The following is a 72,089-nucleotide window of genomic DNA, read 5'->3' as shown; positions in this document are numbered from 1 at the left end:
AAGATTCAACAGGTTCTAGAATATGAGGAGAAGAGAATCATGATCTAAAACTATGGATTGAGAGTGAATTGTATCCACTAGGGGGAGGAAGGTTCGGGTTGCACAAGGCAGAGGTGTGAACAGATGGTCAAAAATCTGAATTCGATCCGCATCCGAATCCATTCGAATCCATTTAAAGGTATCCGTATTCGACCAAAAAATATCCAAATCCGAGCCAAATCCGATCCGTTTACAAGCCTAATTTTATATCATTTAACCTGGTTGGCATGGTAAGGGCTAAGAGGGAAGGCAAGATTTTAATACCATTTAGCTAGATGGGTGTGGTAAAGGTCAGGGGTGTTTTGAGTTTTCACCAGGCCTACCTTCTTTTTTAAGGTAAAGACCTGGGCCTCACCCAGTAAGCGACGTTATATATACATGAGAAGAAACCTTATATTACTTAAAACAAAATATGTACCTCACTGGAATTTGGAATAGGACAACTGTTATTGACCCTAGACCCTAGATGTAGCGAGATCCAACACCAATGTATAGAAGTTTTTACTACTACACCATTTAAAACTAACGGTAGAAAAGTTTGCAGTTGTATAAGCTATACTAAAGTCGTGTTTAAGTAAGTTATAGGGTAAACACATTAAGCCGCTTTTGTAACTTCCCTTGCGAACTTGCGAAGGCATCGAAACTTCTCAAATTTCATGGTGTTTGTATGTATGGAGTAATTAGGCTCTGACCTTTGGACTCAAGGATGGAGACGGAGCTAAAAGGTTTTGAATCCAAGAATCAGCTAGTGGTTGAACCAGTTGAAGAGCCTCGCGGCGAGGGCTCCGGCAAGGACGACCGGCCTTTGCTGAAATCTGATTCCAACGTGAGTTACTCCCCTCTCGTTCCTGAGGATTTGCAGAAACTCGAGAAGAAATTTGCTGGCTTTTGTGAGAAGAGATGTTTACAGGACGATGGGAAGAGGGGATCGAATTGCCTCTGTCGGACATATTTCTTCTCGTATTCGTATTTGTCACGTTCGTTCCGATCCGTTTGGTTGTGGGAATGGTGATAGTGATACTCTATTACTTTATATGCCGCTTCTGTATACGCTTTTCAGCAAAAGGATTTGAATTCATAGTCTTACTAGGATTTGATTTCATAGTCATAGTAGGATTAAGTTTTAGCAGTTTGTAGAGCCAAGAGCTCCATCCGATTTGAAGATTAATCAAATGATTTCTCTGCAAGTTTGCTGTGCGATTCAGTCATATTGGGTTGAAGCTTGGACAGTGGGACTCTGATCCATTGGTGGGAAACCATTGTTACCTACCTCTGTTATCTCTCTCTTATACCCTGTTTTCCTGCTAACCAGGTACTTTTTTTATTTCATCCATCGATTGCTTTGCTAGGTTTTTTGATTTTATTCTCTCATTTGAGTTAGAACATCAACCTTTCATTTGGTTTGCCGTTGTACATCATTAAACTTTATCTATACGTCCTGTGACACCCCTGTTTTTGGGTTATTTTCAATCACCATCGGTTGATGGTGAGGTGTGGGGGCCTTCAAGGACCACTAAGGGGAACCTTTGACCAGGCCCCAGGGTATCTCCCCGATCTGAGGTCGAAATGGGCGATTCTTTTTGGATTTGGTCTCTGAGTTTTCAGATTTGAGGGTTGAATCTAGGGTGTTTGGGTCTGATTTGCCAGTTTCATTCCAATCCAATCTAGGTGTCAATTGAATGATTCGGCCTTGTTTTTAGCTTAGACTGGTTTTGGTCTACTATTAAACCAAATCGAAATCAAACCATTAAGATATACTTCGGTTTCAGTTTTTCATATTTATATTTACAAATAATGTAAAACATTTTTTCTTCATAATGGTTTTTCGTTTTTTATTGGGTTTTCCAGTTGAACCAATTTCCAGATTTGGTTGGTTTGGTCTAGTTTGATTGTATACTCGATTTCAAGAAAACCCAAACTGGTTCTGGATTCGAATATTGGGACTGAATCGACAGGTTTCGATTCGGTAAATCCGCTATCCTTCCCCAATTTCACGTGTTGGACGAGGACTTGAGTGATTTGAAACGTTTTGGATGCAGGGTTTAAGTAATCGGTATTGATACCGATCCGATACCAGTCCGTATTGGTCTGGTTACCAATGCTGTTTTCTTAAAAAAATAAAAATAAAAATAAAATTTCTTTTACATTTGTACCCTTGCCCGTACTGATTTCTTTTGAGACCGATCATCATCTATTGATGTTGTGGGTATTTTAGTAACCTAAAAGTAAGTTAAGATAAGGGTTATTGTAATAAGAGAAGGTATCAAACTCCAATTACGAATGGGATTATCTTTGAGTCCCTTAATATAAGACAAGCAAGCGAGGGACAGTATATACTAAAATAGGTTAAATTGTAATTAGATAAGGGTTGTAATCCTTTCTTTATTTGTTTTTTAACTTTGAAGCAGAACAGTGGAAGTATATATAGAGGAATAAGGTACTAAGAACACAACATGGATTTCAAGGGAACAAGCAAATTTCCAACCCAAGAATGGGTATTGCAACTTTTGAAAAACGAGTTCTTCCAACCATGCAATTGTCCTGAAGCAAAAGGGTGTAATTTGTATTGTAATGATTGTATGGGAAATCCCTTTTGTAAGTTTTGCATGCCTTCCCATGAAGGTCATAACATTCTTCAGGTTAGATCTATAATCATCATTAATAATGTTTACGTACTCCATGAATCGCAGTTTCTGAGAGAATTTTATCGATCTTTTCGCAGATTCGAAAGACATCTCGGCGTGATTCGATTAAGGCATTGGAGCTCAAGAACTGGATGGACGTGTCTGGAATCCAACAAGTAATGATCAATGGTGCAGAGGCTGTATATCTGAAGCCTAACAACAACAATAACAACAACAACCCAACACAACGAGAAGGAGAGAGAGGGAATAAGGATTATCAAGGGTAATAATGGAAATAGGTGTGAATGGTGCAACGTGAAACTGCATCAAGGCAACTACAGATTCTGCTCTGTCTACTGCAAGCAGAGCTTTATCCTCATTCCTCATGAAGAGAGACAGACTGGGAATAGTAGTGACAATATTAATATTACAGAGACTGTTGGGAGTTCCAAGAGAAGCAAAGAAAAGTGTCTACCCATCATAACTGTTGATATGAAAAGTAAACGTCAGCCTTGGAGGAAGAGGAAAGGAATTCCTAAACGGTCCCCCTTTTTCTGATCCCATGATTGGTTGAAGAATCAACGTATCGTGCAGTGCTGCAGAGGCCATGTGACACAGTGTGCCCCACATGGTGCACATGGCCTTTGTAGCCGCTGCATGATGCGTTACAGCACTGTACTATAACAAGAGAAGATAAAAATTCCAAGAATCTTTATCTAATTCAAAAAAAGAGAGTGCATCCAATCTGGGTTGAGAAGAGTAAGACCCGTTGAACTGAACCTCGTGGTTAGTCTTTCTGCTTGTTTTGTAGTTAGTTTTGGTTTGTTCTTTTATTGCCTTCCTGGCCTAGTGATTTTTGGAGTCTTCTCAATGTAGGGGATCCTAGCCCTGAGTCTTAGAAACGTTGTCCTTGTGTTGTATTCATTTTCCTTTCTTTTAGTAATAAATTGATTTCTCTATTAAAAAAATATATATATATATATATATATCAAACTCCCCCCCCCCCCCCCCCCAAAAAAAAAAGGAAAAAAAGAATAAGACCATATATATAATGTAAGGGAATATTTGTTCACTCTTATTTGTTAAAAAAAAAGGGTGAAATTGATGGTACAAGAACCAGGTTATTATATACTATAAGATTCAGAAAGATGGAGGGTCGCCGCAAGCATAAGTACATGTGCCTCCCAAACAGCCGAAGACTTTACAATTAGGGCGGGGCGGATGAGTACAATCTTTTGGTGTACGACAACGCGCGTCCTGGATTGAGACATCTGCAGTACTATTAATGGTGTACAAACACTTGTTACCAACACATTGGCTCATCAAGTCAGACGACTGTATGGCAAGACAATGCTCGTTGCTGGTGCACTCTTTCTCTGCTGTTGCTGCAGGAGCTTCTTCTTCATGTATTGATGAGGAAGACTCAACACTTTTATTATTGCACACACACTTATTTTTAATGCAGCGTGCCGGGCATTCATCAGCACGTATCACACAATCGATGTTAGTGGTGCAATTTGTTATCTCTCGCTGTGCTTCATCAGCTCTAACCAGTTTCAAGGATAGCAGACCTACAAAGAGAGAACAACAGAGTTAAGGTTAGAGAGAGTTAAACAAAGAGTTAAGGAGAGAGAGAGAAAGAGAATAATCACATGAAATTGTCAAGAGAACAACGAAGGAGGCCAATGTGAAAGAAACTCTAGCCATGATTCTTGTTGACTGATCAGTAGGAAAGGTGTAATAGTAGGTTTTTTACAATCTCTATGTTGGAGAGGTGTGGGGGAAGTTGGAGCTCTATAAATAACGATAGACTTGAGACACAGAAAAATTTACTGTGGGTCATAACAACATTAATTCTGTGGGTGTACGTTTCCTATATTTTCTCATTTGACATTAAATGACATTAAACCATGCGAATTCGGTTTTTCTGCATGTACTAACAGGTGAATGTACACATGATAGTCAACCACCTGTCCTATTTTTGGCATTTACAAGAGGAGGAGGGGTTTTTATGGGAACAAAATTAAAATATGATTGGCTCTAAGATGTATGTTCACCCATTGGTACAAGCAGATGATCCATTCTCGGGGAAAATCTTGTTCGGATTTTGTACTCAAAAAAATCCATAATTGATCATTGAACGTACGTCTTAGAGCCAATTACATGTTTGTTTTGTTTTCATAAATACTCCTCTTCTCCTTGTAAATGGTAAAAATAGGACAAGTGGTTACCTCTCACATATACGTGCAGAGGAACCGAACTCAAAAAATCATATATGATTTCATATCTGTTAATGAAAGATGATATTAGATCTTCTATGGTAAAAAACGTGCATGTCGATAAGAAAGCCAAGAGAGCATAAGCTTCGAAAGTGTAGATTTTAGAGATCCACAAATATTTTATTTACCCGGCATATTTAGAATCCTCTAGGGATTCTGATCTCATAGAAATGGAAGGGAAGGGATGCATTGTGTTGGTGATGGATCATGCTCTTCTATGGCGCATTGCCTGTAGCGGCCTTTGTGGCCCAGACAGAGCGCCGCATGCAATGTCCACCTTACTCCTGCTTGGGCAAGGTGCTCAGATAGAGATAAGGCGAACATTGCGCACGACACTTTGTCTAGGCCGCACAGGCCGCTACGGGCAGCGCACCGTAAAGGATCTGTATTGGTGATAGGATAGTTGCGTTTTCATTGTTTTTAATTTTCTTATTTTTAAACCTTGTCCACTTGTTCTTTAGCAACCAATGGGAGTCGGTTCCCCAGTGTCCAACTCTTTCCTAAAATCTCTTCATATTTAGGTTAAATTGTAATTAGGTAAGGGTTGTAGTAAGAGAAGTTATTAACTCCAATTTGGAGTGAGGATTAATTTTAGAGTCCCTTATTGATCTAGAGTAAAACATTGAAGTAACCATCAATTTCAAGAAATAAACAACAGTTCTGTAAACTTAATTGTAATAGAAAGAAAATCTAAGTCCGTTCCAAGTTCCTATCAATTAAATCAGTTTCATATACTCAAGGATAGCCTTATCTTTCTACAAACTCGATCACAGATTTGGGAATATAAACTTGGAAGAGAACAAAAGGCGTTTTGTGTTACGATTTCCCACATTTGGCAGTAGAGGAACTTTTGAGTTTTTCGAAACAAGACAAAGACTTTGCCTTGCATCATTAGAAAAATCAAAACGGACATTGAGGATTTTTGTAGAGCTGAGGCCCCGTTGAGCTGATCCTCGTGGTTGGTCTTTCCCTTTGTGTTGTATTTATTTTCCTCTTTTAGCAGTAAATTGATGGATCCAGTACCTATGAAATTAACTCGCCCGGCCAAGAAAAACGAAAGATAAGTTTAAGGCTATTAATTAATTTTGTGTCACTCTTACTTGTAAAAAAAAAGGTGAAATTGATGGTACAACTGTACAAGAACCACCTTATTGTTTACTACTACTAGCAGAGTAGCAGCTAGCTAAGCAAGTGGATAATTAGTTAGATGGAGGAAGGTGGAGGGTTGTTGCAAGCATAAACACATATGCCGCCCATACAGCCGAAGACTTTACAATTAAGGATTTAGGGCAATGCATTTGTTACCCACACATTGGCCCATCAAGTCAGACGACAATGCTCGTTCCTGCTGTACTCTGTCTCTTTCTCTGCTGGTGCTGGTGCTGGTGCTTCTTCTTCTTCGTGGATTGATGAGGAGGAGGACTCATCATTTTTAATATTGCACACACACTTATTTTTAATACACCGTGCCATGCATTCATGAAGAGTTAAGGTTTGAGAGAGAGAGAGAGAGAGAGAGAGAGTAATTAATTACATGAAATGGTCAAGAGAAGAAGGAAGGAGGCCAATGTCAATGAAACTCTAGCCATGATTAATTCTTGTTGAGTATGAGTATGAGAGGTGTGGGGATCGATGTTGGAACTAGCTATAGCTCTATAAATAAGGAGATCGAGACTCTTTATGTTTCCTATATTTTTTTCTCATTTGACATTCAAGCACAGCTCCCTCCTTTTGGATGGTTTTCCTTGTCAGAGAATATTAGAGGATTCTTATCTCATGGAAATGGAAGGGATGTATTAAAAATGGGAGTCTGTTCACCCACCTAAAGTTTCTCTCCTAAAATAAAACCTCTCGTCTCTCCCCCTTCTCTACTTCTCCCCTTGAACTCAGTCTCCCAAAATTAACTCTTTCCATTTCAATCTCAAAATGTGCTATATTACATTACGTGCATGCATATGGGGTGATTTGAATAATATTAAAATATTCATGTGAGTGGGAACAGTTAAGTAGTAGTGGAGATAGTTATGATTGTTTTGTTTGTGTTGAAGTTAATAAGGAGTTACATGGATTTTAATTCTCTCTAGAGCTCGACACCATTGGATGTCCGAGTTACTAGGTGTCGACATCTCCACCCCGAACCGTGGCACTGAACACCTTAGGGAATTAGGAAGAATTATTTTCTTGTCTATTGTATGTAATTTAAATTACAATGAAATTAATCTTTGATCTCCAACTAACTCTTTTAAGAAGAGTAAGTGTATGGTCTCTTCTAGTGTTTTGTGTGCTTTCACGATAGGTAAACTATCACTGGATATCCAGGAGTTTTAATTGGTCGAGGTGGGCCGGCTTCGGCCAGGTCTAATCTGGCTTTCCTACTTTATAGGTCGGTCAGGTATCTGTCTTTAAACAGGTCTTAAATGGGCCTTAAACGGGCTAATGACATATTTATCTCTAAATGAGCCATAAACAGGCTAAGGAATTAATTTGAATATAGCTTTTCACTAGATACCTATTGTGCTGAGGTCTATGCCTATATATGCATTACGTACATTGTCAGGATTTTTTCAATGGACAGTCTGATTACAAGATAAAGCAATTCTTTTAAAGCCCACTCAAATTATTGGGCCGTATACGGGTTTAAACATGTCAGGCTGGGTCGAACTATTATTTGATCGGTTTTGATCGGGCAACCGTTAGGCTGGACCCTTGCACTGAGAACAATCGATTATTAGTCGGCCCATGCTCAAGCCTGGCATGTTGAATTAACGGATTGGGCCGTTCTTGGGTTTTCCCGGTCGGGCCTGCCAGTGCGGCCCTGAAATTGACATCCTTATTAGTATCTATGTCTCTCTTTCTCTTGTTAGAATTTGAATTTCTGTCCATCAAATTTGGATTTAAATATTCTATAAATGACAATTAATTTGCACGATATTTAGGAGGGCAAGGGTTTATTTTAAATGGGGAGAGAGATAGAGATATAACGGGCGTTAGCTTACGGTACATGGGCGGTGTGCCTAGTCTTTTCCCTAATGTTAAATCCCAAGACAAACTAATACCCACAAATGGAATTCACATGCAAATGCTTAGAAATATATAGAAGAAAAGAAAGAATGACTAAAGCATAATATGTAGAAATTATTTCGAATAGTTTCCCAAAAATTGACCGGGTGAATTAACATTAATGACAAAAAATAAGGGATCGAGTTTTTCTTCAGCTATGATGAATGAGAATCCATTCACCGTGGGCTTCTTGATAGGTGTGAGAAAGTATTGGGGTTTGGAAACATAATAAAACCTGTAGGGATTTTATGAACCTTAAGTGATGGCTGACAAAAATAAGTACCTAAATTATCCTAAAGCAGAAGTTTTTATGCATGGTCGTGCACATGCACGGCCTGCATTGCATTTATGCCTATTCAAAATGACCATAAAACCCCCGCATCCCCTGTTGAATGACTGATGCATGGAATCTACCATGCACGAATTCCTTTCCCTAACACATAAAATCATTATATATTGAATGTGTGTGTGTGTGTGTGTGTGTGTGTGAGAGAGAGAGAGAACCTTCTCGTGGAAATGTACACCTCTTAGAGATTTCTGCCATCAGTCTATCTCTAAAGATTTCCGCCTTCAGTCCATCTCCAAGGCATGATTGCAATTCTTAGAGATTTTCACCATCGGTCTGTCTCTAAAGTTTTCCACCGTCAGTCCATCTCCAAGGTAAGATTGCAAAACAAAATGCACCAGATATATATGGGATATTGTTTGAAATATCATACTAGGGTTTCATTTCAGAGAAGTTTAGCAAGAACATCGTGCCGATTTATACTTAATTTCCATCAATTTATAAACAGAAATCAGAGTAGGTATTAAACCTTAATTCCTCTCCAAACATAACAGTTTGATGCAATCAATACCTCATCAATCCAAGCGGAGAAAGAAGTAGCTTATGGACTCAAAGAGCAATGCCATCGAAAGATCTAACAAGCTTGAGGTTTCTCATCCTTTCCTACTCACCCTATTATTCTTTATTTTTCTTTTTAATATATGTATGTTATATTCTTTATATGATAATTTGAGATATTTCACAGTAACCAAGTGAGAGAAAAAAAATTCTTGATAGAATATAAGGTTTCTTTCTCTAATGTTCCATTTATTAACGCGTAAATTCGTTGAAAAGAAATTTTATCGTAAATCAAAATTTTCACTACTTGCTTTTAAATGTGTAAACTTTTCATGGTGAAACGCTTATGGGGGACCATAATGTTCTATATCAGCTTTTATTTCCGACCAACAAAAAAAAAAAAAAAAAAAAAAACCACCGAAAAATGTACTAGTTTTCTTTTCATGTGAAGTTTTCCAGATGAAAGTTCTACACGGAAATAAACGGAGCTAAGAAAAAAGGTTCGAAAAATAAATTTTGAAAGAAAAATAAAAAAAATGTTTTTCCCAATTTATTGTATATTGTAATCCTCAAAAAATTTGAAGTTCTTTTTATAGTGGTAAGGTTTATAGACCTATGAAAGTGCTCACAGAGGCATTGATTTGAATGGGATATTTGATTTCACTGGGGACTGAGTGGTATTTTTGCATGCCCTTGTGTCTGAGCACAGGAACTATGCGACCGATTAGTGTTCTTTATCGCTTAATTTTATAATTAGATAAAATTCAAATAGTACTTGTTTATATAAGGGGAGGGTTTCTTGGGGAGCACATACAAAAGAGGAACCTCTTGAGAGAAATCCTGAATCGTCAAATCTGAATGTTTTATATTTGATATTTCATGGTCATCTTTTTCAACTCTAAACCTCCTCTTATCCTTCGACTGTGTCTCCTTTTTCTTCTTACATCTCATTCTTTTTCTCTCTGTTTCATCTCTGGGATCGGGAATAGAAATCATTGTTGAAATCTCCATAAATCATGAATCCTCCATCTTCTACCCTACAAAAAAAAATTCGCTAAGTAACTCTTTTCTACTGAATTACAATTTATAAAAGAAAATTTTTAAAAAATTGAGGAAGAGAACTCCACATGAACTCTGCCAATTGCTTTTTTGAAATTAAATTTTAGTAAAAAAAGGCTGTTTGGTTGCATGGCTCCTGCACCCAGATATAGAAGCACATGAAATTACCACTCAGACCCTCTTGAAATTAAAAGTTTCGTCTATGTTGATGTCTCTGTGCGCACTCATTGACTCCAATGCTGGTGCAAAGGCTACACAACCAAGCAGCGATCTCTTCCATATTTATTTTATAATGTCACGTCAAGTCATACTATTGAGTTTAGAACAAGGATTAGGTTTATGTGAAGTTTAATTATTTCTTTATCTGTTAGATAGAAATTATTTGTTGTAAAATTGGTTTTATTTTGAACAATTAAGGATTGGTGATCATGCATGCACGTTTATTCATTAATGTTTATTCCATTACAGTTTTTGAGAAATTTTTATCGTTCTTAATATGATGGGAAGTAGTTTTCTGCACGGGAGTGTGGCCTATGCCAGCATTCCCTTGTGTCTATCTCTCTCCTCCTTAAAACAAGGGGGCAAAGGTGTCCTTTCACATGAGGAGGAGAGAGATAGACTCATAGGAGTGCTGGCGCAGGCCACACTCCCGGACAGTGAACTTTTTCCCTAATATGATATAGATTTTGAAGACATCTCATTACACATGGGACCTCAACAACTTGTTGGACGAATCTAACAGTGCAGAGGGTAATAATGGAAATAGATGTGAATGTTGTGACAAGAAATTGGTTGAAGGCAATTACAGGTTCTGTTCTGTTATCTACTTGAAGTTTCACCTCTGTCTATCTAATGAACCAATTCTTTAAGAGAGACAGAATAGAGATGATAAAAGGAATGGCAATAGCAATGACAACATTGGAAGAAGAGGAAAGGAACTCTTATGAATTAGAACCGATCCATCCATTAATTTATTGGTCTGGTTTTGAATTTGAATTTTAGGTTATGATGAGGGACGATATTGTTTTCGTGTTAATGATTTTGATTTTGGATTTATTGGTATGCTTAGTAATGGATATTTACTTTTAAGTATTTTGGTTAATATTTTCATTTTTAATTATTTGTATGATTAGTTGAAAATTGTGGAAATTTGGACAATATAATAGTGTTTAGCACTAATTAGAAAACTGAAGTGACTCACACATTAATAAACGATTCTGTTTTTTGGTAAACATTAATAAACGATTCTTGATCTCAGATTTGGAAGATAAACAGGCCGGTTCTGGTCTTGATCCTTTAAGATCGGAACCGATTAAGAACCGGAGCGATTTATACCTCTATGGTTAATTCTGGAGGCAAACTGTATCTGGTTGACCCGACTAGATAACCGTATCTGGTGGTCACTAAAAAGAGAATTCGATTTGACGAGCTTCAATGAATGAACCACTCTTCTGGTACTAGTGAGAAGTTTTTTTTTCACCGCACGGTGAAGTGGTGAATAGAATCTTCTGGTTATTAGTGATTGGATTGATCGATTCGTCTAGATCGGATCGATAGGCCGATCTCGAATATTGATCAATCCAATAGCAATCCACTGGTACAATCCAAGATTAAAAATGTAAAAGAAAAAAAAACTAATTTTTATTAAACAACCATGGGTAATTCTGTCCGATCAAGACAGATTCAGGGCAATCCGGATCGATATTGAATTGGCATCAGCCAAGATCGACCAAGTTAAATCACGGCACAAAAGACATGTCAGGCTCTTCTATCCCCCGAACGGATCAGGTCTCTCTACTGCACGGGCTGCCCCCCAATTGCCCTGCTGCACAGACACAGGGCCATGCGCAATGACTGCCTTACCCCTGCCTGAATGCCTTGCCTGGGTGAGAGTAAGTCAGCCATTGCACATGACCCTGTGTCTGCTGGATAAAGATCCTCTTCAATTCTTTAATCTGGCAATTCTTGACAATACCACCTTCCTTCCATAACATGTGGATTTTTATAATCCAACGATTGTAAGAGCGTTGCCCAATATTTGAGATGAATATCCATTTTTGGATCAGGTAAGAGAAGAACCCGCCCTAGTCCCTCATTCAAAACCTAAAACGCAAAAAATTGGAATGAAAATAAAACCGCAACTGCAACTCCGATACTCAAAATTAAGTAAGGAATAGAAGCTTTCATTATGGGTGGGTAATGATACCCAATCTTGGTTTTCTACTACTGGCAACAACTCTGAAGAAATACCCAGTAGAGATGATCGTAGCCACCATCAATAGCTTTTTTGAGACCATTCAATGTACAATAGTTGCTTTGATGGGGCCGAGTTTCTAAAAGCCATGCCAAAATTAAGACAAGAGGGGCGCATGATTTTCACAATCAAAACCCAACTCATTTGCCCACTTATCAAATGGGAAATCAATGGGCCAAAAAGAGTACTGATCCATCATCATGGGATTCGGCACATAAGAGAGAGGCAGCTGCTGGTGTAGTAGTAGTACATCATCATCTGGTGGAGATAAGAAGTACTCTATCGCTTTCTCCAATAAATCAAATTCCTCTTCTTCTGTCCTGTTCAGTTTCTGGTTCACAAGCTCAAGCTTCAAACCCAGTTCAGTAGCGAGAGTCTTGAGGGGGGGGGGGGGGGGGGGGGGGGGGGGGGGGGGGGGGGGGGGGGGGGGGGGGGGGGGGGGGGGGGGGGGGGGGGGGGGGGGGGGGGGGGGGGGGGGGGGGGGGGGGGGGGGGGGGGGGGGGGGGGGGGGGGGGGGGGGGGGGGGGGGGGGGGGGGGGGGGGGGGGGGGGGGGGGGGGGGGGGGGGGGGGGGGGGGGGGGGGTTGTGTGTGTGGTTTTTTTTTTTTTTTTGGGGGGGGGTGTTTGTTTTGGTTGTTTTTTTTGCTTTATTTTTTTTTTTTTTTTTTTTTTTTTTTTTTTTTTTTTTTTTTTTTTTTTTTTTTTTTCGGATGGCCAAAATAATTTTACAGGTTGCGCAAGAGAGAGATAACCAAAGCTCTTCTAATGGCGGACAAAAGAAAACCTGTGAAACAGAGAGAGAGAGAAAGAAAAGGAAGGTAGGAATGGCTTACCAATTCATGGGCTGAAGACAGCTAGCGAGCGTAATTGATGGGTCTTCCCAAATTCCAAAGAAGTAAATAAGTAACGAAGGATTAATGAGGCAATAAATAGTGTTTTTCCCACGTTCCAAGAACCGATATATATTTATTTTTTTGGAGATAGGAGGGGTATCCGACTTTTAGGCCGACTAAATCCTCCTGGGCTCGTATATGATCCTGCACCAAGTACAAATTGGGAGATTCTAGGTCCTAGTGAGCCTCAGGCAGGTGGCACCAAGAAATTATGCAACGACAAAGTAATGATCACGAGACCTGGCTTACCACGAACCGATATTACTCTATCCTCAAACACAAAAACTAAAGGGTAAAGTACACGTATCTCCTATAATGCACCCAATATTACTCGTACCCGTAAGGTTATGAAATGTTCACATACTATCCCTACAAATTCCACGTACCACCCCTATTTTTCCCCCAAATTACATATAAGTCCAAACCATTAAATTTAATCGTGAAGTGCTAAGAACTTGACCATTTTATCCTTTTTTCTATGTTTATAAAATTGAAAAGATGTGATTGTCCTGACCTATTTGTTCATAGTATGAAAAGACTTTTTTGCCCTAACTTAATTTGATAAGACCCTTTTATTCCTATTATTTGTTCTTAGGAATCTAACCCAACTTAATTATTAAAATGCCCTTACTAAGGCATAATTACCAAAATACCCTCATCTTCCCCAAAATCCATCTTCCATTTCTGAAACTTCTCTCAAAATCCAGCACAGACTGGTTTTTTTTCTCAAATCCCAAACGGCCAAACCCAAACCAAGGTCTTTCATATTTTTGTAAATTCACACGGAACCCTTCCAACTTCCATAACCCTTTTTACGACAAAATCCACCTAGCTTGGCGAACGATGGCGAAATCTCGTCTCTCGAAGCGTTCGGGCGGTTTCGTTCTTGGGAAGAGAAGAGTAAGCGAGAAAAAGAGAAACTGAGAGAGACATGAACATCTGAAATCATCTTCCAAATCTTTGGTTTTATTATCCAGATTTAGAATTTTGTTCCGACTTCATCTTCACTTCATGTCCTTTACAATTTGAGAATCGTTAATGATAATTTCAGAAACAGCACTAGTTGTCTTGAGGCGGAGGAAAACGGCATCCATCGGGGGAACGAATCCCCCTCTTTCCTGAGCGTTTCTGATTTCTTTCATCATTTCCAGGTACAATAAAATGGTTTCTTCGGATCCATATTCCTTTTATTGTGTTTGGATTATTGGATTTGCTCCTGCGCCCAAATGACGGGATTAATTTGGTATAGAACTCTTTGGTGTTTTAATAATTATATTTTTAAAATTCATCTGTTAGGCTTATGGTATCAATTTGTGATGGGTTTTTAAGTTCTTCTGCTATGTAAAGAGAAAAGTTGCTTTTGTTTTTGATGAATCTGATGCAGCGACAGTGATGAGGACAATGGTGATCGCAGTACTGATCGCTCTATTGACGGTGACAATCGTGGATGCAAGTGATTCAAACATAGTATTGATCCCTGCTCTGATGCAAAGGTTCAGAAATTCGACGGTTTTAGCTTCGGGCTTGCATTTTCCACTGAAGAGTCATTCTTCCAAAACCAGGTATGAGAACAAAAACTTGGTTTGGGTTTGGAGTCATTCTGTGGAGTCAATTGAGTGAAAAACTTGGTTTGGGTTTGGCCGTTTGGGATTTGAGAACAAAAACCAGTCTGTGTCGGATTTTGAGAGAAGTTTCAGAAATGGAAGATGAGGGTATTTTGGTAATTATGCCCTAACAAGGGCATTTTAGTAATTAGATTGGGTTAGGTTCTTAAGAACAAATAGTAAGGGTAAAAGGGTCTTATCAAATTAGGTTAGGGCAAAAAGATTTTTTCATATTATGAACAAATAGGTCAGGGCAATTACGTCTATTCAATTTTATAAACATAGAAAAAAAGGTAAAATTGTCAAGTTTTTAGCACTTAACGGCTAAACTTAACGTTTTCGACTTATCTGAAATTAAGGGGATAAAGTAGGGATGGTACGTGGACTTTTCAAAAGTTTAGGGGATACGAAGAATATTGGGTGCATTATAGGGGGTTCGAGTACTTTACCCAAAACTAAAAGCAAAATAAAATCAAATCTTTTTATATTTTAGAATATTTCGTTCAATGCATAAAAGGAAGGAAATAAAACACATGAGCTTAGTGCTAAATTCCCTTCTAACGGTAAAAAGATTTGGGTTGATTTCATGATTTGGTGCTATTTTTGTTTTTCCTTTTGGTACAAAGGAAATATCTGCTAAGTCACTCATTCAAAGGCGATTTCATAAACTAGAAAGTAATTCAGTCTTTGGGGTGAACTGCAGAGTGGACAGTGGACGGTTATTTCGTGTAGTCGACCCTAGGGGTGTAAATCGGTTGGTCCGGGCGGTTTAGGTTGGGTCTAATCGGTAGGAATGGAAACGGATATTCAAAAATCCAAATTCGATTCACTTTCATATTTGTTTAGGGGTATCCAAATTTTAATTCAAATAATCCAAAAAAAAAATTTATCTGATCCAAATAGATATCCAAATAATAATAAAAAATTAACTAATGTTCTTAATTCAAGATGATCTTTCATACCTAATAAATATGTTCATTGTTTCTTTGATTTTTGGGTGTCCTCTTTCTCCTTGTGTTTTCTTATTTTCAAACTCTCCTAAGTTTTCTTTGTTTCTTAGAAGTTCTTTTGTATTTGCTTATTAATTGTATTTCTCTTATGTATTCTTGTGGTTTGTCATTTATTCATTTACTTGGTGAGATTATATTTAGTAAATGGTTTTGTGAATATTAACTTGTGTTTGTGTGTGAAGAAAAGCTTAATGACTCAAATGATATCCTTTCCATAGCATCAAGGATTTCGAGAAAGTTACCCCAAGCAAATTGATGGAGTCATCGAGCAAACAATTCAATGGAAGATCATAGTCAAATTCGAATGACATGTTTGGGATGACAATTTGGATCCTCTGTTGCCGCTGCCTGTGTGGCGGCGTGCAGCCTCACACAGGTAGGGCGTGGACCACACCGGGCAGGATGCTCCTGCAGTGGATAGGGAGGACATTTCACCCCTGCCTATGTGAGGCTGCACACTAGCCGCACGGGTAGGCGGCAGCGGAGGATCCAAATTTTGTGTATGAAGATTGAGAAGCTGAATTGAAGACCAAGTTTCACTCTAGTAAGACCAAAGTTTTGAAGCGTTGAGCCATTCAATTGAAGACTAAGTTTCAAGGAACTTGCATCAAATAAAAGACTTAAAAATTGTTTTTATCTTGTAAATGTCTTTTATGTTTTCAATTGTTGCAAGATTTTCATAGCTCTTAGACCCTCAAAGATTTGGCCTTAAGTCACCTAACCTTAACTGAAATAAACCCTAGTCACTTAACCCATCAAGGATAGAAGCTCCCGTGAAGCAGGGATGAACGTCTAAGCTAAGAAAAGCGTGTGTATATATAAGTTTGGCCAAATGTTCTCTGTGCCGGGGGCGCAGGCTACGCCCAGACACATGGGGGTGGGCGAAATGGCCCCCCTGCCCCTTGAATGGTAGGCCCATGTGTTTGGGTGCAGGCTGCACTGCAACACAAAGAACATCAGCCCATAAGTCTTATATGCCCAAATTTGTTCATTTCTTTTGGGACTCTTCTTGGCTATAAATATGGGACTTGGGACCTTTCTTATAAAGACCTTAAACCACTCAACCCGTACATCTTTTGGTCATGGGTTCTTGAACTTAAAGAATCATACTAGTGAGTTTTAAACTTGTTTACTCTACCTATAGGGCTCATGTTCTCTGTGCCACTGTGAAGGCTGTGCCCAGACGCATGGGCCTGCCTCTCAGGGGGGTAGGTTGGTCATTGCGCCCACCTCCATTTGTCTTGGCGCAGCCTGCGCCCCGGCATAGAGAACATTCTCCCTAAAGTTTTTGCTTCGTGCTTTCATTTGTATATTTTATCTGTGGGAGGTTTTGTAACTTGAGTAAAAACACACTCTACAGACTCTTTAAAGAGAGTTGTAGTAGGAGATAGCTAGAGTATCTCTGTAGTTGTAAGAACTTAAATGCACTAATCATGCTCTACTTGCTAAAAATGGTTTTGTTTACCAAAAAAACAAAGGAAATCGACAAAAGTTGCTTCGATGAATAATTTGGGTTTTAATGACCTTGGATTGAAAATATGTAGTCAAGAAACATGATTAATATGCAAACTTGTATGTAGGAACTTGCATAGGTATTTAAATACATACATGGCTTTGGAATCAAAAATTTTCAATTTGAATTGTTTTAGTTCTCGTAGTTCCATTTGATTTTCCATGATATAAGTGATCGAGATGAGTTTTAATTTTGAGATAGAAAAGATGATTTTCAAACGAGAACCTGATGTGTAGTGATTGTGGTTTCATGGCCAGTTTTAGTCCTACATCGATTGGATAGTGTGCAACTACTAGGATTATGATCCTAGGAAGGGACTCTCCACTCTAAAGCTCAGGCTTTTCGATTGTATACTATCAGTCCCAATCTTTTATGTATATAGGATCTTTATCCTCTCAATTACATTGCCCGTACTTGACGTCAAGTACATCTAACAGAGGAGGAAGAAATGACTATCCTATCCCCTGCCCGAGGTGGGGTCCACCTCCCTCTATTAGATGTACTTGACATCAAGTATGGGCAGTGTAATTGAGAAGATAAAACTTCGTGTATATATATATGTGTGTGTGTGTGTGTGTTTGAGAGAGAGAGAGATTATACTAAGAACTTAATTAATTCAAGGGAGAGGGTTGCCTACACCGATAGTGTGCAGTTTCATGGTTTGAAAGAGGGGTTTTATGGAAAAAACATTAAAAATAAAAGGGGCATATGAGACATTTTATAGGGGGTGTACTACAATAATTTGAGTTTTATGAGGGGTGTGAGCATGCAATTTTGAAATTAAGTTGGCGTTGTGCAAATCTTTTACCCTTAATTCAATTAAGAACTAGTATTTTTAAATGGAATTTAGCTCATCCCTAGGGAGCCCAGCACACCCAGGGTGCATCCAGCCATTGGGATGTATCGCACACATCCCTAGGCATGCACCGAGATGTTTACGGCACAGCTCAACCGCTGAATGCCCCCTGGACGCGCCCTGGGCGTTGGGCTCCCTGGAGACGATCCTGATCCTTTTAAATGAACCTCTTTAAGTAATTTTTTAATTGTTTCCTTTTCAAACATGTTTTAAATTTTGATGGATAGAAACAAATTTTTTGTCTTCCTTTTTAGATAAAGTTTTAAAACTTTTAGAAATATAACATTTTCTAAATGACTTTCTCACACTGTTTTAGTTGTTGTAATCTATAATGATTCTCAAGTTCTTAAACATTCCCATTGCATTTTTTTTCCTTTCTAAAAAGATAGAAATATCTATATGAACCTTATTTTTAAGGAAGAGGGATAGGCACTAGATCGAATGTGTATGCTAGCAACAACATCAATGGAGGCATGGGATAGGCACACGATCAAATGTGTATGATATCAGCAACACCAATGGAGGTGCAGGATCGAACATCATACAGGAGGGGCAAGGGGTTATTTCAAATGGGGGAGAGAGATAGAGAAACAACGGGTGCTAACTTACAGTATATGGGCGATGTGCCCAGCCCTTTCCCTAATTTTTAATCCAAAGACAGACTATACCCACAAATGGAATTCATATGCAAATGCTTAGAAATCTTTAAAAGAAAAGAAAGAATGACTAAAGCATAAGATTTAGAAATTATTTAGAATTCTTTCACAAATATTGACCTAGGGAATTTACAATAATGATAAAAAAAAAAAAAAAAGAAAGGGACCGAGTTTTCCTTCAGCCATAGTGAATGAGAATCCATTGACCATGGGCTTCTCGATGGGCACAAGAAAGTATCAGGGGTATTTTGGTAAAAAAGGAAAACCCTATAGAGGTTTTATGAACCCTAAAAACAAAAAATCATTATATAATGTGTCACACACACACACACACTCACTCCGAGAGAGAGAGAGAGAGAGAGAGAGAGAGAGAGAGAGAGAACCTTCTTGTGGAAATGTACGCCGCAAATCATAGAGATTTCCGTCATCAGTCTATCTCCATAGATTTCTCCTGCAAATCATAAGGATTTCCACCATCAGCCTGTCTCCAAAGATTTCTCTTGCAAATCATAGAGATTTTCGTCATCAATCTGTCTCCAAACATTTCTCCTACAAATCATAGAGATTTCCGCCATTATTCTATCTCCAAAGATTTTCGCCATCAATCCATCTACAAGGAGAGAGAGAACTTTCTTTTGGAAATAAAACCTGCAAATCATAAATATTTCTGCCATCAGTCCATCTCCAAGGAGAGAGAACTTTCTTGTGGAAATGAACCCCGCAAATCATAAAGACTTCCATCATTGGTCCATCTCCAAGGAGAGAGAACTTTCTTGTGGAAATGAACTCCGCAAATCATAAAGAATTCCGTCATCAGTCCATCTCCAAGGAAAGAGAGAAATTTCTTGTGGAAATGAACTCCACAAATCATAAAGAATTCCGTCATCAGTCCATCTCCAAGGAAAGAGAGAAATTTCTTGTGGAAATGAACTCCACAAATCATAAAGAATTCCGTCATCATTCTATCTCCAAGGATTTCCGCCATCAATCGATCTCCGAGGTACCTTTGCAAAACAAAACACACGAGGTATGGAATATATTTTGATCATGTTAGGGTTTCTTTTTCCATAGAGAAATTTGGCAAGAACATTGTGCCAACTTACACTTTCCATAAATTTATAAGCCAAAAATCTGAGTAGGGATTTAACCTTAAGTCCTCTCCAATCATAACAGTTTGATGCAATCAATACTTCATCAATCCAAGGGAATACTTCATCAATCCAAGGGGAGAAAAAACTAGCTTACGGGTTCCGAGAGCAGTGCCATGGAAAGATCAACAAGCCTGAGGTTTCCCATCCCTTCCTATTCCCGCTATTATTCTTTATTTTTTTTTGGGGAGAAAGAATGCTAACCGGAGCTGTGTTTGGGCGTGTACCTGCACCAGACACAGCCCAACGTGAAAAGACTTGTGCACCCCATCACCTTTCCACCTTTCCAAGGAATGGGTTGGTCCTTTTTCTTTTTTATATATACATGTTGTATTACTTATTGTTGTATTTGCTTTTGAAAGTAGGGGGGAGTTTACAATTAGAAAAGTTGTAACGGGGCATTTGACAAAAACCCTAAAAAAAAATTAAGGGACCGAGTTTTCCTTCAACTGTAGTGAATGAGAATCCATTGACCATGGGCTTCTCGATGGGCACAAGAGAGTATCAGGGGTATTTTGGCAAAAAAGTAAAACCCTATAGGGGTTTTATGAACCTTAAAAATAGAAAATCATTATATAATGTGTCACACACACACACATACTCTTAGAGGGCCTTCTTGTGGAAATGTACGTTGCAATCATAGAGATTTCCATCATTAGTCTGGCTCCATAGATTTCTCCTGCAAATCATAGAGATTTCCGCCATCAGTCTGTCTCCAAAGATTTCTCTTGCAAATCATAGAGATTTTCGCCATCAATCTGTCTCCAAAGATTTCTCCTACAAATCATAAAGATATTTCCGCCATCAATCCATCTCCAAGGAGAGAGAAATTAGGGGTGCAAGTTTGGCCCTATCGGCCCGAACCCGCCCTGAGCCCGAACAGGGCCTGGGCTGAGATATGTGGCCCTGAGGGCGGGTCATGGATGGAAATTTCTGGCCCTGAGTTAGGGTCGGGTCGGGTTAGGGTTGAGGCCGAGAGCTAAGCTTGGCCAGGCCCGGTCCGACCCTGATTTAAGTTATACCATAAAATATATATTGATATAATTATACATTATAAACTTTAAATTTCACCCACATTTTTTTTATATAATATATTATATATGAAGACAATAAGTGTTATAAGATATTTTACTATATTGTTATCTTATGTAAAATTGATAATATTCTTCCCGGCCCATTCCAGCCCATGCATTTCTTTCCCCTTCCCCATGATCAAGGCCAATCAGGGTCGGCCCAGCTCGACCCTGAGGGCGGGTCAAGGTTGGATTTTTTTGGCCTTGAGCCAGGGTCGGTCGGGCTTGGGCCCAACTAAGGGGACTTAGGGTTGGACTAGGGTTCTATAAAGCCCGGCCCAACCCGACCCTGTTGCAGCCCTAAGAGAAATCATAAATATTTCCGCCATCAGTCCATCTCCAGGGAGAGAGAGAACTTTCTTGTGGAAATGAACCCCACAAATCATAAAGATTTCCGTCATCAGTCCATCTCCAAGGAGAGAGAGAACTTTTTTGTGGAAATGAACCCCGCAAATCATAAAGATTTCCGTCATCAGTCTGTCTCCAAGGATTTCCGCCATCAATCGATCTCTGAGGTACCATTGCAAAACAAAACATTCCAGGAATGAAATATATTTTGATCATGTTAGGGTTTCTTTTTCCATAAACATTGTACCGATTTACACTTTCCATAAATTTAAAAGTGGAAAATCTGAGTAGGGATTTAACCTTAAGTCCTCTCCAATCATAACAGTTTGATGCAATGAATACTTCATCAATCCAAGGGGAGAAAGAAGTAGCTTATGGGTTCCGAGAGCAGTGCCATGGAAAGATCAACAAGCCTGAGGTTTCCCATCCTTTCCTATTCACGCTATTATTCTTTATTTTTCTTTTGGGAGAAAGAACGCTAACCGGTGCTGTGTTTGGGCATATACCTATGCCAGACACAGCCCAACATGAAAAGACTTGTGCACCCCTTCACCTTTCTGCCTTTCCAAGGAATGCGTTGGTCCTTTTTCTTTTTTATATATGCATGTTGTATTACTTATTGTTGTATTCGCTTTTGAAAAATCTAAACTTCAAAACAATTTTAACCCTCTCACCTTGGACTTGTCCTTAGTTGCTTTTGTGAGAAAACAAAATTAAATGTAAAGGTTACTTTTAGTCCCAAATTTCTAGAGGGAAGTATCCCTAAACCCATTGTGAGTTTTAAAATTTGAAATTAAAATTTCAACAGAAAATATTTGCTGTGAAATTAGCTTTTATTTTGATCAAGAATTGGTGATGGTGCACATTTTTTTGAGATATTTTTACTGTTATTAATATGATATAGATTCAGAAGACATCTCTTCACACAGTGGACCTCAACAACTTGCCGAACATATCTGGAATCCAACAAGTGATGATTAAGGATGCAGAAGCTGTAAATCTAAAGCCTAACAACAACAACCAACCCAAAGGGAAGGAGAGTTGGGGAAGGATTAATTTTGATAATGGAATTAGATGCAAATGTTGTGACAAGCTAGTTGAAGGCCAATTACAGTTTCTGCTCTGAGACCTGCTTGAAGTTTCACCTCAAACTCTCTAATGTACCTCTTCCTGCAGAGAAACAGAATGGAAATAGTAATGACAATGGGAATAGGTGTGAATGCTGTGATGAGAAATTGCTTCAAGGCAATTACAGGTTCTGTTCTGTCACTTGCTTTAAGTTTTACTTGTGTCTATCTAATGAACCAATTCCTAAAGAGAGACAGAATAGAGATGATAAGAAGAATGGGAATAGCAATGACAACATTACAGAGACTACTGGAGGTTCCAAGAAAGGCAACGAGAAGCATTTGTCCGTCATTACTGTTGATATGAAAAATAAACGTCCGCCTTCGATGAAGGCGAAAGGAATATGTCTTAAGGATTAGAACCAATCTACCCATTAAGTTATTGGTCTGGTTTTGAATTTGAATTTTGGGTTAGGATGAGGGACGATGTTTGGTGTTAATGATTTAGACTTTGGAATTTTGAATTTATTGGTACGCTTAGTAATGGATATTTAATTTTAAGTATTTTGGTTAATATTTTTATTTTTTGTATGTTTAATTAAAACTTAAAAGTTGTGGAAATTTGGACACTATAACAGTGTTTGCCACCAATTAAGAACTTGAACTGACTTATCAATAAATGGTTCTGGATTTTAGATTTGGAACCGCTTAGATAAACAAGCCGGTTATGGTCATGATCCCTTAGGATCGGAATTGATTGATTTACACCCCCTATAGTTAATTTTGGAGGTACGTTTTAAGATCATGCATTAGGATCGACCCTTTCAAGTAATCAGTCCTCATAGGCTAGGCGTGATCCTATTTATAAACGGTTGATTGTGTCTTCAGTTTATTTCTGAATTGAAACAACTTGTTTTACATTGATACTGTGTCTATTTTTTGTCTTTGATAATTTGTGTCTCGTTCCATAGACTTGCATGTATTTGTTATTTGCAAGGATCAAGAATTCGGGTTTCGATTAGGTTTCAACTTGTCTGAAACCGAGATTTGGTCGAAATCTAATACTTTTTCATTCATGAGAAAACCTTGGTTAGAGGGGTTTCTATGGAAACCAAGTCGAGATATGCCTTTCTCGATCGAGATGAGGTATTACATAGGCCTGGTTCAAGGTGGTTCAATCATGTTTGATCGAAACACGATCAAAATATGGTCAAAATTGTTGATATCGAGTCAGAACCATGTAGTTTTTAAAATACTACTTCATCTCGTTTTGAAAATCTACGAAACTAAAATATCTCGATGATTTCGACAGGTTTCGATCGAATTTTCTTCTCATGATGCCAACTACGGATCTAAATCAAAATGATATTTTATGGCTAAAAAAATTGGGAATTAGTAATCTATGCAGAATTGGACTAGTGTTGGTACTGTTTGTTGTGATGATGACCAGTTCACACACGAGGTGAGATAGAGGTAGCTACAAAGGCCTCTATTATAAGAAAATGCAATAATAATGCTTCTTAGGTTAAGAAGATAAGCAGATAAAGTGGGTTCTGCTTTCCTCAATTATTAATGCCTAGAAAGTCACAATCTACCATCTAATCATACAAATCACAACCAAACAGAAAAAAGGAAAGGCCCAAGACACACACACAAATGCATCAATAATTAGCTAAGGTTTAAACCAATAGAAGGGCTTGGTCTATCACAACAACTATACTGTGATAGTTCAAATTGAAAGAATAATGAAATTAGCACCTCGCAATAGAAAGAGTCAATTGTTTGAATGGGCGAGATACAAACCACAAAAAAAGAAAGAGAGCGAGAGAGATGGCAATTAGAGCACCGCCGAACTCCATTTGGGCTTATCATGCTCTGCATAGAGCCACAATCCGCCATTTCTGTCCAACATTCTTGATTGTCTTATCCGGCAATGGCAATTGCTAGAGTGGCTTTTGTGCTTTTGGTTTCTGCTTCTCTCAAGTCACAGGGAGGGAAGAAAACAAGGGATTGGCTTACACTTATTTAAGCATATTGCATTAAAAAACAATGGGGTTTTAGGTGTAAACTTGTGGTGGCCGGGTAGTACCCTTTTTTTTTTTTCCATACCAAAATAAAACTCGTAATTTGATCATCCTTTTTTATGTATTCAGTTCCCCTGTGCCATTCAGGGGGTAGGGTGGTTATTGCACCTACTCCCATGTGTCTGGGTGAAGCCCCCTACGCCTCGGTATAGAGAATATTCTCTTATATTATAATATTAAGAAAAAGTTTTTATACGTGAATAGTTTGCGAAATCATTTTTCACGTGCATGCCTACATTAGGGTTGCAACAGGGTTAGGTTGGGCCGGGCTTTATAAAGCCCTAACCCAACCCTAAGTCCCCTTAGCTAGGCCCAGGCCCGACCAACCTTGACTCAAGGCCAAAAAAATCTAACTCTAATTCGCTCTCAGGGTCGGGCAGGGTTGATCCTGATTGGTCTTGATTACGGGGAAGAGTAAAGAAATACATGAGTTGGAATGAACTAAGGAGAAAATGATCAATTTTATGTAAAATAATATTATAATAAAATGTATTATATCACTTATTATGTTCATATATAATATATTATATAACAAAATGTGAGTGACGATTTAAAGTTTATAATATATATATATATTATATTAAGAAATATTTTATAGTATAATTTAAAATAGGACCGGATCGAACTTAATCGGAGGCCTACACCCTAACTTAGGGCCAGAAATTTCCAACTTTGATCCACCCTTAGAGTCAAATATCTTAATCCAAATCTTGTTCGAGATCAGAACGGGCCAAGACAGATTTGGGTCGATAAGATCAAACTTTCACCCCTAGCCTACACCCATTGCCAGTGTTTTCCCAAGACAGTGAATTGTCTCAAACAACTCCCCATTGTAAGATTTGTTATGGGACTTTAATTGCTATAAAATTAGTGGAACACAATCCCTACAGTAAGTAATCTCATAATCTTCCCAGTAGTTTCCCCCTTCAGTTTGGATTATCAGAAAAAATAAAAAATAAAAAAAATTTGCCCCTTCAGAGTTGTCGGGTGGGTGGGTGGTGGGTACGCGACGTGATCTGCTCTCTGCTCTCTCGATATTCTACAACCTTTTCCCGCCAGAAATGACACGTGTCGCCCAGTTAGATGAACCAGCCCAAAATTATTGCCATTCCACTGGGGGTTTTCTTTTTTATGACGTCTTTGTAACTCTTCTCCGAAATTGCTTCATGCTTACAGACATGGTAAATAGGTCATCCCTCAACATTCCATATAATACTTATTCCAATCTGACGATTATTATCTGTGATATGACCCCCTTTGATTTTCCAGACATTCTCCATGTTCAGCCATGACAGTACACTGAGAAGCATAGGATAAAAATAGATGGATTACATTTTTGGTACCCTCAAGAACGAAACTTCATGGATTTGGGGACTCGGGCGCTTTATGACCTTTTTCAGGCCTTTTACTCTCCAGTGGCCCAGTCCCCCACCCCCACACCACCACGGCACGAAAGGTTGAAGCTTCCTCGTAAGGAAAGGAGAGTGTGGGTGCACGTGAATCCCATAGTACAGACCCTTTGGCCTCTTATGTTACTTCTCACATTAGTTTTAGGATCTCTATCGGCTTTATATTAAACCATGTGTCCTATTTGATTTTTAATTAGTGGGTGCTGGTCCTCCTTAATCACAATGAGGATGTTTCCTTGCACGTCCGTGTGAGAGATAACCATCTATCTCACTTTCCGACCGCAAAAAAAAAAAAAAAAAAAAACCATTTATCTCATTTTTGTCATTTATAAGGGGAGGAGTAGTATTACTTCTCACATGCATAAAATCAAAATTCGATCGAAACCTATCGAAACCGTCAAGATAACTTGATTTCGATAGTTTTTGAGACGAGTTGGGGACATACTTTAAAAAATCCATTAATTCGATCCTGTTTCGACCGTTTCGATCAGGTTTCATCAAAATCTAGTCAAATCGATGGAAACCAAGGCCATAAATTTACCTTTTGAATGTGCATAACCTTATCTAACTTCATTTTACTTCAAAACGCGACAAAGGAGAGGAGGGTTTGTTGGTTTCAACTCAATGGTCTACTCTTGCTGAGGATTTTTTCATTTTGACTGCAATTTCTCCACAATTTTGTTACATTAAGCTTATTTTTACATCTTCTTCTCTAATTTCATCATCTCTTGAAGAAGATAATAGTGTTTTGGTGAAATTGAAACTTGAATTGTGAATCGTGAAGACAAAATGAACAAACCAAAATGCAGTTACAGTATCCAAATCCTCATGCGGATGAGGATGAGAATATGAGACCGAGACGAGATAGAATGATAGATACCATCTTTTTAATTTCCATTGCCCTCCACCATCCATTGCTTCATTAGAGGCAAGAAAACATTTAAATGGCGTGCATTCAGAGTAGAGAAAAACTCATCTACTAAGGTTTTCTCTTTTCAATCCATGCCATTGATTTGATCTGTAATTGTATGTTGTTGAAAAGATTCTTGCTTTAAGAGAGAAGGGGGATTGGAATGAAAGAAGGGCGGATACACTAGTAAACTTGGGTCAATAACCACAAGTACCATTTTGAGTGATGTTTCGGTGAAATTGAAGCTTGGATTGTGTTTAAAATATCAAAATTAAGTTGTTGTCAAAAAATCAGACCTAAAAAAACTGTTTGGGAGGTCAAAATCATGGTTTCCCCATCAATGGGAAAAATCTCTTATTTCGACCAAAACTCGGTTTTTGGCCAGGTCGAAACCCGAGTTTTTTTTCCATGCTTACATGTATGTTCACCGGCACATATGCGTAGATGATCCATTCTCAATCAAAATGACTGTCGCGCTTTTATAAAAAAGCAGAAATTCCTAAGGGTGTGGCAGTCATAATCCGGATAAAAAATCTAATACAGATTCGAACCGAATATAATCTGATAAAGCTCTGCATTTGAAATATGTGTTTATAATTCAGTTTAGTCCAGATCCTAATATAGCCACTAAACCAATGGATCTACTCGAATCTAAGCTGAATTATCCGCCTCATAAAAACCCTAATAGCTTTTATCATTTAGTTTTTTACTGCCTTAAGGCTTAAAACCCAACGAATACGATTCTATGAACTTCTTGTTTGCTACTCTGAAACTACAATTTCAATTTCAATGGAAACCAAGAGCTGCAAATGAGGTAGAAGATGATTTGACAAAACCAGGGTTGTTCGACCAAGATTTTATACTTTGGAGATGATATTTCATATGAATATTCATTTCTCCACATACGTGTTGGGGGACGAAATTTTGCTGCTACACTAGTAGGAGGAATGTTCCTGCTACAAGGCTGGCAGCCAAGGAAGTGGGATCTTCTAGGGTATTTTAGAAAATATTAAAACCTAGGAGGGTATTAATGAACCCAAAGGGGAAGTGAATTATTCCATTTCCTTGGTTGCGAGCCTTGTAGTAGAAACATTCCTCCTATAAGTGTAGCAGTAAAAAAATTTTCCGTGTAGAATGGTCTCTAGTCTATAGGAGCCATAGCAATCATTGTATGATGTACTGTTGTAGTTGTAGTATCATTGTTTTGTAGAAAATAATGATTCTGGAGACACGAATGTACCTAGATAAGAGTCGGATAAAGTAATTAGATAAGATCAAACTTAATACAATAACTAAATTGTAACCAGATCCGAATCGAACTGACTAGGTTTGCTTAGAATATTAAATCCTAAAACTTATTCGGGACCATCTGGATCCAGTTGCCACTTATTAGAATCGAACAGAAACCGAATCAAATACCCGATTCCAAACCAATTTACATCTATAGACACAGGCGCTGCGTACCGCCCGAGACCAGATAGCGTTCCCTTTCTCTAATTAAAGTGAATTTTCTAAGGTATCTGATCTGGTGATGCAAAAGCGCACGTTTTTTGGCTCTGTATATCGTCCGGTCATCTTGAAGATGTTATAGGCTTATAGCGGTGACTGTTGGATCCAAGTGGGTGAGAAAATAGTTCCAATGTCCATAATTTTCTCCTCGAAACCTGAGCTGTTTCCGAGGGAACTATGGTTATAGATAGTGCTCATACAAACTGTCATCAACGAATTACAGGTTGGCAAGCTCCCCTCCTCTATCTATCGCTTTTCCAAAAATTAATTAAAAGATAAAGAAAGAAACCTATAGCCTCTAACAAACGACAAAATCAAATGTAGAAAATAAATAATGTGATTGCAAGATCGTTTCCCCTTAGCCCTCCCTCCCTCCCTGTTGGCTCGCTTTTATATATAAAAGCAGTAGCACCACTACACCCCCACCCGGATCTCATCTCATCTCATCTCATTAGTCGTCTCTTAACCTTTTCTTCTCAATCCGAAAGAAAGAAGAAATGGGAATTTGCAGTTCTTGTGAGGCTACCTCAGTGGCGACTGCCAAATTAATCCTTCAAGATGGACAACTACAGGAGTTCCCTTATCCAGTTAAAGTATCGCAAGTGTTACAGAAGAATCCAACGTGTTTTATCTGTAACTCCGACGACATGGATTTCGATGATTTCGTATCGGCAATCAATGAAGAGGAGTTGCTGCAGCCGGGTCAGCTCTATTTTGCGTTACCACTGAGTAGGTTGAAATATCCTCTTCAGGCTGAGGAGATGGCCGCATTGGCGGTTAAGGCTAGTTTGGCTCTTAGTAGGAGTAGCGGTCAGTCTAGCCGGAACGGGGTGGTTCCGGTAGTGTTTTCAGGGAAGCGAGCGGTGAAGCCGGATCAGTCGAGTTTAGGGGGTGATCAGGAGTTGGTTTTGGGGGTGGAGAGGAGGAGGAGAACGAGGGTTGGTGTCTGTGGTAGTGGCAGAGGACGTAATTTTATGTCCGAGTTGACTGCCGTTAAAGAGTGAGTAGGGCGGGCGACTGTAGTTTGTAGAGGTCAGAATTCAGAAAGAGAAAAACAGCTCAGCTCAGCAGAGCACGGGGAATGGTTGGGTCTTGGATGTTCTTAATTCTGGTGTTAAATGTAAATAATTCAAAAAATAAAAATAAATTGTAAATAGAAGGTTTGTCGTTACCCTTTCAAAGAAAAAAGACGGTCAATCGCAATATATATATATATATATTATTAAATGATGAAATTTGATCAGTGGATTTAGATTCCTTTCCGACGACCTACAGAAACTTGAAGTAAGTCTTTGGTGGAGAGGATGGTTGCGATTGCGTTTGTAAAGTCCGTTTTCTTCTTCCTTGGTAATGTTTTGTTCTCGGGGTCCCTCAACGCAAAGCTTTCTCTTCCCAAAAGGATTTATCGAATTTTTTTTTTTCTCTCTCTTCCCAAAGGGAAACCCCCAAAAAAATAAATATTTGAAGGTTATGTGACAGCGAGAGGAGTACGAAATGGCAATGGCAGCATTACTCCACACGCTGCAAATATTGCATAAGGCAGATGGCATGGCACTGTGGGCTCTGTTATTTGTTGAGTATTGCCGCAGATAATAGTAAAATTACAGCTGTCCTCTTACCATAGCACACCACACCTTCTCTCTCTCTACGCATGGTTTGAGGTATCGGTATTATATGAGGTGATACGTATTGGTTTTGCAAATGATTGATTTCAATATTATGCCATATCGATGAACAATTTTCGATACAGATGATCCATGTTGATACCGATCCCATATTGTATTGGTTTCTTAATTGACCCATACCCATTCCGATACCGTGCATTAAAACCATGACTCAACTTTTTTTGTTGACAAAGACCAATACTGGATTTATTGTCATCTATACACAACAACATCGCACACTCTTCGGGATTTGTGCCAGCCAGTCCAATCGTCATATGCCTCATTGGGCAATCTTTGGGCGGGCTCGTTGGAGAGAAACCAGATCTTATGCACAATGTTTTGATAAGCGTAAAATGATCGTATGAAAGTGATCACACCATCATATCAAACATTCAACGAATGGAAATGAAGTAGTAAAGAATCATCAACGATTGGTATAGGTTCCAAAAAACGTTAAGCATAAGAGATCACTATTTGGTATATGTGAAATTATTTGAATCCTAATTCGATAGGAACATAGGTTTTTTTTTTTTTTTTTTTTTTGGGATTAAGAGCTTGTATAATAAAGGGGGGGGGGGTGGAATTAGGGGATGGGGATAGCCCTAAGGGGGTTTGAACTTATGACCTCTTATTTGAGGAGTTGGTCTTTTACCAACTGAGCTGATCCCTTGGGATGAACATAGATTTTTTTTGTGATAGAACATGCGAACATAGATAATGTTAATGTTTTTTGGAATCCATTCCCATCGTCGATGATTCTTTACTACTTCATCACCAATCGCTGAACGTTTGATATGATGGTGTGATCACGTTCATACGATCATCTGACCTTAAGGTATGAATGATTGTAGAACTGTGTTGTTCCGTTTTTGGCAAAACCATTTTTTTTTTTTTTTGAACTTTTTAGGCCTGTCATAAATAAATACAGAATTGGTGGGCCATTCACCTTCACAGGTCCAATGTCCAAAGGCTACAAAAAGGTTCAAGGTTTGGAGAGAAGATGTGTTTGGACGCTTACAGGTCCCATCAAAAGGTTGGCTTATTTTTAGTGGGCTTGCTTTTGCCGTCTTCTGGCTCTTCTCCAATGACTGAGACAAATTCCATCAACTTATTGAGCGTAAGGGTCTTGTCAATTGATCTAGCCATGTAAACGGATCAGATTTGATTCGGATAAAACTATATCCGCATCTGCACGTGCATCTGATTAGATTTTGGACGGATTCGAATAATGCTAGACGGATATGGACATAGATATGGATCGAATAATTTATCTATTTATATATAAATATAATTTTTTAGATAGCTATGTCTTATTCGTATCAACATTTGATTATTTTTTGGGTGGATTCGGATAATGCTAAACGGATATAGACACAGATACGGAAATAGATTTTGATTATTCATTTACACCCCTAAATTATTTGGAATGGTTTTGGTTAATCTAGACATGTTGTAATTACTTTCATCTTGGAGTAGAAGTGTCCCCTAGCCCAAACCCTAGCCCGACCAGGTTTTTCAATTCGCAGGGTGGGCTTGGTTTATTTTTCTCCTAGTCCTAGTAGGGTCGAGCCGGGCCCGATTTCAGCCCAAGGCTGAGCCTGGCCTGTATTAATTACAATGTATTTAATATAATATAATTACCATTATAATTTATGTATCATTTATCTCTTAACAATTATAATTATAATTTGTATGACATGCAATTTAGAGTCAATCAGGGTCAACTCGGTCCAACCCTGCCCAATCAGGATCAATTAGGGTAGAGTGGGTTGGTCAAAACCCTGGCAAGACTAGGCTAGGCTTGGGCAGACTTTAAGACACCTAGAGTTGGACTAGGGTTTAACATTCTCGATCAAGCTCAGCCTGTTGATACCCCTAGTCAAAACGTTTCCTACAAACATTAAGAGGTGCACTAAATAGCCTGTTGTAACAATCCAAGATCCAATCAAGATTCATCGCACCTACGATAATTTATTAAAAAACTATCCGAAATCTCCCCCAATCCAACCCCCCCCCCCCCCAACACACACACCTTTAAAAGATGGATAAGAGGGGACCATTGCAAAATTAATGTGACACTCATGTTTGTGTGTGACAAGGGCCATACCAAGACCGATTCCTTAAATCATGTTCCGTATCCCAGACTCGCCTTTGGATTTGGAGTCAAGAGGGTGTCCTGCAAGTTGCATGTAATCGAAAGTGATGGTTAAAACAAATTTTAAAATCATTGGATTGAATCGGCTGGAATCGAGATCAGCTGCAGTCAATTACAATCTAAATCAACCAATTTGGATCGGAATCAGCCAATTCAGCCGATCCCTTTCCCAATCCTAAAATCATGTGGCCGGTCCTAAAGACATGTTGGTCTTAATCTTCAAAAAGGCTAATCTTCATTTACCCCCATCTGATCTTTATTGGATTGGTTGTGTATCAGTCAACATTGATACCAATACTTGGTAGATACTAGATCAATGTTATCATGTTTAAGGGTAAAATAGTAACAAAAATAATGGAAAATTGGGTAAAATGTTCGTTGCAGTTGATATGGTCGAACTGTATTGGTATTAGTATCAAAACTGGAATAGAGTGATATCGATCTATTATTGTGCACTAAATCCATGTGCAAGTGTAACAAATGACCTCTAAATTTATGGGAACTAAGTAATTGAAGAGTTAGAGAGGGTTCCCTGCACTGCCCAAGTGCAGTTTCAGGCAAATGAGGAAACCCACTTTCGAATCTAACAAAAGGGGGGAGAAGTATTTATGACATATCACCCCCCTCTCAAAGGGGGCCTAAAATTAAGCCCCTGAGGGGAGAAGAAACCGAAATACAATATCCAACAACTCCTTAGGAAACGAGGAGACCCAAGAACCCTTATAAGGATAACCAACCGCCCATTTAGCAATAGAATGAGCCAATACATTATCCGTCCTATAAACATCACCCCCTCACATGAGCTGTGTTGCGGGTGAAAACCTCCGATGCTCGGTTCGCCCACAGATGAGCCTACAAAAACCAAACGATGAGCACAAGAGAGCCGATGTGGCTCCGGCCAAGGATTCTCCGACGCTCAAGTCAGGTCTCCAATGCAACAGCGTAACTGCGTAATGAAAGCAAGATGAGGAATGGTGCTCCATACCTGGGTATTTACAGAGTGAGGATGAAATGAGGCGGTTGGGAGAGTCCTAGTATGGTAGGAGTCCTTCTTTTGAAAGGCTCTTTCGCGTAGAACGGAGTGGAGAGCTATTTTCGGGGTCGGGCTCTTATTAAGGTAAGAGTCCATGTAGAGTGTGACTTCGTATTGCACTGGGATAGTGACTCGATTCTTATCCCGTGATTCTCGGGATGCGCTGACGTGGCCCTGCGATCCCCGGTGGGGCGCTACGGTAGCTTCCGTGGAGGAGGACTCGGCCTGGGAGGTCGGTTTAGGAGGTCGGCCTGGTCGGTCGGCCTTGGCAGTGACCTCGGCCTGGGAGGTCGGCCCGAGAGGTTGGTCTCGGCAGTCAGCATGGCCAGGAGTTTATGGCTGACCTGTGTGAGCTCGGCTCTGTCAGGTGACTTATCAGAGATAGGGTCGGCCCGGTTTCCTCCTCAACTCAGTTCGGTTCTCAGACCGAGCTCAGGTCGGCCACGTGGTAGTTTCTAATTGGTGAAGTTATTTTATGCCCTATCACGGCTTCAGTGCTCGGCCTCGGCCTCGGCTTCAGTGCTCGGCCTCGGCCTCCGCTTCAGTGCTTGGCCTCGGCCTCGGCTTTACTGTTCGGCCTCAGCCTCGGCCTCGGCTTCAGTGCTCGGCCTCGATCTTAGTTCCAGTACATTTACGTGGTAGTTTTTGGTTGGTTGGGGGATTCTATGACGCATCAAGCTGATATGTGAGGAGGTGTGCAATTTTATTTTTGAGCTGACGTTATGCACAAATTTTTCCCTTGAAGAATAGCACTAAATCCATATATAAGTATAACATTAATGCATATAAATTCCTCCACGTTCACCTGCAAGTATGTGGATTGCATTATTTAATATATTTGTTTGGAAATGTGGCCCATAATTGGGTTTCAACCTGAGAATGCATGGATTATTTATAAAAATGTCATTGATCCTATATTTACAATTTTATGGGTTGGTGAGTCTCAGTTCACACTAGTATGGGATTTTATTTATTTATTTATTTTTTAAATTGATACTTAATGAAAATTATTTGCTACAATGAAGGGAGATTGGAGATTGTTTTATGAGCGTTTACGCAGCTACACTTGGTTATTTTTTGTGATGCTCCTCATCCTTTTGATCATATGTGATGGCAATTCCATTGATCAGATGAGAATCAAAACGTTGTAGAAAACACGCTTTCTTTATGCTTGGCGTTATTAGGAGAAAAGAAACATTTCTTTTTCTTTGTGTTTTGACTTCTGATTTTGTCTCAATCAATCCCATATTCGAATGAGATCACGACTCTCCCCTCTTTTACGGTAGAGAGGAGATTATCGTCTACAAAGACAGAAGATATCAAAACCCATAGGTTTTATAATTAAACCACACAAGAAGCAAATTATAAGCTGCTGACCCAATGCAAAGCATCGCACTGTGCATGGGTTGGGTCAGATGGGACGGAACCGTGTGGAATAATAGAACAACAGCTTGACGACACAGAAAGTAATGCCGGCCGTTCTTCATATTATTATTGTGTACGTTACACATTAGTTTTGATGGATGAACCACGAGTGTGCCTTGCCTTGCCGTGCCTTGCTACTTTGAGAAGAAAAAAAAAATTCTAAATTTTTCTCCTCAAAGTATAGACAATTATACTCTCAGTTGTCTTGTCTGAATGGATCGGGATAGGAAAAGAAAATGCGGCTGCGACTCCCCCCTCCTTTTTGATATTCTACATACTTTTGATATCCGAAATTTCAATGAAACAAATATATATAGGTAATGTACATAAAAATATATAGCACCCCAATGACCACTTGACATGTGGCATAGGGACACCATACAAGTCGATTGACAGCTGGAGATATCGAGAGCCTCGTCAAGGGTGTTACATCATCGAAGGACATTACCACAAGATGGGAATCATATACGTCTGCTTCTCAATCAACGCCATCATCCACCAATGATGACAGGAGCATCGAGATTCATAACTTTCTTACAGATAAAGGAGGACCAATCAACACACAATCAAAGGACAGTTGAGGTAAATTGTTACGTCATGGCTCCAGTACAGTCGAACTCCTACATCAGCCAACTTCTCACTATGGGACATATTCCCCCGAATCAGGGTAAGAATTACCCTTACTCTGTCACGCACACAGGAATATCCGAACACGAAAAGACACCAATTGTCACAAGGAGTCAGCAAACCGCCTTGATAACCGCTTCTGATATAAATAGTAAAAGAGGGACCCAGGTACAAGGATCAGAAATTCTTTTTTTTTATTTTTATTTTATGCCGCTTCTCATATGAATAGTAAACCTGCCTCGATAGTTGCCCTGTAAGCTTGTTTGATTAGAACGAATTACACTCTTGTGACTTGTAAAGATTACAAAGAAACAGGAATCGGTACTAGACCAAACAATCCTACATGTAACGGACTGAGGCCTTATAGAAATAATATATAACATTTTCTTATGTAGAATGGGTTGTATAACTTCAGTTATAAATAATCGCTATCGTATGGAGATATATTGTGGCACTTATTTATAACTGGCGCTAGAAATGTTTATTGGAGTCCCCACTAAACACAAGACACATGTACTGGTAAATAATTTCAAGGTGGTGCTATATTTACCATGTGTACTAGTATTATAATTAGGGCTGCAATAGGGTTGGGTTGGACCAGGCCTTCTAAAACCCCAGCCCCACCCTGAGTTCTCTTAACAAGAACCATGCGGCCCAACCCTAACTCAAGGCCCAAAAAATCCAACCCTGATGACTATGGGATGGAACGGAGATGCATGAGCTGAAGAAAGAAGAAAGAAGAAAGAAGAAGAAGAAGATAGGGTCGGGTTGGGTCGGGCCGGGTTTAGCCCGAGGCCTCAACCCTAATTCAGAGTAAAAAAATTTCAACATTGACCCTCCCTCAAGGCCAAGATATCTCAACCCAGACCCTGTTCGGGCTCAGGCTCGGGCTCGGACTTTTAAGGCCTAATTTACACCCCTAATTATAATACTTTACTACAAATAATGAATGTGTTTGTTTTAATCTTCTCTTTCTCAATCTATCCTGCACCCTCTTCTTCTCCTTTTCCTCTATCTTCCCTATCCCTGCATGACGATGCTGATGAGTGATGATAGAGGTGACAGGGAGGAAAGGGGCAATGTTGCGAATCCTCTCTCTCTCTCTTTATGCACCTTCTTCTTCTCCTTCTCCTTCTCCTACTCTTCCGATTTGTTCTTGTGTTCTCACATAACCAACCAACACAAATATACCAAAAAGAACGGTTTGTAGAACAACAAACATTCTCCTTGTACTCTTCACCCCCAACCTCACCCATTTGATGAACTGTCTCACGTCCCCCAATTGGTGGGTCCTATAGCAGTTGCAGCCCTGACATGGTTTAACAAAACCTAATTAAGCACCGGAGCCTATCAGTTTTGGGTCAACCCGCATTAATTGAGATCCGACCCATGCATGATCGGTGCAGAAGGGTCAGCATGGTCTTCTGTTTCAGTTCTTTCCAAATGCCGAGTGTTGATGTTATCAGCCGAGAGACCCCATCCCTACTCATCCCTACTTTCTTTATCTATAATTCTATATTCAGATGAATAGATAAAGTCTAGACTCGAGACCCATACTTGATTGGCCGTAGTCAGTTAGGGATTAAACATCAACTTCACGGTCCACGGTAGACATATTTGACTGCGTAGTGCGTCTCTCTCTCTCTCTCTCTCTCTCTTGAAACGTGTTTACTAGAGTAAGTAAAGTGGAGAGTGGTGATGTCCATGACCCACGAAAAGCATCTGCCCCGGTGGGGCTAAGAAAGTGAAAACAACAACAAAGCACGACGGACGGAGCTCCCTGTTTTGAAGCAAGACATGCCAAGAAGCTGCCTTCAGAAAACCCAACCCTCAAGACTCTCACTTACTCTCACTTCTTGTTTAAGTCAGGCGGCCACCGGCCAGTAATGGGTTCAATACTTTAACACTTCAAACCAACCCCAAATTTTTTCCAGCTTTAAGAAGGTACGTATCAACTATTATGAATGGGAATGCTCTCTTAAATACAATTCAACATTTTCAAGACACTACTCCAACTCCAACTAAGGGTGTTAAACGTACGGTTCAGATTGGTGTAATTTTTAAAAGTAAAATCAAATCTGAATCATTTAAATAAAAAGTAAATTATACATCACATCCTGATTTTCAAACAAAACTCAGATCATCCCTTGATTTTTGAAAAAACTCAAATCACCCGTTGGTTTAGATCCCAAGATCCCAATATGACAAATTAGTCTCTATCATTAGTTTTATGCTGTTAAGTGATGATGTTAATCAATTAAATAAATTTAAATCTCTAAACTATCCTTGACCAATGTTGAAGATGAAGGAAGGGTAGTATTATAAATTTAATTCTAATGTTTTAGTACAAAGGTAAAATAATCCTTTTACACCAATAACTAACAGCAAATTAACACCGTTACTGTAAAGGAGGTGATTTAAGTTTTTTTTTAAAAATCAGGGGGTGATCTGAGTTTCGTTTGAAAACCAGTGGGTGACTTGTAATATACCCTGTAATGGAAAACAATTTCACATGTTGAATTATTCGAAACCATTTATAAACAATTTTGGTTTAATCGATTTTAACGATTTATCACCTCAAGTTCCCAGTCTGGCCCAGTTCCTCAGTTCTCCTAACGGAGGAGGGAGACTGAAATGACCATCCTACCCTTGCCCAAATAGTCTGCCTGAAAGGAGTCCACCACCCCTTATTAGAGGAACTGGACCAAGGAAAAAACTGGAGGAGATAATTTTTCATATTCATAGTGTCATAGCACCTTGCTGTCACCATATTGCCAATTTTTATCACGTGTTGTTTTCCTAATTATTATGGCACCGATTTGGATGGATATCAGATCTTATTACCACTGTTTGGCTTTAAATTCGCCTCTGACCATCTTTATGCGATTCCCATAACTAAAAAACAAGGAAAGAACAAGAAGCGAAACCAGGAATAGATGATTGAAGTCCTGTGGGCCCTCTTCACAGAGGATATAGAGGAAACACAGTTAGTTAGTTAGACAGAGCTACTGATAGAAAAGATCCAAATTCAATTACCCTACGCTGAAGCTAGGAAAGTTTACGGGACGAATTCCATACGGACGTTCTTCAATGGAAACTTCCCCCTTTTATGTGCTTTTCCCTTTCTTCATAACCAACGTATAAAACCCGGAAAAAGACGACGAAATCGCCGAAAACTTTTAGACCTTGACCACCCAGTTTTCTACCCATGACACAATACAAAAGTGGTTTTCAATTTTCTATCAACTCTTCCCTCTCCTATAAATAAAATTGAGAAACCCCTGTATCATTCCCACCAAAAAAACGCATTCCCTCACTCTGTTTCACTCTCTTGGTGACTGTCTCCCCTGTCTCTCTCTCTCTCTCTCTTTCTCTCTCACTGCCGTAGTAAGTACATGACTTGAGTTTCCATGTTTAGCAAGTGCAAGACAATGGGTATTTGCATTTCCACTCAACCTGGAAAAGGGATAGGAAAACTCATCAAGGAATCGACGGCGGCAATCGTAATCCATGAAGACGGGAAACTACAGGAGTTCAAGGAACGAATGAAAGTAGGGGATGTGATCTCACAGAACCCCAATTACTTCCTCTGCAGCTCCGATTCCATTTATCCCGATTCCTGTGTTCCTCCGTTGCCTGACGAAGAAGAGCTACAATTTGACCAAATTTATTTCCTCTTGCCACTCTCCAAGCAACGCATACCTGTCTTCCTCCCCGACTTGTGCACTCTCGCCGTCAAGGCTAGCAACGCTCTCCGTAAACAAGATTTGCATATCCTGGCTTCTTCATTTGCAGGGAGACGTTTCTTTGGTCTACCGGTTGGGTCTCGAAAAGAGTGTAAGAGCTTGGAAGGTTCTGAGATTCGACATCGCTGGAATGGGATTCAGGTCGAACCTTGTCCTCGTGATCCAGAGAAGTAGTGGGAAATTTCCATCAGATGACTCGATCTGTTCGTTTATTTAGTGTTGGAAGTTCACAATTTTAATGGGTTTTTCCCTGTATGTATGTATGTATGAAAGCCATGGTTCTCCCAAAAAGAAGAAAAAGTATAGCCATGGTGATGGTTATGAATATAGACTCCCTCGTTAACTAATTTTAATTGAGTGTATTTATTTATTGGCCAAATGTTTTCTGTGCCGGGTGTGCAGGTTGTGTCCAGAGTCCAAACACATGGAAGTTTGTGAAATGATCACCCTGTCCTCTAAATGGTAGGTTCATATGTTTGGACGTAGGCTGCACTGCCGCACAGAGAACGTCAGCCCTTATTTATTTATTTCTGTGGTGATAAGAACATGTGGAACTATGCCTAAAAACATGATCAACATAAGATGATTGCCACGCCCTTGGGAAATTTACGCCTTTCCATGGAGGCATGACAATCATTTTTCGCAACCTACGTCTAAGCATAGGAGCATACGCGCCACACGTGACCAGATAGATAGCATTTTCTTTCTGTTTTTTTGATAACTTGTATCTAATGTATTGGAAATGTAACCATATCTTATTTTTTTGGTAAGGAGGAAATGTAACCATATCAATTTTGCTTTAAGGGAGTGGATGATATCAGACACCATATTATACAGGGTAAATTTCATATACACCATTGCATTTAGCCCTAATTACAGAGACACCTCAAATACTTTCAATATATCATGTACCATTCCTTATGATATGACTTTATTACTATTAAGTCCACTCCATTAGGTGTGTACAGTCAGTGATTGTTAAGTATTTCTAAATGATGAAACTACCCTAATCAGAGTGTGGACTTACCATAACATCCTTATGTCTAAATCCCCAAATAAACCACCATTCAATTGTGTTCGATGCTCTTCGAACAAGGAATTGGGGATGGGAAGAGAAAACCTGATCTTAAATCTTTCGGGCAATGAGCTTCACGGGACAGGTCCACCGAGCATCTAGGTTGTGCTTAGGCACCTCCATAGATGGTTGACCAATATCAGGGATGGGGAAAAGTGTGCGAGAGAGATTCACCCAACACAGTTAGGGTTCTGATGTGTGAGGGTTGGGGGGAGGGGGGTTGAGCGAGAGAGAATCGGGGATGGGGGAGGTGAATGAAAGATAATCGTGCTCTCAGTCCAGGCTGCATCTAGGGTTTTTTTTGAAGAAATTCTCCTCACCTACATTTTGATAAGATGAAATCGAAATCGAACCGGATAGGAATCAGTCAAAATCAGAATCGTTTTACATACGGTTCGATTTTACTGATTTCTATTCGGTTTTCGTTATTCGATTTACAACTGGTTTATAAGCGATTTGTGTAGTGTCATTTTTGACAAACAATAATGAAGATAACCTCGTTTTCAAGGCCTTTATAATCTCGTGTTTCTCCATTCCTGAGTTCCCTCACTCATCATATTCACCATGCCTATGTGAATAAAAAAAAAAAAACACTTCCTATCTTCAACCGTCTTTATCCTTTCCTATTTTTTGTTTTTCCAATTTTTTTCTTCTCCACTCTCACATGGACCTTTATCCCCTGAGGTTCGCTGATCGGTACGGTTGTGCGGTTCCTCTCATAGGGGTTGAAATGATCATTCCACCCCCTGACCGAACACACTACCCGGGTGGGATTCACCCCCTTTTATTAGAGGCACTAGGGAACCATACCGGACAGGGGAACCGCAGGTGATAAAAATTCCTCTCACATGGTAAACAAACTATTTCTTCAATTAGAAAATAGGTTTTGTTAATCCATTTTAACGTCATCTATCATTTTCAATTCATACTTGAACAAATATAATATATAGTTAACCCTTGACATTTTACTTATTTTATGTTTCAAGTATGATGCAATAATTATGTTATTAAATTAATAATTATGTTATTCAAAACCGAATCGGGAAGAGATCCTATAAAATCAAAACCGGATCATTTTTCTGCAGTGTGATTTGGCTTGATCGTAAACGATCGATTCTGATTTCGATTCCGATGTTCGGTTCTGGTCTCTTCTTTTGGGATTGGGAGCTTTTATATATATATATATATATATATATATATATATATATATATATATATATATCTATAGTTGGGGAGGGGTGCGGTGTGGTTTGGCTTGATCGTTCAAAACCGAACCGGGAAGAGAACCTATAAAATCAAAACCGGATCATTTTCTACGGTGTGGTTTGGCTTGATCGTAAACGATCGATTCCGATTCCGGTTCCGATATTCGGTTCTGGTCTCTTTTTTTTTTTTGTGGGGATTGAGAGCTTATATATATATTTATCTATAGTTGGGGGCGGGGGAGTGAGGGTAAGGTACCAGCCAAGAGACTCGAACTCGAGACCTCCTGGTGAACATGGGCATGAAGCGCACCATGGCTCACAAATTGAGCTAGGCAATAGTTGGTCGGTTCTGATTTTATTTTGACACCCTTACCTCACCTATGTGAAAATTTTTACTACTATGTTAGAATGCTGAAGAAAATCTCAGAATGCTTTCTTTTTTCCTTTGATTACCAAAAGCATAGACAAGCGAAGGAAACTCACTGTCTTGAGCCAAAAGCTCAAAAAATTTGAGATTTAATGAAATCTACACTTCTCTCTGATTTCTGACCTAAACATCATAGGGTCCCCCTTGAAATCCGCTCTGACCCTCTCTCTTGCTCGGTTCTTCGTTCTTGGTGCACAGGTCTCCTCCCAGCATGAACATTGTTGTTCCAGAACTTAGTCCTGAAGATGAATCTTCATTTTTGCAAGGAGATATATGCGCAGAGGAAGGTAGACGACGTCACCGCACAGAGAGGGTTTTAGGGGACATGACTAACATCAATGATCTAGAAATGTACAGGGCCAGCTGTGTGAAAGCAAGTGAAATGAGATAAAATTGAAAATGAAAGGTAAGTAGGAGGAAAAGAAAGAACATGGTAGACTAAGGGTGGAGGTGACTGATCCTAAAAGGCCTGGGTTTGATTCATGGCCCCAAAGAGGAGCAAGAATTAACAGAGGGAGCAACCCTCACAGCCAACGGCTAGAACTATAGGGAGGGGAAAGAGGAGAAAAAAGTGGAGGATAGAGATGAAACCGAGAAAAAGTTAGAAAGAAAAGTAGAGTGAGTCATTGGCTGATTTTTCTTGAGCCAGATTGACAAATTCTAGAAAAGCTTTATTTTTAAGGCACATCTAAGCTAAGCGCAGTATGTCATTTTGTTATTAGCCTCAAATTCACTGTTTTCCTCATTTATTCATGGGAGAAAGAACGCTAACTGGCCGGCGGTCTTTTCGCATCGGGCTGTGTCTGCTTCAATGCGTCCTCTTCAGCTTTCACCTTCGACCATCAGTTTGTTCCATCATTTCCTTCAGTTATTTTCATAATCTTTATCACTACAAGCTATTTGCTTGTAGAGTTATAGCTCACGTTATTAGGTGGAGAGACTCACTAATATATGATATCATATCCTAGGTCCTAGGATTTTCCAATGTGGAATTATTCCCAATACATTAATTATCATATTCATTTATTAATGCCAAATTCATAAAGAGATTAAACTTAGGGGCTTTTCCAGATAAGCATTTTGTCCTTCCCGAGCTTATTTGATTAGAGGTGTGAAGGAGAGACATTATTGAGAAATCAATTTCTCAAGTGGAGGGCTTCATTTCTCTCTTTATAGCTGCTACAAGCTCATCATAAGCTTCTCCCCATGCGCCCTTCATCTCTGGTGACCACATCTCTGGAACTGCTTCTTTTATAGTTTCTAAGAGGGCGAACCTCAATACCTACAATAAATACAACCAAACCCTATTTTAATGAGCAATAATTTTTACTACATTGAAGGTTACAACTTACAATAGCATAACCTATATAAACTAAGGGAACTATTCAGGGTTGAATTATGAATTATGTCATAGGATTAATCTTTAATTACCTCAAAATGTTCATCAACGATTCCGTATTTGAAGTGGGCAGCGCCGAGATCGGTCATACTTGACTTTCTCGCCGTTGGCTTCCCGGCCTTCCTTAGTTGCACCGCTGATTCACATGCCTGCAAAAAACATTACTTCATCCTGAGAACAAAAAAGGAACAAAAACTGCTTGGGCTGCAGAAAAAATCCAATGCGTAATAAAGTTTTAATTAGGTTCCACTATAATAAAGGCATTCCCATTTCTTTTTCCCAAAATTCTACTTAAAATGGTGAGACTTCGAAGAACTGTGAGGTGGGAGATAAATAGCTTGCCACGTAAGTAGACATGTTCCTTTAATTCATGGATCTTTGTTTGCTTAGTTTTTTTTTTTTACCTCAGGTAACCAAACACTTATCTATTTTAGAATTTTATGAAAAATTCTACAATTATCTGTCCTCTTTATTCCTGCTCCACAATTTTCATCAGACCTAAATGAGTTTCCTTCTACCAATAAACAGGGCTTTAATAATTTTGTTTATCAACTCTAGCCCTGTCTTAAAGGTCGGTGTGAGTTAGGCCAGTCAGTTGTAACAGATATTGGGATTGCCTAGTAGTTCCTTTTGAAGAATCTACTTTGTGTGAAGAGGAAAGGAAAGTGTGTCCATCAAATGCCAATACAATGGCAATTTTGCTGCAAATGCAGGAAGGAAGCAGTAGAAAGTGATCAGCACTGATGAGAAACTAAAATGAACACACAACAATTCCACATTGGGCTTTAGAATTGGATAAGAACCTCAGCATACACAAGCTCTATTAACCCATTTTGCCAATTCTTCTTGCAAGGAATAGGAAGATCTGGTCTTCCTTCCATTGGAATGAGTTATTCAAAGCGGAAGAAAGGAATCACTCCTTTCATTTGTTTCGAGGGAAACACATTGCAGAAGGAACCTATAACCTAAAATTGTTAATTGAGAATGTTCAAACATTGTAGGATTGACAGGAAAGAAGAATGACAAGAGAGACAGATGAGAATTGTTGCAAAATTGATTGAAAAAATGCAGTGCAGTGCTACAGAGTAACACGAACCCTTCGCAGAAATCCATTCCTAAGGTTGAAATATGTGATCTCAAAAGGTTTTAAGGTCACAACTTTGCATCCTCTAACGGATGGGACCATGCCACTGCAAATATTCTTCTCTCTTATTTTCCTGGATCTGGCTCTCTTCTAGCCGTGGCGGGGGCTGAGGGTCCAGCCCAGCAAAAACACCCAAAAACAGGAGGAGAGGGGTATGGTCATTTCATAAGCAGCAACTGTAGCAAGCGAGAGAAAGAAAAAGGAAGCAAGAATACGAGAAAGAGAGAGATGAACCATGACAAAGACGGGGATGGCATGGGCTTTGAGCTTTGGATTATGTTCAAGAGGACCATCCTCTGCATCTTTCAAGAATGAAAACAGCTTCTTCGCAGTTGGTGCTATCTCAAAGACCCTGCAACTCACCAACACAATAAATCCATCAACAGAAATATGATCATCTATCTCTCTCATTGATCAACAAGAGAAATCACAACAAACACCCCACATTGAATTCCCCTTTGGTGTCAAAGAAAATTAAGAAAAGAAGCACGGCTTTGAGCTATCAAAGCAAAATACTATCTACTCTGTTCCATCATAAGACAGCAGAAATTAGAGTGGTGATCTGGTCAAATTAATTACCTCAAGAACATTTGCATACTCAAATCTCCAGCTTTGGGTTTCATGGCAGCCCATGACTTGACAACTAGAGCCTCCTGCTCTTCACTGAAAGCTCTTACTCTAATAAACCTTCCATTCTTCTCCACCCCTTTATTAAGTCTGGTGAGAGTTGTTTTTTTACAGAAAAGCTGGAACAACCTTGATCCTTCTTCATCCCTGTTGTTGTTGTTGTTGTTGTTGTTGATCCATGAAAGTCTCGTTGGTTGCTGATTCAGCCCATATCTTGGGACTAACTTTTGTTGGACACAAATCTTGGTGATGTTTGAAGCAGCAGTATTGCAGGCGTGGCTTCTACTCAGAACATCCATTAATTTGGAATATATAAGCAACAAGCCAACAACAGTAGTTACTTGACTTGCAGAGATTTTCCTTTGGATAATGGAAATCGATCAGTGAGATACTTACTAATTACAAAGTTCCAATCATATTTAAAGAGAAACTTAAATTCAACCTTTCAGGTCATCCAAGAGCCAAATTCAGATCCCCTATAGTCATATCTGACGGCGATACAAACAGGTTTACTGAATGTTCTCTGAACTTCATTAAAAAAAAAAGACTATTCTGAAGTCTGAACTCGATCTGAAGAAGAGAAAGAAATGTTAATTTTAAGGAGACACACTAAAGGAAAGTGAGAACCTTACAGCCTTTCATGTCTTCCAAGAGCCATTTCAGATGGTACAAGAAGAATGGTCGCGAGCCGCCGAGATCCTTATAATATTATATTGTGTGTTTAGGTAGCGTTTACTTGTAATATTATCTTGTGTGTATAGTTTTGGAAAGCCGGGTGCGGCTGCCTTTAGCACATAGGAATCGCAGCATGGTTTTGGTTTTGGTTTTGGTTTTGGTTTTGGTTTTAGAGAGAAGCATGCAGGTTATCGCCAACACACGGATCTAGGTTGGAGGCTTAGATCCCAATTTATGTAAAAATCTCATAATTAATCTCTAATTTTTTTTATAAAAAAAACCCAAGAAAGGAAAGAAGAATGTTCAATTGAGATCGTCTACGGTACCCTGCCGAGAGCGGCCTGAGCGGGGCACAAACAGGGCGTCCTGCAATGATCATCTTACCCTCGCTCGGGCAAGGTGCTTAGGCAAGGGCAATGCGGTCATTGCATGGCGACCTGTATGTGCGCCGCTTAGGCCGCTCTGCCCGTGGCTCTGTAGAAGACCAGGGTCCAAGAATGTTGGCCTGTTCACGTGGCCCATGCTCCCCCATACAGCCCTGAGAAATGATTAGCAGGTTACTAGGTGAAAAGGAAGGGCAATCTGGCCGGGTATTTAAAGACATGAAGGTAGAAGGAGATGTAAAAGTTTAAAAGCATGAGAATATTAGAAAAGAAGTTTAAGGTATGGTAGTTTTAGTAAATATAGGTTAAGTGTAGGATAGTGATACTAATTGCCCCAAAAATTATTAGAAAAAAATAGAGAAAACTATTTGGACACCTCCTATACTATGGCCTAATTACTTAGTCTCCCCAACGTTTGAAACAATTACTTGAACACCCCCTGCAGTTTACCATTTCTTTCAAGTCCTATCCGTTAGTTTAGTGATGATGTCATCGGTTAAATTTTTTGTAATACCTAAACTACCCTTAAAGGGTAGTGAAGTGACCCTTTTACCCTCTTCCTCCTTCCTACAACCCAATTTCATATTCAAACCCTCATCGATTTCAGAAAAAAAAAAAAAATCTCTTTTCTTAAACAAATTTCAAATCAAGAAAACCCAAAACCCTTAATCGATTTCAGATTTAAACCCTAATAAATCTCTTTCATGGCCGATTCAAGTACCAAAAAAAAAATTTAATTTGAGATCCCGCTGCCTATTCCTCTGTTCATAGAGGTAAAAATTTGATTTCCGATTAAGTATTTTCGCTGCCCTCATGGTTATGATTTTGAAGAATATTATTTCATTATCATTCAATTGGGATGCTTCTAGATTAGTTCCCCATTACCAACAGCATAAGTGGATTATTTGAGCTTGAAGTATCTGGTATCACAGGCTAAAGATAGTATGGCAGTTTGATTTTGTCTATTCTGAGATTATTGCTGCAAATAGTGTACATCGATTGACCTTTACAAATCGACTGTTGGGTTCCACTGATTGAAAATTTTGACCCCTACAAATGGACTGAGATTATTGCTGCATAAGTGGATTATTGCTGTGAGATGAACTGAGATTATTACTCCACCTCTACTCCTTCTAGGGTTCCACCGATTGAACAAAAAAAAAAAGAGAAAAAGAAGAACAGAGAGGGTGAGAAACCGAGAATCCCTCCCGATGTACCCATCATGCGTTGATGGTGCCGGTGGTGAGGTTCGGTCCTCCCTCTGCAGCTGAACTGTAGTTGCAGGAAAAAGAAAAAGAAAAAGTTAAAGAAGAAAGAAGGAGAAGAAGGAGAAGGAGGAGAAGGAGGGTAAGTTGGTCATTTAACTTCATAAGTTTAAGTTAAATAGCTCATAAGGATAAAATGGACATTTCCATTTAAACACTACTAGCAGACTCACACTGTCAGGTTTCGGGGGGTGTCAAGTAATTGTTTCAAACGTTGGTAATCGTAAGCAAAATGACCATAGTACAAGCGGTGTCCAAGTAATTTTCCCAAAAAAATACCTCCAAACTACTTTAAGGTCATTTTTTCCTTGGGTAATTTTATGACAAAAACTATTTGCAACTTCAGAGAGGACCTAGCTAGATAACCCAATCACCTATATATATATATTTTGTAATGATCTTACACAGCCCATGTACGGTCATAAATGCCTCTAGAAGCCTTTTTTTAACTCCAATTAAAGAGTAATATCATCTTTTGGACTGTATTTAACATCATTAGCCACTTAGGTACGGTTGACAGAATCTTTCAAAAATAGTGGAGGGCATTATCATTATTCAAAACATAGGGAAGTGGTTTGATATTATGGATACTTAGAGGGGAGAGGGACGATATTTACACTATTTGTTATAATACTTTGTGATTTTACATTCTTAATCCTAGAATCAAAACATTACAACACGTGCTCATTAAAGAGCGCGCAAAGAGTAGGCGAGCAAACAGGCACACAGGCTTGATTCAAAATAATATCCTTGGTCAAATAGAAGCAAGCGAGACAAGCTAGGCTCACTAGTTTATTGAAAATTCTCTTAACAACTGAAACAAGTAAAGGTCGGGGCGCATACGTTTGATTGTTGAGTGCGAGGTGACTCACGTGATATGGCTTTGTTGTGAGCCATATCTTTGTAGCTTTCGGACCCGGCTTTCAGACAATTCAACAGTAGTAATTGAAAGTGCTTCTAACCTATTTCAGAATTTCTCTTTCATTTGATTTCTATTTCACTAAAATAAGGTGCAAAAGTCAAACAAAACAGTTTCCGAGATCAAAATAAACCCATAAAATTGAAATAGAACCAAAACAGCCCGTAGCTACCTTTATCATTATCAAGTAGAATAACACACAAACATTTGGTTTATAGTAAGAAGGATACAGCCATAATAAAAATCTGAACTCGTTTAAGCATTTTGTCCTTCCTTAGCTTATTTGATTAGAGGTGTGAATTGAAGGAGACATTGACATTAGTGAGAAATCAATCTCTCATACTTCTAAGTGGAGGGCTTCATTTCTTTCTTTATAGCTGTTGCAAGCTCATCATAAGCTTCTCCCCATGCGCCCTGCATCTCTGGTGACCACATCTCTGGAACTGCATCTTTTATAGTTTCTAACAGTGCAGTCTTCACTACCTACAATAAATACAACCAAACCCTTCTTTAATGAGCAATAATTTTTACTACATTGAAGGTTACAACTTACAATGGCACACAACATATCTGTAAGCTAAGGGAACTAATCAGGGTGGGTTGAATTATGAATTATGTGATAGGATTAATCTTTAATTACCTCGAAATGTGCATCAACCACTCCGGATTTGATGTGGGTAGCGGCGAGTTTGGTTATACTTGACTCTCTCGCCGTTGGCTTTCCGGACTTCCTTAGTTGCACCGCTGATTCACATGCCTGCAAAAAAACATTACTTCATCCTAAGAACAAAAAAGGAACAAAATTTGTTTGGTTGGGCTGAAGAGAAAACCACTATAATAAAAGGCATTAATTTCCCTTTCATTTCCCCAAAATTCTACCTAAAATGGTGAGACTTTGAAGAAGTGTGGGGTGGGATAAGTAGGTATGTTTCTCTAATACATGGATCTTTGTCTGTTTAGTTTTTTACCTCAGTTATTTACTAAATACTTTTTTTTTTTTTTAGAATTTAATGAAAAATCCTACAATTATCCGACCCCTCTATTTCTGTTCCACAATTTTCATCAAACAAACAGGACCTTAAAGAGTTTCCTTTTACCCAAAAAAAACAGGGCTTTAATAATTTTGTTTATCAACTAACTAGCTCTTGTCTTGTCTTAAAGGTTGGTGTGGTCTTCCATTGGAATGAGTTATTCAAAGTTAAAGAAAGAAAGGAATCGTTCCTTTCATTTGTTTCAAGGAAAACACAGTGTAGAAGGAACCTATTATAACCTAAAATTATTAATTGAGAATGTTCAAACATTGACAGGAAATTAAGAAGAAGGACAGGAGAGACAGATGAGAATTGTTGCAAAATTGATTGAAAAAAATGCAGTGCAGTGTTACAGAGTAACACGAACCCTTGGCAGAAATCCATTCCTACGCTTGAAATTATGTGATCTCAATAGGTTTTGAGGTCATGTTGTGCACAAGGTGTACTCAGCAGCAACTGTACCAAGCGACAGAAAGAAAACGGAAGCAACAATAGCACAGAGAGAGAGAGAGAGAGAGAGAGAGATGAACCATGACAAAGACGGCGACGGAATGGGTTTTGAGCTTTTGATTATGTTCAAGAGGACCCTCTGCATCTTTCAAGAATGAAAACAGGGTCTTCGCAACTGGTGCTATCTCAAAGATCCTGCAACTCACCAACACATAAATCCATCAACAACAACAACATCTGTATAAAGCCGTTACGATTTGAGGGACAAAAATTATGATCATCTCCCACATTGATGAACAAGAGAGATTTTAGGAGGGAGTGATTTTACCTCAAGAACATTTTCATACCCAACTCTCCAGCATTCGGTTTCATAACAGCCCATGACTTGACAACTAGAGCCTCCTGCTCTTCACTGAAAGCCATTTGGAATAAGCAACAGTAGTAATTACTTGACTTGCAGGTTTTCCGATCCTCTGGAGAATGGTGATCGATCTGTGAGATACTTACTAATTAGCAGGCTATTACAAAGTTCCAATCATAATTAAAGAGAACCTTTCAGCCTTTCAAGTCATCCAAGAGCCAATTCAGATCCTCTATGGTCAATATCTAACAGCGATTGTTACCACAAAAAAAATATCTAACAGCGATAGAGACAGGAATTAATGAATATTCTCTAAACCTCTTTAATATAAAAATTCAAAAAAAAAAATAAAAAAAAATAGCAAGGATCGTGGAAGGATTTGAAAGGATTTTGAAAGATTTTGAAAAAAATGCAAGAGCCATGGAGAAGAGAGAGAGGTTTTTTATTGCTTTTTTTTTTTTTTTTTTTGGAAGAAAAAAAATCAGTTTATTGCCTTAAATATAAATTTATGGGAGAGAATCTTGGCCTTATTAAATCAGTTTTTAGGATAAACCTTAATTCCATGATAACCGGTTAATTATTTAATTGAATTGGTCTTGTTTTATTCTCTTAATTAAATCAAGGGTCTTATATGGTTAGTCCTAATCTAACGGCAAGAAGACCGTCAGTAATGGAATATAGTTTTTTCTTCTATATATATATATACCAAGAATGTTCTCTGTGCCACAGCGCAGGTTGCACCAGGCACATGGGCCTGCCACTCAGGGGGCAAGGTGGTCATTGCGCCCACCTTCATGTGCCTGGGTGCAGCCTGCGTTGCGGCATAGAGAATAGCGCCCCATATATATAAAAGATCTTTCTTTTAATTGTTGAATCTCTCTTTGATTAATCAATGTGTGATTTCCGAATCCTCATTACTAATGGAATTATTATTCTCATGATCGATTCAGTCTCTGATTAAAAAGATATATCTTGATAATATTTCATCTCTTCAATAAGTTTATTAATGAGCATAACGGCCCTATTGTTCCGATGGAAAAAAGAACCTATGATTAACTTGTTGGGAAATTTTCAAATGAACAATTTCATTGAAATCTTTCAATTTCTTATTTTACTATGTTCAACTCTATATTTTATTCGAAGATAGTGACAGTGCAAATATATTTTGTGCCTTTAATCCAACTCAAGCTGAAGAGACTTATTCAATGGTCGCCGTTAACTGTTTTTGATCCCAAATCTTTGTGGTTGCTTTTTCTAATAAACGTTGATTACATTTCTTTATGCTATTTGTATTTGTAACTGGTTTATGGATGAGTGCTCTTGGAATAATCGGTCTGACACTCTGGCTCTGAACCTATGTGCAGAAAATCCGTGTAACAGAAGATCTTGAATTTGAGATTTTTTAAATCAAAATTATTCTCTTAAACGTAAACTAACTGGTGGGAGATCAAGTTGTTGGTGGGGTCCACCTCATCCCCATCTGACAGAGAAATCTGTGGGAGAAGAGAAACTCTGGAGCTCGGGAGTGGGACTCATGTCAGCAAGTCAAGCATTATAAACATTTAGATTTGGTTTGGTTGGTTGTAGTGGGAGTTTTCAAACATAAAAAAAATAAATTTTTATAATCATCACCCCCACATGATTGTGTCATTAGCAACGAAAAGAAACAGCAAATTTTGGCGTGCCACCCTCTCAATTTGGATCTTCTACTGCCGAGCTGCCCGACAGGACCGTACTATCCAGACACGGTGTTGCGCACAATGTCCGCCTTACCCCTGCCCAAGCGTCTTGCCCGAGTGAGGGTAAAACAGTCATTGCACACAGCACCATGTCTAGACAGCACGGTCCTGCCGAGCAGCTCGGCAGTGGAGGATCTAGATCCGCCACCCTCTACATGTGTGACTCGTTTCCTCTGTCAAGCCTCCTTTGCGTTGCATCATGGATCATGGAACTGAGGTTTTTTTTTTTTTTCATTGGTAAACGAACTGAAGTGATTTCAAAACTGCTCTTTTATGCTCTACTTCATACTGCATGCTAATATCCATCCCTGATGCTCTATTGAATCTTGGGTTTTTGCCAAATGCCCCCTCTCAAATTGCCTTTACGTATAAATGTATTCCTAAATTTTCATTATTTTCAAGTGCATCCATATTTTTCAAACTTTGAAACACTCTAGTCCAATTTGTTATTATGAGATGGTAGCCGATAGTTTTAGGAAATCTAATAACTAAAATACCTTTATAATAAAAAACCACCAAAATTAAAGAGTAAAATGATCAAATTGCCCTCATCTTTTCTAAATCGTTTAGGGTTTGAAATTGGAAATCGAATAAAATATAAAATTATTCAAAAATAAGGGAAAAGTTGTTCCTAGGGTTTTAAGGTTTAACCCTTTTTTCTTAAAACCATTCTTTGCAGAAAATAAAGCATGGGCTAATGGTGCAAAGGATTGTTCTAAGAAAAAAAGGTTAAAACCCCAGGAACAATTTTCCCCTCTGTTTTTTTGATGATAGTATGTTTTATTTGATTTTCAGTTTCAAATCCTAAACGATTTGAAAAAAATGACAATTTGATCACTTGACTCTTTAATATTGGTGGGTTTTTATCATAAGGGTATTTTGATCATTAGATTCCTTGAAACTAACTTCCACCATCTCAGACTAACGAACTAGACTAGTGTTACAAAAAGTTTGGAAAGTAGATATGCATTTGGAAATAGTGAAAGTTCAAGGGCGCATTTGCATGTAAGGGCAATTTGAGGGAGGGGGGGCATTTGAAAAGAAAAAACCCCTTGAATTCATGATTTGAAAACCGCCTATTCTTTTCACATTACACAATCTTTTCAAAGGAATATATATGGGCAAGAGATCGTAGTCAGACGGGGATATCACCAAAATATTATTTGATAATGGAAACAGAAAAGTCTAAAACCATATTAAAAAAATCTCAACCACCATACCTAACCAACCAGGGGGATTGCACATTCACTGCTCACTTCTTGCTTCCTAAATACCCAGGCTGCGATGGTGTGCGCCTCCCAATTACATTGACATGTAACAAAAGCTCTCAAAAAAAAAAAAAAAAAAACTACTGACAGAAAACCCAAGAGACTTAACTGTTGTATATTGTAATAGAATATCCAGAAGACGCCACAGCCACTTATGATAATAGTCTTTAGCTGAAAGTAGGTCCACAATCAGCTTTCTTGGTGCAGCTCCACCATAAAATTAGTCGCAATCCCAATTGTTGCCCTTGTCGCAGAACCTTTTGATGGCTTACTGATTTCAATACTTCAACAAACTCAGCTCCACTGTTGCAGGTACCTGGGTTGGAAGCTTGTGCTTGTTATCAACCTTAACCCTTCATAGGTTTACAATTTGGGTCCATAACCTGTGGGCTGGTTACACAGGTTTTTATACCTATGCTGCACCAGGTCCCCTACATACGCAAAAGAAAATTGGCCGTAGTCCACGCAGGAAGGGCAGATCAATCCTGTCCATGAAAGCAAACCTCAGTACACTACTAAGAACCAACCTGCAACTGGGACACCAGGCCAAGGTCTATTAGATGATCTAGTCCTGAAATTTAGGTTTTCGGATGTAGTACAAAAAAACATGCAAGCATCAAACCTTACAGCACCTATTATTAGATAATACTCAAATGCACCCACCCCCCCCCCCCCCCAAAAAAAAATAATAACAATAAACTCTTTAAGAATATTTTTTATATCAACTAAATAAGCGACATCACATATTCACATATGAACAGAAGATCAAGCAATTACTACTGGCTCTAGGAGCAAATGGTTAGGCCTCCCTGATTTTGCCACATCTTTATTGCTCAAGACCACGGACAGTAAACAACATAGGTTTTGGAAAAAAAAAAAAAAAACGGCAGAAGAGATGCTCTGTACTTGTCCAGTTCCAACTACAAAGGGTCAAACAGAAGATTTACAAGAGGGTTAAAAACAAATGTACCTTCTCATCCACAACCATAATTTACATTTGGTGTCATGACAACCGACTCAAATGGAATTTCAATCCTTTCTTTCACAAGGCATCTTGGTTCCCCATCTTCCATAACCAGAACTTTCCCAGGTGGGCACTGAATCTCATTTCTATTGTCCTCTATTGCTCGCCTTGGCAACAGATCCAGAACCTTGACCTGGGTGCTCCTCCTCGTAAGCCTTGGCTCAAAGCCAGCCAAGTTTAGAACAGATATCACGCCAACAATAGTAAGGGCTGTCTTGGCTGCCAAACTAAAAACAAGTTTCAACCCTGTTGGTGAGCTTCTTAGAGGTTTTTGAGTTTGATTTCCATCCACCTCACCCATACCCTTAGCCTCAGGAATGGACTCACCGGTGATGACCCCATTTCGAGCAAACTTCCTTGTAGAAGGGTTGTGTGACGGATAACCATTGTTGAAGACCAAAGGATCCGGAGGTCGGCTTGGATAGGGAGGAAGAAGGAGATCATCATTCTGCTCAACTGGCTCACTAGCAAAGGCATTGGCCTCATGAATCACTTCTAGGTCCTCTCCTTTGTACTCCTTGAGCTTCTTGAGTAAAACCTCACGACTGTGATCAATCTCTGCTAGTGTTGCTTCCTTTTCATATCGTTGTTGTTGCTGCAAAGCCTGAACATGAAAAGAGAAACTGTCAGGGGCACTGAACAAATAATGAAGGAATATGCTTTTTCAAGTCACTTTTTGACATCTCATGATCACTCAAAGAAATTAACTAGGCATATAGATGCAGAAATTTCTATGCAAGTACCAATAAATTGAATTGAAAAAAAACTTTATGAATAGGCATAAGAGGTAAGCTTCCTAGAATAATCAGTAAATGTTTGAATTCCGTAAGAAAGTTAACACTTCCAAGTAGATCTAGGTTCCTACATTGGCCCTAAGAAGTTCACAAGTTTTTTCTCATAAAGCATTTCCGTCCTTCACAAGATTTATGTTGTCGTATGTAGATATACATTGTTGTAACCCTTACTCAACAGCTCAAGGGATAAATGGTTGTAACATGTTATCAGCGCTAGGAGGTCGGGCGTTCGATCCCTGGTAAGTGCAAGGGGTTTGTGTTATGTGTTGTTGAGCCCCTACGCTTTGTGTCCCTTGGGTGCCACGTGATAGTGTCACATGCAAAGCTGTGTGTGGATATATGTGTGTGTGTGTGTGTGTGTGACTGTGTGAGCCTGCATGTGTGGGGGGTGTTGTGTGTTGACGTACATTGTTGTAGCCCTCACTTAACAGCTCGAATTTAAATTGGAAATGTTAGAAGAAAGAAATAATGTCAATATAATAAGCATTAGGCTGGGAACAAAAAAAGAACAATCACAAAATCCAGAGAAGATATGATGGAAAGATTCATAATAGTTCCAACATCATCCTATCAGGCTCCACAGCTATCTGATTATTCAATCCAAACTGTCACTATTTTAAGCTAAATTGACAGAAGTCGTAATCACAATGGTCAAGTGAAGCTGCAAGTTCCTTGAAACTCAGCAGTGAAAATTATCAATTAAATTTTATCTAGGTAGGAGTGGGGGGGGGGGGGGGAGATGAAAGGTATTCTGATTTAGCCGCAGTATAGACATGGCTATATTTAAAACAATGTCACTGATTTTTAAGGAAAAATGCAGTATACAACACCTCAATATCCTAAGAAAATACAGAACCTAAGGCGCAGTAATGCTTTCACCCACTATACCACCTTGAAAAAGACAAAAATCTAACACCTCACACCCCTCCCCCCCAAATAAAAGAATAATATTTTTACATAAATTCAACATCTAAACCTGGAAATATTCAGATAGATTACAAGGAATAACCCAAGTCCTGCAGCAACTGTAGGAGGTAGAGGGCCATCCCACCCCATGCTTTACCCAAGGAGCCCACATCTAGAATCACTCTCTCAACATATGATCTAGAAGTTGGTACAGACTGGTACAGACAAAGGAAGCCTGCTTAGGTGGGATAGGCAACCATCAAAGGAATGGCCCATTCAAACAATGGACCAGAAACAACTTTTTTGCTGCTATATTTTATTTTACTTTTTTTTAATAATGAAATTTTATTTAAGCAGAAGTACAAGGAAAGCCATGAATTCACCAATGACAGTGATCAAACTTCTGCTTTACCCAGCTACCATGGAACACTAGCATCATGTATGCATAGGGAAGAATCAAGAAAGCTAGTGATGCAGGAGCACTTCCTTGGACCAGGCCGAACCTGTTTGAGAACCCCAACTGAGAACCGGGCCCGAATTGAGATTTGAATCCAGTAGGATAATTAGAGTTTTATTTCTATATTAGGATAACATGTAATTTTTAATTAATTTATTTTGTTTTATTTTGGTACGAAGTTGGATACGTAGGAGTGGTAGTTTACTAGTCTAATATTACTTCTATTTCTGTTTTAGAATTGTGGGAGACATTTCTTATTTATAGGTTGCTTGTATCTACCAATGATTTCAGATTTGAAGAATGAAAATTTGAGTTTAAGATAGTCTCACGGTTGTAGCAAGGGTAAGGCTGCGTACATTATGACCTCCCCAGACCCCGCAGTGGCAGGAGCCTCATGCACTTACCCTTTCTTTTTTTTTTTGTCTCACGGTTGTGTGGTGTGAGGCTGGTGGCCTATTGGAGTGTTCTTCACCTTTCATTCTTCTTAGAACTTTTCCCTCCCATTCTTATTCTCCTTTATTCTTCTTCCATCTTCTTGCTGTGTTGCCATCGACTTCTCTGTTTTTCTGTTTCTGAGTGATTACCCACATCCCAAGTAGAAATGTAGAATAGGTCGAATGCTACCAGATCTCATCGTCTCTTCATGAAACTTAATATATGTGTTACTTAACTTGAGGCGTTTATGCGGATGTAATTTGGTACCTACCAGTTATGTGGATTGTGAGATACATATCAGATTTCAGAGCTGGTTTCCATTGCACCACCAGGTTTGGTTGCTGCATATTTTATCCTTTATTTCCCTTACCTGTTGGGACTGCTAATGCTGGATTTTCAGAGGGTTAAGAGTAGCAATTCAAGCCCTAAAATCCTGGGTCAATTGGATCAAAGTTGAGAGAGTTCTCTCAACCACATGGAAAAGTCCATTCTCCGCTGGTTTCTGGTTTTGTATATGGCTGAGAAGTCGTGAGGTTGAAGACAACACTCTTTCCCCCACGATTTCTTCTGTTTCATAATTTTATTCATTCAACTACCCGTAATGTCCCTCACTATCTTTCTTATCTCATAATATCCTCCTTTTTGCATTACTTCCAAGTCTACCCCTAGTTAATAAATATAATCCCCACTTGTATCCCTTCCTATTGAGTTACCCAATAGCCCTTTCTAATTCTGGTTTATTAAAAGTTTGCCACTGCCCTTTGAGAACTAGTGATAAATTACAGATTTGCCACTCGTTCCTTCAACTTGGGTATTTCGCATTTGGGTAGTCCCATAGCGAACCCAACAGGGTTTTTTGACCCCACGATCGCATCAACTAGTCCTGTGAATTCTGTGATCACTGGTAATGAAGGCCCAATGTAACTTCTTTTTTTTTTTTGGGGGGGGGGGGTCTACCTACCTATCTTGCCCAATGGGACTTTGACTACAACTACAAGAAGGGGAAGAGGGGGGGAGGGGGAAGGGGTGCCTTAAAGGCTCAAGGTGAAGACAAGTGAGTCGAACCCATGACCTCCTGGGAGCCTGCACTCTACTGGCAAGGCACCGAAAAACTGAGCAAGTAATTGTCTTCGGCCCAGAGTAACTAGATGTTCTCTTAGCTCCCCTTTTAGCAAGCTCATCAACCAAATCATCAATTGCTGGGGCCCATTGGAACAAGGTGTTCATTGTAGATGCCTAGTAACAAGCAGCTTTGATCAGATGCTTGCCCCAGGACCAGCCAGTTATGTTCCAAAATTTTATTTATTTTTTATTTTTTATTTTTTATTTTTTTTTGGGGGGGGGGGTAGCAAATGCCCCCCTGAAAATGCCCATTTGTCCGAATGCACCCCTACAATTTTTCTAATTGCAAACTCCCCCTACTTTCAAAACAGTGTAGCACTTTAGTCCAGTCCGTTAATTTGGGACGTTAGACATTAGTTTCAGGGAATCTAATGACCAAAATGCCCTTCTAATAAAACCCACCAAAAGTAAAGAATAAAATGACCAAATTGCCCTCATCTTCCCCAAATAGTTTAGGGTTTGAAACTGAAATTTTTTTCCCCAAATCAGTTAGGGTTTAAAGGAAAACACAATTGAAACTGGAATTTTTTTTAAAGGTAGCGAAAGCAACTGCAACAATTTCTTCCAAACCTCTGCTTTCCAAGCCGTGAAAGTATCTATCTTCTTGAGTCAAGTTAGTTTCTTCTTATTATTACTATCATTTAATTTTTTTTTTCGTCTTTCCTCATGGAATGGAGCACTTTTGAAATTGAAGCCGTGAAGTAGGCGAGGAAGACCTTGAGAATCAATGCATTTCTGAAGTGATTACTCCAACATATTCCATCAAATCATGGTAGGCTCGGTGAAGGAATCTCTTTTTTCTCTAGGTTGCAGGTATGTTTCAACTACTTATTCTGCTATCTCTGGTCGACTGTTTGGGATTTCAAGTTGTTGGTTTCTGGGTCGATTAGAAAACTACATTTCTCTGTTTTGTAAACTAGATTCCTTCTTGGTGTGATGGGTATTGAAAATAATTTTCACAGTTCTTCCAAGATTTATGTAAATTCTGTTCTTGTTGATTTCTCTACCTTACGTATTCCAGTGGTTTTTATACTTTTTGGTTAAAATTACAGTTGAGGCAGCAGATATTGTATTTGTAGTTCTTGAAACTGACTTCATGCTATATTCGACTTCTTAGATTCTGTAGTTGTCGTAGATTCGTTCCTATGCTGGTGGGTCTTTGTCGGATTATGAACTGCAACGATTTCAAGAACGGCCATTTGAAAATAATGTCATTTTGGTGGTCTTTTCCTAATTGGTCGATTTGTATTTGCTCATGTGGTAGTCCTTTGCTCTGTTGATTTGGGGAAAAAATTTTCAGTTTCAAACCCTAAACGATTTTTGGGAATTTGAGGGCAATTTGGTCATTTTATTCTTTCATTTTGGTGGGTTTTTATTAGAAGGATATTTTAGTCATTAGATTCCCTGAAACGAACGTCTAATGTCCCAAATTAATGGACTGGACTAAAGTGCTACACTGTTTTGAAAGTAGGGGGAGTTTGCAATTAGAAAAGTTGTAGGGTGCATTTGGACAAATGGGCATTTTCAGGGGGGGCATCAGTTAAAAACCTCTTTTTTTTTCTTTTTTTTTGGGGGGGGGGGGGGGGGGGAGAAGCACAATTAGTAGCATCCCAGAGGGAAATCAGACATTCAAATTTCCTTGCAAATGCTGGGTCATTGACTACAGCAACATCCTGATCTATCTGACCTGGATGAGCTGTAGCCATTCAGACAGATCATTTGGAAGTGCAGAATGCCATAGCCAGGTCACATAGCTCCTCCCGCAATCAACTTTCTGCTATTATCACTCATGCTGGATTATTCAAGACTACTATGCAGATTCCATGAAGATCAGGTGTCCTCGGCTTATCCTTCCCATCACAATCTTCATTCCCCCCCTCCCCCCACACCTAAAGATCTTCCTTAGACCTTTAAACTTCTCCCAAACCCATCTAAGCCCCCAATATCAGCAAACCCAAGAAGGAAAGACTAATAAACAAAGTGGCTTAGCAGATCCGTTGTCTATAATAGATAGGATTGAGCCTTTTCAATACTGATCCAGATCAGATGATCCAACCAATCCAATATTGATCTTTAAAACCAAAATTCTACAACTCCTTAGGCTCCTAAATCAGGTTTGATCTGCTCCATAAAATCACATGACAACCCAAAGTAAGATCCCTATCCAGTTGAATATCACCTTCCCCGAGGTTTCTCACAATTTCAAAACCATTTGCCAAGGTTTCTAAAATATCAATGTCCTCTCCTGAAATCTTAAATTCACATGGTTTACCCACATGCATTTTTAAGCACCAAAGGAAACTTCAATTAAACTATATTAAATTTGTGAAGCTAACACTCATCCAGGAAACAAACAATTTTCAAGCCCCATCCTAACCATAATATCAATCCACAAAGACATTTTGGGAAAGGGGCTATCTTCTTTATACTGAATATGAATTTCTCTTAAACATGTCCAATCTTCCCAGTTCCCAAGTCTGAATCTCATATTGAGTTGCACTAAGGATGTACTGATTTAATCTAATTTCAACACTCCAGTTACAACATCCTTCAGACTTTTTGATCAATGTGTATGGGAAGTGAAGTTCAAGATCAGCAAATAATGACCAGTTGAACAGTATAGCCACTCAAACCACCAAGAGGTAGCCCCCAGTTTGCTTCCTAATCCCTTTCCCATCAAACAATGGCCCTTGAAACCCTTCTGCAATTCTGAATCTATCTTCAGAGAGAAAGTTTTCTGCTCAATCAACCCTGTAAACCATAAATTCTAACCCCACATTACAACTCTGACCTGATATGTGAGACATCCAAATCCGTAACCTTGAGGTCTCACAACCCTGAGCTTCTGCTACCCAAAGCCTAAGCCTAAGACTAAAGCAAATTCCACAGGAGACATAACCCATGAGCAGCAAAAGTGCAAAACCTCTAAGGCTTTCAAGTTGGAATGTAGCTAAGAACATTGGCATCTCCATAGGTAACAAACTGATGCAGGCGCAGTGCAAAAAAGGACTCATTTAGTGAAAAACATATTGAGATGGCTTATACACAAGGTCTAAAAGATCGTGATCAGATCAGGCGTATCAGTCGATCCATATTCGGATCGTTGATCATTGATCCGGCTGCTCTAGGTGACACTAACCAATACCGGGCTCATATCCGACTAATATCTGTAGGGAATGGCTGATCTGTACCGGAATTGCTGACCATAGATCTGACCTCCAAGACAACCTATTTTAAATTGTTGGTTATGCATATACTGGGCTCATGATTCAATTTTTTTTTTTTTAAATAAGTCTAATGCTTTTTTCATTGTAGAGCTTGTCTAGATGACACAAGAGATGGTGTTGTTTGGACTGGCACCAAATTGCCAAGTGGCAAATATGGATACGTCCACGTGATAGGGCACAAACAAGCAATGGAAGAGCCTAAAAAATGAATTTGAAGTGACAAGCTACGAACATGCCATTAGATGATATGGCACTCTTGTAATTTTATGAAACTTTACATCGACTTTTCAACTACTTATGTTACCCATGTATGCCACTAAGTAATAAATTCTCATAGCCTCACAAGCTTTTCCCATCACTGCAATGGGCTTCTTTAATGGGTAGGAAACAGCAATACAGATTTTATTTTATTCAAGTGTTCTAGATTCTAATTTCTATTTTCTTTTAGCTTCTATATTATGTTTCTTGAAGAAATAGGATATCTTAAGCTCTCTTTCTCAGTTTTTGTTTCTCCTTTCTTAGGGAATTAGGAGAGTTTAGGTCAATTTGATTCTCTATTTTCTGTTTTAGATCTTAAAAGACTTAGGAGTTGGGTTTGGGGGATTAAGTTTCTATTTTAAAGTGGTCTTGAAACATTGTAATACACTTGTACCCTCAGCATTTAGGGGACACGGATTTGAGTTTTGAGAATTTTCTCTTCCACTGTGTGGATAGGTGTATTCCTCTGAAACTAGGGAGGATTCCGAGCTTTAACTTATTCTTTCCTTTTGTTCTGCTCAGCTCTAGTTCTCTGTGAGTTTCAGAAGCTGTTTCATGCCAGGAATAATCCCTTTCCTAATCCATTCCGTTGCAATGTTTTCTAGATTTGGTTACACTCTTTTGTTGCTACTTTGGTTTGCCATCTATCTTCGGTTTTCCTTTCTGCTTCAGTTCCTATTTTGTTCTTTGATTTCGTATTATCCTGCCTCCAATTCTAATCAATATTCTCTGTTTAAACCATTTTTAACTGCTATTGTTCAAATTTCGCTTAACCGGAAAATCAGACCAGAACACCATTTAGCCTAGCTATACCAATCAGGAGAACAGAGAAAACAGTTCCACTTAAAGTGCTCAGATGATCCTATGGATTTTCAAACCAAGTTTCAGCGCCACCGGACTATTCACCTTTAAGTTATTCACTCTGTGTCAAATCCCTACGCCTGTTTTTTCAGTTTTCCTGGGTTTCTTTTAGTAACTTATATCTGTTTGCCTCTATTCTTATCAGTTCTTGTTAATCCCTATTCTACATCATCTGTTCAACCCTATAGTCTGTCCAAATCCCTAGCATAGTTCTATCCCCTTATCCAAGTTAAGAGGATCAGGTAAATAACTGCATTACAAACTGAAGAATGACCAACTCATTGGCAACACCCCAGAATCAAATACTTTGCATTGTGGAACTTCATAAGCCATTGAATTGCATCAGACTACAGATTTTCCAAATAGATAAAATGCCAGTTATTAAACAAGGAAACCCTTGAAATAATTCTGTGCTTTACTATCAGGCATAACTGGGAGAAAAGCTTGGCACATGCAAAAGAAACATATTAAGAAATTGGGAAAAAGAAGCCTGTCAGGAAAGTGGCCCCTGCACCCAGACACAAGGTGGGGCGAAATGACCGCCCCACCCCCATGAAAGGCAGAAATCCCATCCTGTTGATGCTTCTGTCCTTGCTCCCATTGAACCCCGTGCTGGCGCAGCGACCATACTCCCGGACAGAGAACACAATTCCTAAGGAGGGATTGTAAGGGATAATCGGCTTAAAAGAGGAAGCCTGCCTCTGTTTTCATAAGAGAAATTACAGGGAATTCTTCATACTCTATTCATTCTGTCATATGACTTAATAAGGCTCCTCAAGAGCCAGCTGCTACAGCAACTACTACATGATTTACTTCAATACAAGTCCACCTAACACTCTTTCCACGTATTCCCTACTAACCCATGATGAGTCATAACTGACCATAACTGACTCCTTCCACTACTCTCGTACTAACCATACTAACACAAACTTACTCTTAGGAACTAAAACAATGCCATTACGTGTAACCCACTCACGATACAGCAACTGCCCATACATTACAACATATATAACTAACACGTAACACAGACCCACTAGCCTATTAACAACAAAATGAAGAAGAAGAAGAAGAAGAAGAAAAAGGATTCTCGATTTAATCCTTATGGAAGGATAAAGAGAATTATGCAATATATTTAAAGAGCTAGGTATATGACTTCATTGATTGTGCACTGACACATCAGTTTCCACATCCACCTCTTTTTCATTTACGTCTACCAAAGTGTTTGAAATGAGTAGAACTAGTATAGCAACTCAACAATTAAAAGTAAAACCAAGTTCAGCACCAATACGATCAGTTATGGATTCCTAAAGGGACTATCTCTAAAGTCAACACTAGCTTATTATCAATGAGTTTGCATCTAAAGAAAGTAACGAAAGTTTGACCACGTTCTTCAAGGAAATGCTTTTAGTCATCCAACTGAAAACACAGCATGCATCTGCACTGATCCAATTTAATCAAAGATCAGAAGCGGCTCACAGTAATCATTGTTGGGTTCTCTGTCTTTTATCAAGACTATTGGATGGAATTGAGTCAACGGTTGGATGGGTAGCCCACTCCTAATGGACTTTAAATATCTAAATTGGGGGTTTGAGAGGGTATGAACAACTGAAAGAAGGAGATGAATCTTTGTAGGGATATATTGAGAGAAGGGAATACAAAGGAGCTTGGGTTTGGAAATCAAATTGCAAGATTGTACTCTAGTGGAAGATTGGATCTCACTCCGTGATTAATACAGTGTTGTTGAATCACGTAAATCTCATGTCGCTTGTGTGTGTGTGTGTGTTTTGTTGTTGTTGAACCACATAAATCTCATGTCGCTTGTGTGTGTGTGTGTGTTTTATTTTGTATTTTAGTCATCATTTCCTAACAATTATGTCACAGAGAAATACTGAATAAGCCAAATTATGAGGATTTCCAAACATTTAGCAAGTTCATGGATGATTCATGTTGTATAAGAAAAGGAAAATGTAAGCCGAGTTCCCAACTTTAGTTGAACCATCTCCACTGCAAATAACTCCTAAAGAGAGAATAAGGTCGTGTTTGGTATGCATTCTTGGGATAGAATATAGGTCTAAGATGCATTCTGAAGCGAGAAAATAAAGAAGAATTGGATTTCAGTATGCGTTCTAGACCCAGAATTTATTCCGAGAATGCATACCAAACACAAGCTAAAATAAGCAAACTCAAACAGACCCGAACAACTACTGAATCAGCTCACATAACTTCTAGCGTGACGGAATTGGTAGTACAAACAACAAAAATGTTTAACTAACGGAACCGGGGGCAGAACTAGGATTTAGGGCTTCTACTAAAAGTCAAAAAACCCTAATTGTCAAGAAAATTTCTTAAAACTCACATAACAATCTAAGAAGCCAAAATGTAAATAATAAAGTCATCGTACTAGACATAGAAAGAAAATTTTTTTAAAAAGAGGAAGAAAGAAGTGAAATGACCTGCAAGGAAACAAGCTGCTCCTCGAGAGATTCGAGAGCATCGCGAATATTGGAAAGACTATCGGCTTCATCTTCTGCTTCACCGTCTTCGTCGAGGTAACGAAAGTGATTATCTTCAGCTTCACCATCAACATCGCGAATCCTGGCTTTGTCGATACAGTTATTGATCTTCAATCGAAGCTCAGAAGCTCGAGAGAGAACTATGCCTATCTGGCCTTCCTCCATCTTTCCAGATTTCCTCACTGCGTGAAGTGAATAACGCTTTCTCTTCTAGTCTTTGTCTTCAGTACTTCGGGGACTCCGCAACGTAAACAGAGCGCAAAATCCTTGCCCATGGAAGGGTGAGAATCCCATTGGGACTTGAGAGTGGAAGTGGGAGTGACTCACAGATTCTCTTCTCTCGTGCTACGTGTCTACGTGGACGGATGACGTTTAGGTAAAAGAAGGCAGTGCCACACACACCCAATAGTCAAAAGTTTATTTAATTCGTTCTTCTCCTGCCCTACAAATAGGGAACCACCTGTCTTCAACACGGGCAGGGTGTTGGGCTGCATGTTCAAGCAGTGTGGGCCGTTGATCCGTTGGATATGTGCTACACACCATGTCATGCTACAGAAAAACCCGGATCTTTATCACCTCCAGTTTGCTGACCGGCCCAGTTCCCCAGTTCCTCTAACAAAGGGGGGCTGAAATGACCTCTCTACCCATGCCCAAACACCCTACCCGGGTGGGGTCCACCATCCCCTTATTAGAGGAACTGGGGAACTAGGCCGGTCAGCAAACTGGAGGTGATAATTTTCCGAAAAACCCAACACTTAGCGCATCGCATCTTTTGATTTGTCAATTGACCAATTACTTGCTGCGAAATATTATACCAAAAAATAATTAGAGTCATTTGTAGTTTGCACGTGGTGATCGTGTTAAAAGGGTCGAGATTTTATTACCCATGGCGAAGGAGGAATCCCTTCACCACGGGGCACTGGTAGTATACTATATAACTACATGGAAGGTAGGGTAGTTTTGACTTACTAAATAAATATAGGGAATTAGTTTTCTGTCTGTGAGTGTGGCTACGTCAGTATATCCATGTTTCTATCTCTCTCCTCCTCAAAACAAGGGGGGTAGAAATGTCTTTTCATATGAGGAGAGTGATAGACTCATGTGAACGCTAGCGTAGGCCACATTATCAGACAAAATTCTTTTTCACGTAAATATAAGTGTAATGAAGATCCAAAAGTTCAATTACTTTATTCGTAGTGAAGAAATTCTTTGTCATATTTGTCTTTTTAAAGGCAAACACTACCTCAATACACTATGGACATCATACGAATCCTGAATCCTTTGACTGATGGATGAGGAAAACTTTGTCTTTTTTTGAAAACCTAAACCCAACACATAGAAACTTATGTTCAGATTAAACCTAACCTGGCCCGGCCTATGATTGGGAAATCTCAACCCTAGCAATTTGTCTGGGCTCAACCAAACAGTCCTGGCCCACCTGGCTTGAATATGGTTAAGTAAACAAATATATATATATTCAGTAAAAAGAGATGCGGTTTGAGGTTTGGGAGCCTACAAAGCTTCTTATTGTTGAGAGAATAGTCTCACATTGGTTAATCCCTAATGCTATATATTGTCTTAGTTATCAGTGAATCTCTCTATCCAATAGCTTAAGCTTTTCTTGGACACTTTGAAATGGTCTATTCCTCCCTCCCTCCCATATAAGCCGAAATGAGCCTACACAAGGAAAGACACACAAGAGACGTGTAGATGAAATGACCTAGACCTATATGAAGGCGCAATTCTGATTATCCTAACCCAACCTGACCTTATCTAGGGTAGAGATTTCTCGAACCTTGCCTAATCCGCTAAATGGAAATCCCAGCCCAAACCCAGAGAAGTCAGATGGATTGAGGTTTGCGGGCCCAAGTTGCATCCTAACTGCCCAAAATTAATGTGCAAGAGCGAGAGCGGGTGAATGATGAAAGCGCAGAAACTCCGAAGTATAGTATATATTTTTAGGGAGAAAATTCTCTTTGGGGAAGTGTACACCCTGCACCCAGACACAAAGTGGGGGCGAAATGATCGCCCTATTGATGCCGCTGCACATGCTCCCATTGGCCCCCGTGCATGCAGGCACAGATATTTTCTGATCTTTCTGTTAGTGGGTTTTCTTATGCTGGACTACAAGAGAATGTGATAATAAAGGTGTTTTCCAGTCTGAATCTCCAACACCTTATAATACTCTTAAAATGGCAAATAATGCAGCTGATGGGTGGATTGCAGCTATTGATCAGAACACCCACCCAGTTGGAAAGGGAAAGACTGATAGCATTGGTTGGCTTCTGATGCTAGAGGTTTTGTTGAGTAAAAATTTTGATGGTGCTGTGAGCCAAAAAAGTTGGAAAGGTTGTATGCGGTTAGGGTTTTGCAATAAACATCAGAGACAAGAATGATTCTTTTATTGTAGCAAAACTGAAACGGTCATTCTGAGAACTTGGTCCATTGTGAAGCCAATGCAGTTCGAGATGGTTACTGTTATGTCAATGTGACTGAGGAAGGTTATTGATCAAATTTAAAGTGTAAGCAATGCTTCTCATTACACAATACAGAATGACATAGATTACAATATACAAAATGAAGGCAACCAATCTATCCTACAATATCTTGCTTCATCTTCTCTTTCATTTGTACAAAAAGGGGAAAACCAAAACTTGACTTTCCAGAAAACCAACCCTCTTTGGGTTCTATGATAATTATGCTTTCCTTGATATGGGGATTGTTGGGACAGTTTTTATGAACTCAGTCATTTCACAAGTTCTTTGGATATCAGGTACCGGAACGCAAAGTTGTGAGGTACCCATTCAATGCTCTTGCTGGTTTTCCCATTCCGACTCTTGTGCATGTTGGTCTTCCTCAGACTCTCGGGCATACACTGTTGGATCATTTCCACTACACCAGCAGGACTCAATCCTGTATCTTTTGCATAAGATTCTACAATTTTCGGTAAAATGATCTTTTGTTCCTTGCGTACCCCATAGGTAGCCCGAATGTACTCCTCTTTTGCAGCTTCAAGCTCCTGCATCACTCTCTTGGGTGTGTATACACGTACCTGGAGAATTTAAAGATACACTACTACAATAGTCAATTAAAAGCTCTGGGTATGCACAGTGGTTGGTAAAAATTCAATTTTGTTTAAAGGAGAAGTTCAGAAGAAAAATAACTATGCATATAATAAAATCAGAACCAAGAATATTGCTCATGCTAATAGAAACAAGCTTGACTAACAGATGGAATGGGATGATGATGTACCGCAGGATCAGAATGGCTTCCTGAACAAAGACCAAAATGTAAAAGTGGTTCCGGTCGTTCAATTGCATATGCTTGCCGATCATCTGCAGCCTTGAATTTTGTCTTTGTAGGAAAAAACAAACGATACCACTAAAGAGAAAAAACAATTCAGCTTTTAGGTTGAAATCCACATGGTAACATTAGCACACGGTTGAAAAAATGAGCGAATACAGGTAAACTAGAATAAGAGGAAAAAGGATTGAGGACATATTTGATACCAAACTTTATGGGAACAGATAAAAATAGATTCAGAATAACCACAAGGAAATATTCACCTGCCCAGGACGAGGCACACGGCATCCCAGAATAGAACTCTGTATTGTGTCTGCACTAATGGTGTGACCTCCCACCTTGTATGCAGCCTGGATAATTCACATAAATATGAAAACAGAACCCATGCAATGGTGGCTTCTCAAAAAGAATCATTGAGGCTGTGCTCACCTTAAGGAGTAAAGCAACTCTTTTCATATTATTTTGAGGAATTCCGTAAGTCAAAAATGCCTGTAGAGAAAAAGAAAAAAAAAAAAACGGTTAACATCCTTGGCACATACAGAATCTTATAGAGCTTACAACACCATGATATTAATATGTTTCTTTAACAAAAAAAAATCATTAGACATTACATGCATCACCAATGCATTATGTACATTGACCCAGAATGCAAGCCTCTCTTCATGCCTCATCTTTCTAGGATCAACTTCTTCCAATCGACAAACAAGTGACCTGCAATAGACATGTCACAGTTCAAGCACGTAAAGAAGTGCAGTAAACCAATAACAAAAAATGATATTTATGATGTCCTATGAAACCTTGTCCCTTATAAATGGATGAAACAGAGACTTGAAAACACTCAGAACTTTGTACAGTAAGTTTTTAAGAGTTGTTCAAAATTGCTCACCGAAAATTTTGTAGCATGTCTTTACTCTCACTTAGTTTCTGATTATCCCTACAAATCCTTGGTACCTCTATCATTGTGCTGTAAGGTCCGCTAAAATCTTTCAACCCTTCCACATAGAAAGGATTATCTAGCCATGTATCAAAAGAAGAATCTTTCCTGCACCGAGGGCTCCATAAATCATACTGATCCTGTGGAGAAAAAGCACTACCTGATGACAAGGATGAGATAGGAGAAGAGGAAAGTCCATTATGCATCAGAGGGGGTTCTGCAAGCTTGCAATATATTGCTGACATGCACTTAATCATATCCTCTGAAATCCTATTGGGTGTCTCAGGAACATGATCATCTATGCAGGTACCAAGATGTTCTGCCAAACTGTTTACATTTGAAGTGGCATTCTGTGTATGCTGTAGGCAAACCATCAAGTCACAATTAGAAGAGGCCAATAAATTGTTGAATGCTACACTAGAAATGTATGAAAACCAAACTACCTTGAGCAGAGACAAGGGTTGAGAATGGCAAGCTCGTAAAGCCCTATCTAGAGTTTCCGTTGGTGGAGTTCTAGTTGAACAAGCTGAACGATGACACAATGAAGAATGGCTGCGGTGAATGCCAGAATCTAATAGCATTTTGGCACCCTGTACATCACTGAAATCCTTCCATGCCTGGGTTTCCATTGGTGGAGGAGTTATAGTTGAACAAACTGAACGATGACACAATGAAGATTGGCTGCGGTGAATGCCAGAATCTAATAGCATTTTGGCACCCTGTACATCACTGAAATCCTTCCATGCCTGGGTTTCCATTGGAGTTATAGTTGAACAAACTGAACGATGACACAATGAAGAATGGCTGCGGTGAATGCCAGAATCTAATAGCATTTTGGCACCCCGTACATCACTGAAATCCTTCCATGACTGAGTTTCCATTGGTGGAGGAGTTATAGTTGAACAAACTGAACGATGACACAATGAAGAATGACTGCGGTGAATGCCAGAATCAAATAGCTCTTTGGCACCCTGCACATCACTGATATCCTTCCATGCCTTGGCAATTGAATCCTGATGTAACGGAGGGCGAGCTGATTGAACAGCTAAATTTTCTCTCTCTGACAGTATATCACGTCCAGAAATTTTCAGGATCATACCTTTTTGTGTGAATGAAGATGATTTTACCCTTTCATCCATGGTAGATGGAGATAAGTCAGAATTTTTCTGGTCAAAAGCTTTACGGTACAGCGAGAGAAGGTATTGCTCTAAATACACAACTTCCAACTCTAACACCGCAATTTCCTTGATCAATTCCTTGGCAGGCTGAATATAAATAAGGTCATGTTAATTGGTTGGTTAAAGCAACATAAATTTAGTTAATATGCACTAAAAAATAATGACAATGAAACTTATTCATCAGAAAAATAGAATGATAATAAAACAAACCTAAGTCATCTAAGATTCTGTTACTTTAGACATCATGTTGACATGGAAAAGGAAATTGTCAAACCAAGTGATCTCGAATAATAAACACCAACAGCATTTTCACATCATCCTATGATAGCATTTTAAGATTGGAATCTTAATATCAGTTTAGAAAAGGATAACAGAAATGCATCTAAATTCTAAACCAACCATGATGCATCTAATTATACAGCCACAAGAAATCCTATCTGCCCCTTGAAATTGAGAAGAAAAAAAACAGCTACCTTTGGCATTGAGTTTTCATTTGAAATATCATGATAGGAAGACTTATAGCCCAATGCCTTTTCTAATGCACCCCGTACCACAAATTGATCCTGTAATCGCTTCTCGAGCTGAAAAATCTGCATAAGAGACCAGTTACTGTTTAGAAATTCTCTCTCTCTCTTTTTCTTTTAAGTTGTTGGGGAGGGTGATGGGAAGAGGAATTGACCATAAAACCTAGACCTCACAGGACTGCAAGACGACCATGGGCTTGCCATATTTTGGAGATCATAAAAGACTTACTATAGGTCTTAGAAAGACACATTCACTTTGATTGTTAGACATTAAAGGGCAGGGGATGAGAAAGAACAAGTTTTTTGTTGCAATTTCACTTATGCAACCTAGACTTCAGAAAAATCAAATGCCAGATAATTTCACAGCCTTGTATATCTAATAAGCTCTGAATAATCTGAAGATACAAGTTCAGCTCCATACCTCTTGCTTCAAAGAGCTCTGTACTCCCAATTTAACACATTGGTTCTCCTTGGTTTCAGTGTGGCTCTCCCCTTGTCCCATGTCCTTGTGCCAATCAAAATCTAAAATTAAACACTTGGAAAATTCTTGCCAACATCTAGATATTTAGTTGAATAAAAAACAGATAGGTAACAAAAACAAAAGCAAAAGAGGATTAATAGAAGGTTAAATCTGTGGCTTATATGGTGACAACGGGCTTAGTGAGATTTGGGATTTTGGGAAGAGAGGGAGGGGGGGAGTTCAGGAGTCTAATCTTACCAATTTTAGACGACGGTGTTCTTCCTTGAGCCTCTTATCAGGATAACTGCCATTGTGAAACAGTAAAAAAAGTCTCAATAGAATGTACAAGGATTTTTCCAGGTTAAGATGGGACGTTTGACTGTTTCAAAGCAATGTACTATCCTAAGATACTAGTATAATTACAAACCAGATTAATTCACGTTCGTTAGAACACTCGGAGGCAATGATTACAAAAAACATTCTCTCCCTCCCCTGGTAGTGGATAAAAACCCATTCTAATCAAACCAACCCAGGCATCAGTATCCTTCTCCTATAAGCAAAGGTTGACAATTAAACACCCAGAAATCTCACAGGAGAAAATATCCTAATTTCCTACACTGTAGAACCATGTTTGATTCAGGTTGCCATCAACTTGGAAAAGAAGAGATAAAGTGAACAAATTCTGATGGAATCAGCTACCTCTTAGAGCGCTTGTGTCGTGAGGCTATTTCCATGCTCTTTGATGGATTCAAAGAAGAACCATCCCACTCAACTTCAAGCATTTGCGCACTATAAGCGGCTTCAAACGAATCAAACCCCATTGTTGAAATCGTCCACAATAGCTGAAAACCCAAGATGTTTTTCATCAGATAAGAAGCAAAGTGTCCAAAGTGGAAAGGAAAACTCTTGTAATGGAAGCAGAGACAGAAACCAAAAAATGAAACCACATTCATAAACACAGAGTACTAACCCAGTCTGGCTGTTGAAAACATGAAGAAGAGCACCCAAACCCGGCAGTCTGGTGATGAGTTCTGAGATAATCTCAATTGGACTCAAAATCCCATCTGTCCGATTGCACTGCAGAAACTCAAGTCCCAGAAGAGAAGAACCCCCTCACCACCCGAAGATGATCATACAGTGAGATCAGGGTCTGAACAAAACAGAACGAAAAAACCTTACTTAAATTAATAAATACTACTCAGAAGTCAGAAAGGGAGAATTTTTCACTACACTCTGT

The 72,089-nt window shown here is 39.1% G+C and overlaps 4 protein-coding genes across 5 annotated transcripts; 1 reads left to right on the top strand and 3 right to left on the bottom strand.

Annotated features, from left to right (window-relative positions):
* Positions 1-28,735: 28,735 nt before the first annotated feature.
* LOC122660052 lies at positions 28,736-31,741 on the top strand. The gene is made up of 2 exons (XM_043855225.1): positions 28,736-29,242; positions 31,730-31,741. Exon 1 carries the CDS (start codon positions 28,736-28,738, stop codon positions 29,240-29,242), a length of 507 nt encoding a protein of 168 aa, XP_043711160.1. The 3' UTR covers positions 31,730-31,741.
* A 10,959-nt stretch (positions 31,742-42,700) lies between these two features.
* Positions 42,701-64,705, bottom strand: LOC122659013. The gene is made up of 11 exons (XM_043854179.1): positions 64,394-64,705; positions 53,832-54,484; positions 49,817-49,900; positions 49,569-49,683; positions 48,648-48,764; positions 48,421-48,490; positions 47,041-47,095; positions 44,718-45,047; positions 44,373-44,490; positions 43,027-43,143; positions 42,701-42,877 (listed from the first exon to the last, which is right to left on the bottom strand). Exons 1-11 carry the CDS (start codon positions 64,616-64,618, stop codon positions 42,740-42,742), a joined length of 2,022 nt encoding a protein of 673 aa, XP_043710114.1. The 5' UTR covers positions 64,619-64,705; the 3' UTR covers positions 42,701-42,739.
* Positions 48,323-49,911, bottom strand: LOC122658387 (hemoglobin-2). The gene is made up of 4 exons (XM_043853319.1): positions 49,817-49,911; positions 49,569-49,683; positions 48,648-48,764; positions 48,323-48,490 (listed from the first exon to the last, which is right to left on the bottom strand). Exons 1-4 carry the CDS (start codon positions 49,909-49,911, stop codon positions 48,353-48,355), a joined length of 465 nt encoding a protein of 154 aa, XP_043709254.1. The 3' UTR covers positions 48,323-48,352.
* Positions 64,706-66,958: 2,253 nt separating the features above from the next.
* LOC122658386 lies at positions 66,959-71,658 on the bottom strand. Of its 2 annotated transcripts, none has more exons than XM_043853317.1 (11): positions 71,552-71,658; positions 71,111-71,156; positions 70,814-70,897; positions 70,342-70,458; positions 69,134-69,955; positions 68,643-69,049; positions 68,368-68,467; positions 68,186-68,245; positions 68,020-68,106; positions 67,706-67,834; positions 66,959-67,505 (listed from the first exon to the last, which is right to left on the bottom strand). In XM_043853317.1, exons 1-11 carry the CDS (start codon positions 71,632-71,634, stop codon positions 67,200-67,202), a joined length of 2,241 nt encoding a protein of 746 aa, XP_043709252.1. In that variant the 5' UTR covers positions 71,635-71,658; the 3' UTR covers positions 66,959-67,199. The 2 variants fall into 2 exon arrangements, with proteins under 2 accessions (XP_043709252.1, XP_043709253.1); XM_043853318.1 differs by having other exon boundaries at positions 68,643-69,040; positions 71,552-71,648.
* Between the last annotated feature and the right edge of the window lie 431 nt (positions 71,659-72,089).

The sequence above is a fragment of the Telopea speciosissima genome, chromosome 4, assembly GCF_018873765.1.
Source record: "Telopea speciosissima isolate NSW1024214 ecotype Mountain lineage chromosome 4, Tspe_v1, whole genome shotgun sequence".
Classification (NCBI taxonomy): domain Eukaryota; kingdom Viridiplantae; phylum Streptophyta; class Magnoliopsida; order Proteales; family Proteaceae; genus Telopea; species Telopea speciosissima.
This window is presented reverse-complemented; position numbering and strand designations above follow the sequence as displayed.

Excerpts from the sequence above, each read along its gene's own strand:
- LOC122660052 (XM_043855225.1), top strand. The coding sequence starts at position 28,736 with ATGGGAATTTGCAGTTCTTGTGAGGCTACCTCAGTGGCGACTGCCAAA.
- LOC122658387 (XM_043853319.1), bottom strand. The coding sequence starts at position 49,911 with ATGGCTTTCAGTGAAGAGCAGGAGGCTCTAGTTGTCAAGTCATGGGCT. Across the intron at positions 49,684-49,816 it reads GGTATGAAAATGTTCTTGAG|GATCTTTGAGATAGCACCAG; the intron begins GTAAAATCACTC and ends GGTGAGTTGCAG. Across the intron at positions 48,491-48,647 it reads TGGTTGATGCACATTTCGAG|GTAGTGAAGACTGCACTGTT; the intron begins GTAATTAAAGAT and ends TATTTATTGTAG.
- LOC122659013 (XM_043854179.1), bottom strand. The coding sequence starts at position 64,618 with ATGGAGGAAGGCCAGATAGGCATAGTTCTCTCTCGAGCTTCTGAGCTT. Across the intron at positions 49,901-53,831 it reads GTAAATTATGGTTGTGGATG|TGAAGAGCAGGAGGCTCTAG; the intron begins AGAAGGTACATT and ends AATGGCTTTCAG. Across the intron at positions 49,684-49,816 it reads GGTATGAAAATGTTCTTGAG|GATCTTTGAGATAGCACCAG; the intron begins GTAAAATCACTC and ends GGTGAGTTGCAG.
- LOC122658386 (XM_043853317.1), bottom strand. The coding sequence starts at position 71,634 with ATGCTTGAAGTTGAGTGGGATGGTTCTTCTTTGAATCCATCAAAGAGC. Across the intron at positions 70,459-70,813 it reads AGAGCTCTTTGAAGCAAGAG|ATTTTTCAGCTCGAGAAGCG; the intron begins GTATGGAGCTGA and ends TCTCTTATGCAG. Across the intron at positions 67,835-68,019 it reads GTGTGCCTCGTCCTGGGCAG|TGGTATCGTTTGTTTTTTCC; the intron begins GTGAATATTTCC and ends TTTTCTCTTTAG.